The 71363-nt window shown below is 36.5% G+C and overlaps 6 protein-coding genes across 9 annotated transcripts; 3 read left to right on the forward strand and 3 right to left on the reverse strand.

Annotated features, from left to right (window-relative positions):
* Window positions 1–829: 829 nt before the first annotated feature.
* LOC126718900 (uncharacterized) lies at window positions 830–32276 on the forward strand. Of its 3 annotated transcripts, none has more exons than XM_050421292.1 (10): window positions 830–928; window positions 6995–7090; window positions 15614–15746; window positions 15822–15983; window positions 29339–29649; window positions 29762–29983; window positions 30110–30202; window positions 31276–31377; window positions 31470–31992; window positions 32067–32276. In XM_050421292.1, the coding sequence occupies exons 3-10, from the start codon at window positions 15629–15631 to the stop codon at window positions 32075–32077; spliced, it is 1542 nt and encodes a 513-aa protein (XP_050277249.1). In that variant the 5' UTR covers window positions 830–928; window positions 6995–7090; window positions 15614–15628; the 3' UTR covers window positions 32078–32276. The 3 variants fall into 3 exon arrangements, with proteins under 3 accessions (XP_050277249.1, XP_050277251.1, XP_050277250.1); XM_050421294.1 differs by having other exon boundaries at window positions 32087–32276; XM_050421293.1 differs by having other exon boundaries at window positions 29342–29649.
* LOC126718899 (protein INVOLVED IN DE NOVO 2-like) lies at window positions 3543–5561 on the reverse strand. Its single transcript, XM_050421291.1, has one exon. It carries the CDS (start codon window positions 5219–5221, stop codon window positions 3629–3631), a length of 1593 nt encoding a protein of 530 aa, XP_050277248.1. The 5' UTR covers window positions 5222–5561; the 3' UTR covers window positions 3543–3628.
* LOC126719939 (uncharacterized) lies at window positions 11534–12907 on the forward strand. The gene has a single exon (XM_050422436.1). The coding sequence runs from the start codon at window positions 11534–11536 to the stop codon at window positions 12905–12907; it is 1374 nt and encodes a 457-aa protein (XP_050278393.1).
* LOC126719940 (uncharacterized) lies at window positions 12095–15207 on the forward strand. Its single transcript, XM_050422437.1, has 4 exons — window positions 12095–13821; window positions 13915–14172; window positions 14256–14370; window positions 14470–15207. The coding sequence occupies exons 1-4, from the start codon at window positions 12938–12940 to the stop codon at window positions 15205–15207; spliced, it is 1995 nt and encodes a 664-aa protein (XP_050278394.1). The 5' UTR covers window positions 12095–12937.
* A 1249-nt stretch (window positions 32277–33525) lies between the features above and the next one.
* On the reverse strand, window positions 33526–39827 carry LOC126718897 (phosphate transporter PHO1 homolog 3-like). Of its 2 annotated transcripts, XM_050421281.1 has the most exons (13): window positions 38828–39823; window positions 37912–38257; window positions 37778–37826; window positions 37509–37580; window positions 37251–37380; window positions 37026–37146; window positions 36511–36769; window positions 36323–36427; window positions 36178–36222; window positions 35835–35984; window positions 35254–35532; window positions 34889–35025; window positions 33526–34798 (listed from the first exon to the last, which is right to left on the reverse strand). In XM_050421281.1, the coding sequence occupies exons 1-13, from the start codon at window positions 39411–39413 to the stop codon at window positions 34702–34704; spliced, it is 2376 nt and encodes a 791-aa protein (XP_050277238.1). In that variant the 5' UTR covers window positions 39414–39823; the 3' UTR covers window positions 33526–34701. The 2 variants fall into 2 exon arrangements, with proteins under 2 accessions (XP_050277238.1, XP_050277239.1); XM_050421282.1 differs by lacking the exons at window positions 33526–34798; window positions 34889–35025 and having other exon boundaries at window positions 35365–35524; window positions 38828–39827.
* A 21085-nt stretch (window positions 39828–60912) lies between these two features.
* On the reverse strand, window positions 60913–65882 carry LOC126718896 (phosphate transporter PHO1 homolog 3-like). Its single transcript, XM_050421279.1, has 13 exons — window positions 65216–65882; window positions 64544–64889; window positions 64398–64446; window positions 64084–64155; window positions 63800–63929; window positions 63576–63696; window positions 63068–63326; window positions 62870–62974; window positions 62731–62775; window positions 62314–62463; window positions 61737–62015; window positions 61370–61506; window positions 60913–61283 (listed from the first exon to the last, which is right to left on the reverse strand). The coding sequence occupies exons 1-13, from the start codon at window positions 65799–65801 to the stop codon at window positions 61184–61186; spliced, it is 2379 nt and encodes a 792-aa protein (XP_050277236.1). The 5' UTR covers window positions 65802–65882; the 3' UTR covers window positions 60913–61183.
* Window positions 65883–71363: the final 5481 nt, after the last annotated feature.

Consider the following 71363-nt stretch of genomic DNA (forward strand, 5'->3'; position numbering starts at 1 on the left):
AAACGCGGCCCAAGTCCCATCCTAAAGCCCCGTTTAAAAAACGCGGCCCAAATGATACCTTAAAGCCCCGTTTTGGACGCGGGGCCATAGACAGGTTTTGAGGCCGCGTTTTTGATCGATAAAAACGCGGCCGAAGTCCCATTCTAAAGCCCCGTTTAAAAAACGCGGCCCAAATGAACCTTAAAGCCCCGTTTTGAACACAGCTTTAAATTTCGTCTGAAGCCGCGTTTTAGAAATGCGGCTTTAGTTTGGGATGGGGCTGCATTTTTCAAACGCAACCCCAGGTTTTGCCTAAAGCCGCGGGTTAAAACTGCGGCTTTAGGATTGGTATAAATGCTAAACTAAAAATAATTTTCCACCCATCTGATATCGGCCTCCATCTCTGAAGCCCGATCTGAAGCCTCTCCCTTCATCTCCAATCGATCTCAAACCTCTCCCTTTATCTCCATCTCCAATCGATCTCAACCCTCACCCTCCATCTCTCTGATCTCAAGGTAGCCCTCACCCTCCACTTCCAAACCTTTCATGTCGGACCTCTTAACCGTTCAAATCTTTGGCTGATTCGCAGAGAAGGAGAGAGAGAGAGAGAGCGAAACCCAAAGAGCCGAAGAGAAAGAGAGGGAAGCTAAGAGAGGTAATTATGTTTTTATTTTTTGTTTTCAATTTTCGAATTTAGGGTTTTAAGTTCTGTGTTTGATTTGAATAGAAATTTAGGGCAAAGCGGGATTGGGTTCTGATTATTTTCTGTTTCTTATTTGTTTCGATGTTATTATATTTGAAGTCTAGGGTTTTGAAATTGTTTTATTTTGAAATTGTTTCCGTTTCTTTTCAAAAATTAACAGATGCCCTTTTTTAAGACAATGGCTAGAAATTGGACTGACTAAGCTGTCTGTGGGCAAAGTTTCTATGATATCGAATTTTCATTGAGGTACATAATTATTGGTATATCACTTTGTAAAGCAGATTAATATGTTCTGAATTTGCACAGTTCTTAGTTTAATTATCTTAGTTTGTTTGGGAACAAGCAGATAAACTAGAAAACTAGATTTGATCTGATGTGGATTCAAGATTTCTTTTTCCTTTTTCATTCTTTTTTAATCTTTTGGTCATAAAATATTTATTCAAGTTGCAGGGTTTTTAGCTCAATAGACTTCATTAGGGTTAATGAGTTTTGTAATAGAGGCGCTGCTTTTAGAACAACCTTATCAATACAATTTGTTTCACACAGCTCAATCTCTAAAGTTAATTTAAACCACTGCAAAAGAGTTTTCCTTTACCAAAAAACAATTGTTAATCTCATTTCTTATAGAAACGCAGACTTCTGACTGCTATGCTACGTTTTAAATTCTTAATTCACATTTTTGGTTATTCTTAATGAACCAGTTGTTAAGTATTCAATAAAAAAATCTAAAGTTTTTTTATAAATGATTAATGCTTTGGTTAGGGCTGCCTTGACCACCTGTTTAATCTCTATCACCATTCATTAGATGAAGACAGGAAATGTTAGGTAACTACAACCATCAAATTTGAAACCCCACCTTAGCAAATATTTCATTCTGTGTTTGAAAACATAATCATCCCAATTTAATTTTAAGCATACTTCCAAATTGCAATTAATCAATTGGAGTCGAACTTGACCGTAAACTTTTACATCAATATCTATCATAGGTTTAATGGTTTTTAGGTCTCATGTGATCAATGAGATCTCATGTGGTCAAGAGTGATTAGAGTATATTTTGTGATATGGGTACACTTTGTTTGGTTTTCACCATTGATGGAGCTCCACTTTAGTGATTCAATTATATTTAAAATCTTAGGTGTTAGTGTGGCTTTTTATTTAAATGATTTTCATAGTTTAAGTATTATAAACAATATATAGTTTTTAATGGCTGATGATTGTTTACGGACGGAAAGATGAATTTGGCACCAAATATGAACTTTAGGAACAAAAATTACCACAAAATAAACCTTTAGGAACAAAAATAACATTTGACCCAAGTTTAACCTGTACTTTACAACTAAAACCAACTTATGATAGAAACAGTAAGATAAGAAACTAACTTCGCTCACTCTAGAAAGTGTTTATCATTCAATATCTTATACATTAAGAATATAGTATGATGATGATGATATTGAGGATGAATGGATAATAACTAATCAAGCTTAATACACGTATTATTAAGTTACCTAACAAAAGATAAGTATTTAAACCCATAATCACACTTAAGAAATAAGGGTAAAATGACATATTCATACCTTTCTATGTGTTTTTGGTTCTGTTTCATTTTACTTACCTGACTTTTCAAAGGGTCAGAGGTCTAGAAAGATTAAAAAAATGACATTTGAGAAAATGGCATTTCTAAATTGTTAAGAGTTCTTATCCCCTTTTTCTGTAATTGGTAGATTAGGTAGAGAGGATTTGATTAAATTATTAAGGCATCACCCATTAAAGTTGTAACTATTTCAAAAGAATTGCTTTTTCAGAATTAGATCTAGATTAGGCTTAATTCGATTGGTATAAGCTCCCCCCACGTGGCATATTACGGATATGTTGGACCACAAAGAGTCCAATCAATCTACCTATACAACTTTTGTAAAAGATACAAAACCCCTACCAATCTATTCACATTTTCTCCTTATTAGATTTGTATCAATATTATCATATACGTACTTGTAAATCATATTCATTTAAATATTTTGTACTAAACTCAATATTTTATTTTTTTACATAAAATAAGATTGGATTGCACAAGCAATACATGTGCATGTTTCCATTGGCTTTTTCTTTATATAATTAATAAAGCACTCTTAGCTCAAACTTTATTACTGCTTCGTAGCCATTGATCTGTCAAGAGCTTTATAGCCCAAATGACATTTCTTTGTACTTTTAATGGAAACATCAAAAGTTCAAATCACTCTGAGCCCTATTGTAACTATCAAATTATAAATAAATAAATAGCGATCAATCCCACATTGTTAGATTAATTAAAACATCATCTCATTTTTCTCTTTTCCCACCCAACTATAAAATAAAGGATTTATTATAGTGACTGCTGTGACAACACACATTCACCTTAGTATGAAGATTTTATGGTTAGAGTGGATTTGCTACACTTTCTTTTTGAAGTGGGGCTTCAATTTCCAAACTCTATCCTGATATTTCCTAAAGCTTTTTATCAATGTTGCTACTGAACTGATATAACATCTGCAAAAAGTATTCCACTATAATTTGCTACACTTAAGCTGAACTTATTCTATTGCTAGTTCTGTCGTTTACTAATTTTGAACTAAAATGTATTGCTAGTGTATTACGTGTGACATAGTTTTACCTATAACAGAGGTCCTCAGTTTGTCTAATATGTTAGATTGTTTAATGCATGCATATATATATATATATATATATGTATATATTTTAACCGTTCTTCTATTATTCTAAAATATTTATTACATAAGACCTTTTTATTTTTATTTTTTTTAAGTCTAAGATTAAGTTCATCCGGTACATACTAAGAAAAAGAAATTCTTTATATTTGCATTTAGCTACTTTCCATTGCTTCAATATAAACATGACCCCCTCTTCAAGTGTAGCTCTTCTTCCCTCTGGATAGTTCCACAATTCTGATATTATTTACCGCCCACTAGGATTGTATTCATTTATCTCCATTAAAGCTGCTGTCACAGCATTGTAAACTTCATCACCCAATTCTTTCCTCCGATCATTCAATTTCTCATGTTCTTCATCTATAACTTGCTGATGGTTCCCAACAACTGTAATAACTTTCAAAGGATGCCAGTCAGGGTCCTTCAGATATTCCTCCCACAATGAGCATAGCTCTGAAGCTCTGTCTTCTGCTTCTTCCTCATTATACTTTCTTCGCATTGCTTCATGGAATGGTTTACTGTCAAGTTCTCCCACTCTCTTAACGCCAATATGAGCACGGCTAGCTAAGTCTTTCAAGTCATTAACTAATTCATTTTGAGCTTCTTGTAGCTCATCATTGCTCTTGCGCTCCTTCACTATTAATGTTTGGTTCAAAGCTTCTAAATCTTCAAGTTCTCCTTCTTTTTCTCGCAACTGTTTGAGTATTGTATCCACTTTTTCCACAATTTCCACATCTCCATTGTCTCCCATGTGCTTCATGACATTTAATGACCCTCTCAATCTCTCAATTTCCAATTCCAGTTCTTGTTTTGCATCCAGTTGCTTTTCTAATTGAATTATTCTTTTATGGAGTTCCTCCTTTTGCCTCTTCTGATCTTCAGCTAGTTTCAATACATTCACATCAGCCTTTTCTTGCTCCAATGAGGCCAATTGCAAAGAACTATTTCTTATAGCATTCTTTTCAATCTCTTCAGCGAGCTTTTTGCTTTCGCTCTCGTTCTGTGCCTCGCGCTTTTCCAATTCTACCCCACGGTGGTAGAGATCACTCGCACTCAGTTTTATCTTTTTAATCTCTTCATTATAGGCTTCAAGGAGCTTATCTTTCTCTTCTATTATGTTGCTAAGGGATACTGTTGTTTGAGTACATCTTTCCTCCATTTCTTTCAAACACTTGTTCTTGACGTCAATGACGTTTTTCACAGTAGACACAAGTTTACCCTGCTTCTGTGCTTCTTCCTCCATAATGTCAGAAATTGTCCTAACATCTCCAATCTGTTGTAGGTGATCCCCAATAATTCCAGTTGAATTATAGTCATCTGCACGGGCAACCCAAGCATAAAGACCAGATTTGGTGTCATTATTAGCTAACCAGTCCTTTTTCCCATGATGATCTGCCTCATAAGCCCTCTCAAATGACATGGCATTATGTAACCCTGGCCAATCTTTGCAGAATTCCACAACAGCACTTCCTGAATGACCCCGAAAATTCCATAGAGGGTGGACCCTTGTGGGATTAAACCCTCTACTTTTCAATTCATCCCTCAGCTTCGATCCACTTTCTCCTACATATCTCCCTTCCTCTGTTCGTTCAGTTGGAATGTTAACAACAATTCCTGTCCAAGGCCACACTAATTTCTCATCGTGGTCACAGCCAACAGGAGGATCATTCTCGTTCACAGGTTTTGATGGACTTGCTAAATCCTTTTCCAAATATTTCACCAAAGCAAGGTGATTAGCCTTCTCTTTTGCACTTCTTTTATAGATAATCTCATTTTTTCTTCTTCGGGCAGTAGAGGCAAGTGAATGTCTCATTTGAGATTTTGACATTGTGATTCCCATTCTTCAATTTTTCATAAGTTCTATCTTCATACTCATCCATTTCAGATTCACTAATATCTGAATCCTCTCCTGAGCTGAAATCCATCCCGATTCCCCTTAAAGATAAATAGTACCAGTGAGAAAGTTAGTTGACTTGGAACTCCTGGGGGTCACTATAAAAAATCAGTTACTGAAAATTTTGATACTGTGAGTTCCTATTTTAGAAGAATTGGGAATCTGGGTCTTGATCAGAAATGGAATTACGAATCTGGGTCTTGATCAAAATTGGGAAATTGGAGAAATTGGAGATGGTAGTGACTGGTTAGTGACTAGGGTTAGGTGCTGTGTGGCTGTGGTTGTGGCTGTGCGTGTGAAATGTGAATGTGAGTGCGAGTGTGCGTGGGACACTGTGAGAAATGAGAGATGAAGTAGCTGCACCATTGGAGCACGTCCGGTCGTATAAAGTGATGGAATCCAAGCTCTATACTGTAGCAGATTCGCTATATAGCTATTTTCTGAGCATCTCGAACAGTATTTTTCGTATTTTTTGTTTCACAGAAAAGTTTGCACATAATAGTCATATTAGTCTTCAGCTAGACCAATTGATAAATCTGATTCTTCGCGATCGCCACACATCACTTTCATCCTTGTCCCTTCCTCCACCAATAGTCATGATCCATGACTACCTCATTGAATGAAGTCTAACATCAAACACAATTCAAAACTGCATTTGCTTTGACGTTGTAGGCACTAGGTATAGGTCATTGATTCATAGGTGCACAACGGCACATGTGATGCAATGCGAGTCTGGATAAGGAGGGAACCATAAAAGAGTTGACAAAATACTGAATTTTGATAGAGGTGAATCACATCAGCAAAAGGTCTCGTTAGCTTATTTGTTTCTGGCTCAACTGATATCTCTAAGCGTGTTCGAGGAAGATAGTTCAAATCTTCCATCCTCCAACTATTGACAGGATTTGGTTTTGTCAAAAGTGGATATGTCACTATCATGACAAGTCTAGTGTAATCAAACACTAAACTGTTCAAATAATTTGTTTAAAAAATAATAATAATATGTGAGATAAGCATGATCTTTAAGGAAACAAATTGGTTTATTTGTAAAATAAATCTAATTTATTTGTTTTTAAAAACCTTTTTATCTTACCTTTATGTAAGCAAATAAACTGCTCAGATGCATATTTTGGTTTAAAGTGATAGCTTAACGAAAATAACATCCTTTGATTTGAACCACCTCCCCTCCTTCCTATCTACCTGTAAAAAAAAAGGGAAAAAAACATACATGTGAAGGTGGTGGGGCAAGGTTCTTGAAACATCTTAAAGTTATGACGGCCGCAAATTGCTATCTCAAGCAAACGGTGGGGAACAATTGATTGGACCCCAGGAACCTAATATTATATTATATACATTATTCTTAGATGAATGGAGGGCTGTATTTGGGTTGTTATATTCATGAATTGCCTATGTCGTAATGGTGTTTTATTTACCAATCTTATGTTATAATTTTTTTTAAATTGTTCGTATCCTCATGTCATACCCGTACATGCAATTGCGTCCTAAATTATTCAAGGGATAATGAGATTGTTTGTAAAAAGGAAAAAGCAAAAGCAAAAGACTTTTAGAACTAAACTTTTTCGGTTCAACTTATTTACAATAAATTATTTATTTATTTATTTTTAATTATTACTCTTCTCATTATTATTATTATTATTCCATTTTCCAGTTTGAACTTTGAACTTAATTTTGAGTCTTTGACAAATGTTGCACTGACTGTAGGTTATAAAGTCTGGCTTGTTCAGAGACAGAGCAATTGCAACATAAGCAAACATTCTAAACAGTGATAAAAAGCAAGTGTTCTTCTTGACATCTTTGGTTAGTCTACTGTTTCTTGGAATCCTATCTTGAAACAAATTCTGTTTTTTTTCTCTTTAACTATCATGATTGAAGATATACGTATGAACAATACTTGGGTTGCAAGTTGTATTAGTTGGCAACTTGGTTGTTGCTTTTTAGTTATGCTATCTTCGGTAAAGGTGGTAATGGTTTCTTTTGACCGAGTGTTGCATCCTGTCTGATTCTCAGAACTGTTTCTTATTCTAAATAACAACATTGGCTAATGCAGATGCTTGTCATTGTTGTTGCTGTTGATTAGTAAATACTTAATACCACCTATAATACATTCCCATGATACCAAAGAATGAACCTTTAATATGGTAACTGTTTCAAAAGTATATTTATTTACAATGGTGTTTTCTACCGTTTCTCTCTGTCTCTCTCTTGTGTGCTCTCTGAGGATTGTTTGAGTTTGACAATTTGGGAACATCTTCTTCTCAGTCATTCTTGTATCCCAAACTATTTAATTTGGTTTGTGCTTGCACTGAAATGATCTTCTACAAACTTCATTGAGTTATAAATATTCTTACATATATTACTACCTTTTTGGTTTGTGAAGTTTCCCTTGATACCAGTTTATTGGGGCTAGATAATCCGATTCCTTGTTTGTCATTTTGTAATTCATTTACTGATTTGTATTTTCTTAATTGCCTTAGAATTTATTAGTTTTGAGAATTAATGATGAATAGAAAAGAAAATTTGATTATAATTTTTATTAGATGAGTTTTGACTTCGCTTGAAGAGAAATACTAAAAAATCTGTTCCTTGGTTTATTTATCAATTAATGTAATATACACTCATGATCCTAAATCGATAGAAGGCTTAAAATATTTCTTCATCTTGCTTCTCATCATTATGTTATAAAAGAGTTTTGTAGTCATTATATGCCTTAATATCCTCAGTTTTAGTGTGATATGATATATCATTGAAAATCTAATCTATCAGACCAACCATGAAAGAAGAGCATAAGGAATATGTAGAATTTGTAAAAGCTGGAATGTTGAGCCAGGCACAACAATTGTGTTGGATTTTTTCCATAGCATAATTACTATTTTTAAGAGTAATAATTCAAGTAACACGTTGTAATTCTTTAACCGATACTTTGCAATTTCTCTCATATTTGGAATAGAAAGTTTTGTGAAAAACCAAGTAATAAATTTTATTTTCATTTTATTCTATTATTATTGCACTTATTGTCTTTCTTATCAAATTTCCAACGCAAAAATTTTATCAGAATTTAATTCAATTCTCTCCAAATAACAATATTTAATAATTTTGATTTCCATTTTAATAAATTCAAATTCTAAAAATGTATCGTAATTTGGGTTCATTTCGGATTTTCCTCTTTTTCGAAACATTATCCAATGGTAAAGGCAATAGAGTGGTTGATTAGATTAGAGGAATATTAACAGTAATTTCCCTGTAATTTCGATAGCCATAGCCGGGTGTTTAAATCCCCTTCCTTGTTTATTGAATTGTAATAAATCTAATGGTAGAAATACTCTAATGGCCATGTCATCAACCTTCTACAAATAAGTGATCTATTAGCTTTAGTTATCTCCAACCATGTCAATATATGTTTTTTACCCTTATAGAAAACTTATTATTGTTGAATGTTGAAGTTTATTTAGTCTAATTTTTCACACCACAATATCCTCATTTTCCTATAATTCATTCTACACAAAAGAATGAATTATAGGATAATGCTTATTTTGAAATTATACTAAGCACATTGTATCCTACATAAAGTACTTGTTTATATATTTGTACACATCTAACACAACCGGCTTTCGATACAGATTGGGACTCCGCTTTGTATTCCTCAGAGGGATTTTATTCATATAGGGCGAGTTTTGAAAATAACCATAAAGCTGTTGATTTTGCAAAGAGAGGGCTGAAAGTTGCAATTAAGGTATGTGTTTGAAACTCTGATGCTGTACTAAAATGGCATTAGTGATAATGTATTATTAGTTTCATTAAAATTATACATGAAAAAAGTGTTGTTTATTAGTATTATTAAATGAAAGCTCATTGGCCAAAGTTATCCAAATATAGGCAGACATAAAATGGTATAATTGACAATTTTTGTACTCGATAATCACTCCTTTGCTTGGTATTGTTGTCATGTTTCCTTACTGAGATTACTCCATATTCAGGATCCCTTATCTATTTTCCTGGTTTTGCATACTGTTATTTCTCCATGAGCTTTCCTCCCCCCCCCCCCCCTGCCCCCCCCAGGCGGAATACGCTTCCACGTGCTTGATGTAATGATGAGTTTGGAGTTTTTCTTTTTAGATTTTAAAAGGTTTTCGCTGTCAACTCCTTGAGCACCTGTATATAGGTGCTGATATATGGGTGACTCTATTGATTGGTTCCGGGTGACATTTAATAAATGGATTAGGAACAATTATAAACATTTATGAAGAAATGAATTATTACTAGGAATATGCTATCAATTATCAAAGAATGAAATGGGTAAAATGATTAGCATATCCTTTAGGTTGCATTTGTAGTTTCGATATCTGGATTTAAAATCAAGGAATTTCAATAATAATTACTAGTATAAATTGCTTGATATTAATTTAACAACACATGATGATGCTTATTTGAATAGAATTTACATTACTACACATGATGAAATGGCAATTAATGGAATGCATTTTCTTTCTTCATTTAAAATTGTTTGGATACATGCGTCGTTGGATTATGTTATCATTGTTCATGTCCATGGACAGGAAATTGTCTTCGTATATACTCTAAAGGATTCTTTGATTCTATCTCAGGTACTTGGATCATAACCAGTTTACAGGGAGAATTGACTTAGACTTCTATAAACACCCTTTCTTGAAAGAATTGTGAGTATTCTTTACCACTCAGATGTACGAAAGTTGTCAATTCCTGAGCTTGAGCATTGAATTGGGTATTCTATTGTTAATTAATTGTTTTTAACAGGTATATTGAGGGTAGAATTTTTGTGTTCTGTTTGATAGAATTTTACTGATGGACTTCGTAGAATATTTGATTTTTTTCCCTTTGGCTACTCATAATTTGTGTCATGCTCACAATGATAAAATTAATATGATCTTCATTCACACAGCTTGAAGTTTTGTAGAAATAACATTAATTACATAAGAATTGAAGAAAAAGGAATGCCAGAGTTGGAGGCTATTATTTACATTTTGTTTTTTGGCCTCCCTTTTACAATTACATTATGTTTTAACCACAATAGGTGTGAGTGCTTCTAGCAGAGTGATTTAGTAAACTCTCTATTCACATATTCAATGCATGTTCTTGACAAGAGTTTGTCAGTTTTTCACTCTATGAGTCTTGTAATTGTCTCAAATATACTAGAATTGTATATAGCTAGGCCATGTCATTAGTTATAGGCTCTGGATGTTACCCTCGTGTTATGTCAAATTTGGAGAATCAGTGAGTACAAATATGGAGTTTGAGCACTTGATAATTTGATACTACTGCCCTCAAATTCAGTTATGGTGAATGAAACTTCTCTAGGCATATTTTGTGTTTCACTTGATCACAAATTTTTTTCACATTCATATTTGAATGGTATGTTGCATAAATGCTATATATACTCATATTTGAATGGTATCATTAATGTTTTCTCCTATTTATAAACATTTCATGCATTTATGAAAATATCCCAACCTAACTATAATGAAATGAATATTGGAAATAAATTTCCTAACTACCACAATTGGAAAGAAAAAAATTTGTGTATGACAAAAACAAAAAGATATTCACAAGTAAGTTCTGATTTATCCGTTTTTATCAACATAACTTAATTTGATTTGGATATATTTTCCCAATAATTTTATATCCACCTAGTTTTTAATAAATTTGTTTACTTTTCTTTTCAAAAGCTGCCAACTTTTTGTCATTTATTGGGTGTCATTGCATTATTTACTTCTGCGATGACACCCAATAAAACAGAAAGCAAACAAAATTAGTCTTTTCTTTATGCATTGTTGATGTATTATGTTCATATAGGTCATTTCAAAGCACATGATTGGTATGAAACCAACATCACACTCTTGCATCCACTCTCGTTGATGGGCACATTTTCAAACACCATCATTACGAATGAAATTGTCAACCAAAATGTCTTGAACTCACTTTTGACGAATGACCCAAGTAATTGAGCATCATGGTATTATAGACCCAAAATGTTTTGAACTCACTCTTGGTATTTGGTTTCTAAGTTTGTAAACACTTATGGTTAACTACTTTTCTAACTTCTTACATTGAGTTAGTCTAGGACAAGTGTTATATGTTCTAACAAAATAGCCGCATACTTGGGTATGTCTGTTCTTCACAAATGACAAATGAATGTAATTATAATAATTAGTATCTTTGTAGTAACAAATCTTGGTGTAGGTAAAATTCCGTCAATATTGTATCGTAATGGACAAAAGTTGGATGGAGAAGCGGAGGGGTACAAGGGAATATTTTGAAGGTGTAAACCAATTCGTGGAATTTGCTGCTCCATCTGCACGCAATGGGAAGATCTTATGTCCTTGTGTGAAATGTGTGAATTTGCTTATACAACCGCTAAATGTGGTACGTGAGCACTGTTGGGCTTCGGGGATGCTTAAAAATTACAAAGTTTGGAACTTTCATGGTGAATCGGCGGCTGCTACGCCAGCTACTGAATGTGGGAGCTCTCATGTGCAAGAAACCCAAAATCCATATGGTGATTTCCATGGGATGTTGCACGATTTGTGCCCCCCGCATGAAATCCCACCCGAACCAATGGAAGAAGGTCCAACTGCGCAACGTCCGGATGAAGGTCCGAATGATGACGCCAAGAAGTTTTACAAGATGGTAGATGATGTAGACAAACCTTTATATGAAGGTTGTACAAAATTTAGCATTTTCTCAGCCATTGTCGTGTTGTTCCAGTTGAAGACTCTGTGTGGTTGGACAAATAAGTCATTTACTCTGTTGCTTCAAATCTTGATGGATATGCTTCCTTCAGACGCTAAGTTGCCAAAGGACCATTATGAGGCTAAGAAGATAGTTCGAGATTTGGGTTTGGGTTATGAGAAGATCCATGCTTGTCCCAATGATTGTATGCTGTTTTGGAAGCAAAATGTTAACCTCGAGGCGTGTCCTTGTTGTAAAGCTTCAAGGTGGAAAACAAATGAGGCATCTGTTGCTAGTAAGCATGCTTCATCCACTAAGGGGAAGAAGAAAGCTGCGAAGATCCTACAGTGGTTCCCCTTAAAGCCAAGATTGCAGCGACTATTTCTTTCACCCGATCTGGCTAGTTCTATGAAATGGCATGTTAATGGTCGTACTGATGATGGGGTAATGCGGCATCCTGCTGACTCAGATGCATGGAAAATGTTTGACAGTAAGCATTTACACTTCTCATCTGACCCTCGTAATGTCAGACTTGGATTAGCTGCAGATGGGTTCAACCCCTTCGGAATTATGAGTACTAGTCACAGTACGTGGCCTGTCATGTTGGTCCCGTACAATCTCCCACCTTGGCTGTGCATGAAACGGTCATCTTTGATTCTATCATTAGTTATTCCTGGTCCTACCTCGCCAGGGATTGCTATAGATGTGTACTTGGAACTGTTAGTAGAAGAACTAAGGGAGTTGTGGGATGTTGGAGTACAAGCATACGATGCATCTTCAAAAGAAGTATTCCAATTGCATGCAGCATTGATGTGGACCATAAATGATTTTCCTGCATACGCAGATTTGTCGGGTTGGAGTACCAAAGGTGAGTTGGCGTGTCCTTCTTGTGCCGTGAAGACTGAGTCTTGATATTTGAGAAATGGTCGCAAATTTTGTTACATGGGACATCGGCGATGGTTGGATGTTGACCACGATTTCCGCAAAGATGGTATGTCATTTGATGGATCTAATGATGCTCAATTGGCTCCTGAACCACCAATCACATCTGACATTATTGTGGAAACTGAACATTTACTTGGACGTTGTCTGGGTAGGAAATGTCAACTTGCTTACCAAAAAAGGAAGAGAAGGGAGGCAGACCAGAGTGGTTGGAAGAAAAGGAGTATATTTTTTACCTTGCCTTATTGGGAGGATCACAAGTTGCGACACAATCTTGATGTGATGCATATAGAGAAGAATGTGATGGACAATATACTAAGCACACTGTTGAACTTGAAGGATAAAACGAAGGATAATTACAAGGCACGCCTTGACTTGGCGGACATGGGGATAAGAAGTGAACTCCACCTACAACGAAAAAGTGATGATCAGTATACCATACCGGCCGCATGTTTTCATATGACTTCATTGGAGATAGATGGTTTCTTGCAAGTTTTGAAGGACGTAACAGTGCCCGATGGGTACGCTTCCAATATCTCACGCCGTGTGAATATGAAAGAACGCAAGATTTCTGGTTTGAAGAGTCATGATAATCACATATTGATGCAACAACTTTTTCCCGTAGCATTACGTGGTTCTTTGCCATCTCATGTTACTAAGCCGTTGATAAAGTTAGCTTGCTTCTTTAGAGAAATTTGTTCCAAAACCCTTACGGTTTCAGATATTGTGACTAGTGAGGCAGAGATTGCAGTGACATTGTGTGAATTGGAAAAGATATTTCCTCCATCCTTCTTTACAGTGATGGTACATTTGGTCATGTACTTAGCTGCTGAAGCTAAGATTGGTGGTCCAGTGCACTACCGTTGGATGTATCCCATTGAGAGGTAAGATGTGGGTAATACTATTGATCAACTTCTAGTTTCATGTGCGTGTTCGAATTACCATTTCCAGTCATTAATCTTATCATTCCTTTATAGGTACCTCTCACGTCTTAAGTCTTACGTACGAAATAGAGCTGCTCCGGAAGGGTCTATTGCTGAAGGATACATAGTAGAGGAGTGCTTAACATTTTGTTCACGGTATATGGAAGGAGTGGAAACTATATTCAATCGACCCACCCGGATGATTGAGGAGTCAACGGGGGTGGTTTCGATCATGACACTAAACAATAAAGAGTGGACCCAAGCCCATCGCTACGTTCTATTCAATTCCGAAAACATTAACCGCTTTCGTGAGTAAGTATTACATATACAAATATAATTGCACGTTAATCGAATGTACGTAAGGTCTATTAACCCTAATACAATTTCCTGCACAGGATGCACAAAAGCTTGATAGAGGATGAACTTCGAAAAGGCCACAATCGTAACGTTTCTGATGCCATTATATATAAGCACCACATGGAGAAGTTTTGTACTTGGTTTAGGGGTCACGTACGTATGACATTTTCAACTTATTAAACTTGTAACACTGTCTCAACTATGATTAATTATACTGATATGAATTATTTTATTTTGGCCAACTGATGTTAGGTGATGTCCCTCACTGGTGCTGATAAGGAAAGAGAGGGAGTTAGTGATACCCTTGTTGCATTGTTCAAATGGCCGTATATTTATGTAAAGCGGTTCAAGCATTATGTAATAAATGGCTTAAAATTTAGGAGTGTAAATGATGAGGGAAACAGGAAAACACAGAATAGTGGAGTTAGTGTCGCTACTGATGGGGGCAATACTTACTATGGTATTTTAAGTGATATAATCGAGTTGAATTATTCTGACAATATGAAATATGTGTTATTCAAGTGTAAATGGGTTCATGACCAACATAGGAGAGGATATAAGACTGATGAATTTGGGTTTCCTATGGTAAACTTTACACACTTCATACATGGTGGGGATAAAATGACGGATGAACCATATGTGTTGGCATCTCAAGTTACGCAAGTTTTTTATGTGGAAGATAAAAGGCACAAGGATTGGTATGCTATTGTCAAAACTAAAGTTAGGGACGTGTTTGATGCTAGTGTTGGTCCCCAACGTGAGGAGGATGACACATATAGTTTTTCTGAAAATATTCCCTACAATATAAGTACTAATGAGGTTGTGAGTGACAACCTTCGTTGGGCTCGGGATGATGTAGAGGGAATGACAGTTGATGCCTCCATCATTGCTGAAAGAGATCTTCATGGAGTAAACAATGAAGATGAGTTTATTGATGATGAGTCTGACAATGAAGATGAGAACAACGATGAGTATACCGATGATGAGTAGTGTAATAGTTTAGTGGTGTATTATGTGTTTGGATGTTACAGTTGTTAATGAAAACGTATTCATTCATTAATTAGTTGGAATTCCTCTGTGTAGTATTTGTTGAATTTGTTAATTCCTCTTAATATTGTTAATTCCTTTAATTTTTACTTATTATGTATCCAATTCCTTTCCCTTTTCGCTATTGGATTTGAAATTCATTTCTTATGAACTTGGATATATGATCGTGTGGTGTTAGGGTTTCATTTCGTTGTGGTTGTAGTGTTTGGCAAAGAGAAGCTCTTAAACTTGGATATATGTTTGTATATAATGTTAGATATTAAAATAAGTTATTTTACCCAGTCTGTTTCACTTACATTTTATGCAATTGATTGTTGTCTATAATTAACAGTTTTTTTGTTTTGTGAAGTTGTTGGACGCAAAAATGGGTAAGAAACGCCGATTGCCAGTTGTAGACGTCGGCGAAGGACCCTCAAGTTCACGACAGAGAGGGGAGGAGCTGCAAGCCGCCCATACTAGTGATGCTAGGTCACAACCCTCAGGTAGTTTACATATCTTGAAATGTAACGTTTGATATTTATTACTGTTGTAACTAATTTTTCGAATGTTTGCTACAGGAATGGAAAGGGACCATCCATTGACAGTTGTGGAAGTTGGCCAAGGTTCATCACACTCACGAGACATCATGCAGGAGGAGTTAAGGGCTGCCTATGATGCTGAGCACGTAAGATGGGAGGAAGGAGATGATGATGATGATGAGACACAGGCGCCTTCTGGAGGTAGTTATTCGTACAGTGTAGATTATTCTTAGGGTAACACTTTTATGTTTACTGTTAATGACTAAACAACAAACACTTTTATATTTTCCCTTTGAAGCTAGCTAGTTGACAAAGTTGACGACCACCCACCTCCAGCCTTTCCTCACTCACTCTCCATTTTTTTCCTGGTATATTTGCTAGTATAGTATTGTGCTTAAGGTACAATTACAGCCTAGGACTACCTCAATGAAGTTGCATCATAGCTGCCATGAATACTACAAAGAGAAATGCATGTGACTAAGATAACTGCATTAAAAGCTTTTTATACCTTTCAGCCTCATTTCCCTCGTAAACAAAATTAGACTAAGACAATTGCATTACCTTATTGGCTGCTGGAAGCTCATATCTGCCATTTCTTGTGAAACTTAATTAAAGAGAGAGAGAGCACATGAATTCAACAATGCCCTAGGGGGGGCACTACATGATTTAATCTTTATAATAACTTCTATTTATCAAAATAAATTGTAATTGGAAAAACTTGAAGTTAAAATTTAAATGTGGGAGTTACTGCAAGTGTTCTTTCGCAATTGAGAATACTAATTTAAGCTGCTCTGTACAACTTGGCTTTTACCAAGATTGGTATGAGGATATTCAACAGTGTTATTTATAAGTCTGCAACCCTAGTTTTAGGTTCTACTGTTCCTTTAAGCAATTGAATGTTCTTAACCAAAGATTGATACTTTAGCTTGGCTAGCATTGATCCATTTTGGTTATAGGATGCATCTATAAGAAATAATAATTCACAAACAAGCATAATCACATCTAATAAATGGACAAATCCTAGTGTTGCCCCAAGCTAGATAGTGCTTCTCTATTCTTGTTAATTACTATATGAATTAAGTTTTATCTTATAATCTACAAATTTATTATGCCCTAAGGAGTACATTTATGTAAGAAAACCATCTTTCAAACATCAAGGATTATATATACGCAATGCTCACTTGTCAACCTACAAAGACATAGTAACTTGATAAAAAAAAATATGCAATATTAGGCTTAATTAGGAGAATCATTGCATAGCTAAAACTTTCCTAACACGTTGCATGAATTGAGTGTAATCGTGTTGCGTAATCAGAAGTTTATAATCAAGCGCCTTAGACTTTCGATCCATTTCAAGTGTGCACATCATGTATGAATATGGGATTAGAAAATGATAAGAGGCATACTAATAATGTACGTAGTAAATAAATAGAGAAGATTAACTGTTAGATTATATAAGAGCCAACATATATATTATTCTGCTTTGTTGTTTGAAGTTTATATAAGGATAACAAGTTGTAAGACACGTGACAATAGGGTGAACCCACTAATAACCCTGTTTGTGAAGATTTTGTTACTTTCTAACTGGAATCAAATAAAATAGTGTGTGCTAAGCAAGCTTAGAATTTTATAAATATAGTTCAGATTGCAATGGGCTATTAGATAAAACTAATGAAATGATTCTGTAGGAAAACAGTATCATCTGCTATGTAGGATGGCTAGAATAGGGTTATTTTCAAAGGTTACCTGTGAAGCATCTTAAATCTAGACAATTTTTATAGATTAGCATAAATACCTGAAATAATTTCCTTCCAGGTGCCTTCAGATGACAGGCGGTACCACTGAATTGAACAATTTGGAAGTTGTGGAGCCTTGTCCGAGCAAGGCTTTAGTTTTAGATATGAACCTAAATTTTCAGAACCTTCTAAGACATATAAACGGAATTTGTTCTCCTCATCCCTCTTGCGTATTGCCAACTGGAAATGGAAAGGATATGAGATCTTTCATAAAACTATCTTGAACAAATTTTCTTGCATTCCTAATTATTAAATAATATATTATGATTAAACAATTGAAAAAAGAGATCAGATGTCAAATGTAGTCATAATTGCACTCAGATTGACAAAATTAATCAGATGTCAAAACATAGTCTGGAACTACACAGCTAGAAAAATATACAGCTAGCATAATTTTCCTTCCCAATAATTAAGAAAAGAAAGTTTTATATACATAATGACAGAGGTCTCACTCATATACTCCAACAAAATAATACCTAAAATATATAATTGGCCAACTTGTAACTGAACTTAGGGTGAGAAAAGCTGGTAGGGAGGACCTGAACCCATAGTTTCATGTCAGTGTTTGATGTATGTAATGTTAGCACTAAGCTAGGTGACCCTATTTTGTAAATTTTATTATCATTTTCTCCTTTGGTGTACAGTTTCCCAAAGCAAAAAAATTTGCAAAATTGATTTTTGGAGTTAATTTTGCATGCCATCTTTGGGTTGGTCTGCTGTTACAGTTTTTCTAGGAAACTAACTTTTTAAGTTTCAACTACTATAAGCCTAATCTAGAATTGAAATGTTGTTGACGAGAATACCTAATTGTGTCACTCTATCATTTGATTTGGACTGACTACGGGTTTTAAGGGAGGGATGCAGTAATCAGCACACACACACACACACACACACACATATATATATATATATAGTCCTATCAAACCCAACTCTGCAGCACACTTGCTCGCTAGTTGGGTCTCCTCATGGAACCATACTCATCTCTTCTATTTCCCACTGTTTTGGGTTCCTGTGAAACGGATGGGATAGTTCCACTCGATTTTGCCTCCCTTCTCTAGTATATAATTCGTTTCTAAAACAAATTAATTAAAAAAAAAAAAAACCCAAGTGGGGGGTCAACCTAGATTCTTTACGTTACGTCCCCTTAGAGACCTTGCAAAGCTAAAACCTGAATTAAGTTAACCATTCATTAGATTTCATGGCATGGGTCAAGCTAGATTCTTATGGCTTAAAAATGAATATGACGATGGTTTGGATAGTGAAAGCCACACAAATAAGCTCTATGATTGCAATAGACTTTGAATTTCAACAACAATGCAGTGCACATAATCATCCCTGCAACCAACAAAAATTCTGCTGAAAGTTCAAAAACGTGTACAAAACACCTTTGAACGTTTAGACCCCCAAAGGAACAACTTAACCAATACAAGCAATATGTCAAACAATTAGTGTGCAGAAACTTAACACATGCTATAATACGAAATTGGTTAAATACTATCTAAGCCATAACAAAATAAAACCACAGCAGATAATATAAAGGCAAAGATAGAGAGGAAGGAAGATGCAAACACAAAGACAACACGCGATGTGTTATCGAAGAGGAAACCGAAGTCCTCGGCGAAAAACCTCTCCGCCGCCCTCCAAGCGGTAATCAATCCACTAGAAAATACAGTTGGGATACAAGGACAGCAATAGACCCTCAAAGCCTAATCTACCCAGTGCACCTAAGCCCTCCAAGCTTCTTGCTCCAACGAGGTTGCCCCGAACCTTTTTCTTTTCTAGCTTCTCGGATTCCGCTACTAGACCGTAGCATCAACCAATGAAGATTGATTCCTTCCTAACTGCTTCCCAGAAATCCAAACAACTGTCTCACAGTGATGATGATGGTGAGAACCAGGTTTGGTATAATGCCTCTCAAGGATTTGACAATGGAGAGGAAGAGAGTAGGGGAATTTGAAGAGACTCTAAGGTATAGATTGTGGGTGAAACAATCTTGTTTTTCTTTAGGGTTTCTCTCTCAAAATTCTCTCTGGAAGCCCTCTTTTAATCGTGGGTAAAAGGGGTATTTATACTGGAGTGGGAGAGGAATGTGAAACGTCAGGTTTTACAAAACAGGGGTGGCTCGCGGCTTGACCTCGCGGCTTGACTAAGTCGCGAGATCCAGTCGCGAGTTAACCGTATGGCCAGTTGTCCTGTTTTGTCCTGTAGTGCTCCAGCTAGCATGACTGTTCATCTTCCAGCATGCTTGGCACGTGTGCTGCTTCTGGCGGCTTGCAGCCGCGAGTCACCCGCGAGTCCCAGCCGCGAGTCTCTGTTTTCTTGCACACTCTTGAGCAAACTTCACTCTATCTCACTCACTACCCTTACAACAAACCCACCTAAATACAGGGTTACTAAATGCTGAATTACAAGCAAATTTGGCACGGAATAAAGCCAATTAGATGGTTGAATAAATTCAACCTTACAATCTCCCCCTTTGGCTATTCCGTGACAAAACCCTAAAACAGACTCTAGACTTAACATGTGAGTTGGGAACAGTTGAACAAAACTCACTCACACCTAACTCTAGAAGCTGTGAAGCACTTGAATCATATGAACATAATACTCCTGAAACACAACAATACACCATGATCATTGTAAGCAGAAAATTATAAATGCATATGAAACAGGCAATATGTGATCAAGCAAAGATGGAGTTAATAAACAAACCATGGCTTGATCAACCAAGTGAACACCACAAGGTAGTGATCACAGTGCTCATTCACACTTGGAATGAACACAAGGACATACAAGTTAACAAGCACAAGGCAAGACACTTGTATGCTCAACACTCAACCAATGCATAACACACAAGGCATATGCATCTAGGAACAATCCTACAAGGGCACAAGAGTGACAGTACATAAACCAAAATGCAGAACATTTAGATTAAAGTACTGATTTCAATAAAGCATAAAGGCTGCATTAAGCAAGGTACATACCATAAAGCCTACAAACTATGCATAAAACATTAACCCTAAAAGCTTACAAAAGCACATGGGTACAAACTCAAAAACATCCTGAATAACATCAATAAAATATATTAAAGTTTAAACCAAGAGTATAAGTTAAGAGTTAGAAACAGCTATACACCAAAACACAGTGTATCAAAACCATAAAAACACTAAAAGTACCCAACAAACATAAACCTAAAACCATAAGTTTAGAGAATAAGACTAAAAACAAAAGTATGACAAAAGTATGTGTGTACTCCCCCTATCACTATGCACACTTCCCTTTGAACTTTTCTCCCCCTTACTGAATGCTCTCCCCCTTTTTGTCACGAATAGCTAAAGACTCTCATCCAACTTTCGTTGAATCTCATCTAGCTGATTCTCCATAGTCTCGAGACGCATTTGGACATGATTGTTTGTGGAGTAGAGAAGTGCCACAAGCTCATCAACGCGTTTCTGAATATGCTCAAGTACACTGCCGACTCTATCAGTATGAGGAGTAGTCTGTGCTTGCGGAATACTAGCCGGTGAAGCTTCAGGAACAGCACGTGATGTAGATGTGGTATGTGCAGGTGTCTCTGAGTCAGGGGCAGATGGAGTAACCGGAGAGATGTGAGCACTTCTTGGTGATTTAGAGGAGTGACTTCTGCTAGCTTGAAGAGTGAACAAGGAAATGGGACGTTGACGAGTCAACATTTTTCCATCTGCAGGAGGAATAATGCCTGCACGAAGAATGAGCTTCATGATGAGACTGTAAAATGGAATAATCCCTCGAGCTGCAGATCGACACGCGGTCTTCCTCAAGGTGTAGTAGATGTGAGCACATATATCAATGGGGGCTCCTGTAATAAGGTCACAAAGAAATAGAGCTCTCCCAAGATTGATGAATGTCGTGTTGGACAGTGGGTAGAGATTGGTGAACATGATCAACTTCAGTGTGGTCAGCTCAGGTGCAAACTTTGCGGTGCTGATGGATGTTCCTGCACTGGATACTTCATGATCGTATCCTAGGATTTGAAAAATTTCTCCAACTTCTGGATTTCGTTCATCATAAGGAGTTATATTCACATTCTGAGGTCTGGTGATGCTGAGAAGATCTGCGATGGAGTCTGGGGTAACACTAAACTCTGTTCCTCTGACCCAGAAAATGAGTTGAGGTCCAAGATCAGTTGCATTGGAGAAGCATTCTTTGACCAGCTCATCCATTGGATCATCAAAGTTCCCGAACAAGTTTGCCCAATCTCGTTTCTCAAAGATTCGAGGGATGAAAGTGGTCCCTAAGGTGTTGAACTCTACCACCCGTTCCACTATAGTGGTTGACTTGTCAAACACATTTGAGTAGGCGTGGGAGTTAAGCGGAAGTCTGAACCTATCCTCATTGGGCTCTTGAGATGCCTGAGATGATAGACGAGTCCTTTTAGCAACTGGTGTTGCTGGTTCGTCAGCAACAATGTCTTTACCCCTGGAAGATCGACGAGACATCTGCAAGAGAACAGGCCCACAACAAAGAACCAAACAACAATACCACACAAGATAATTGTCAACAAGATTCAGTGTAAACAAAATTTCAATATATAAACACACACTGAAGATAGTGCAGACCCAACCAAACTTCCAACAGTACAAAGAAGCACAAAATAACAGGTGCATAAAAAAATTGATAGTGCACCAAGACATAGATAGACAACACAACTGACAAAACTGTCAATGAGATAGGTTATCATGACCATGATATGCAAACATATACAGCATTCGAACAATTAGAGCAGATAACATAAATCACTCCATCAGAGATATAAACAAGGGAAAATTTTTCGACATGAAGAAACCAATCAACCACACTAGAGCACATTGGTTTAGAGACATACATTATGTTATCATAAAAACTCAGTAACCAATACCGAACACCAACATCAATACTTAAGCAAGTGAAATGAGTAAGTCAAATAGACACCAAACCCATTTAAGAAAAGATTCTCAGACTCAATAATAGGCAAAAATCAGAACAATGAACAACACATTGTGACCGCTCAGCATGAAAACAGGAGAGAACAATATCAAACAAGACACTCCATACCCATTACACAAAGAGAGAAGTATTTCGAACATACTAACAGTCCAAACGGTAACAAAAATATGCAGGAAAAAGAAAATGAGATTGAGAAAGCAAAACTCATACCTTTTCTTGATGATTTGGATAAGAAATGAAGCACCAATGAGGTTTGAAAATGGATTCACGAAGTGTTTGGAAGGAAGATAGTATAGAGAGAAGATGAACAGTTCCAAAAGTTCGAGGGAAAAACTGAAAAGAGGTTTAAAAACTGCTCCTGTTTCTGCAAAACACGCATTTTTCGCGACTTGATTAAGTCGCCACACAGTCGCCAGCTCAAGCCGCCAAAGCACTCAAGAACAAAAATTTGATAAATTTTTCTAAGTGTTTTTCGCGACTGGAAGGTCTACCCGCGAGTGAGTCGCGAGCTGAGCCGCGAAAATCTCTGAGTGAACCTCGCGACTGGACCTTCTACTCGCGAATAAGTCGCCAAAAATGACCAGCGAAGATGCGACTGAGGCTCGCGACTTGACATACCCGCGACTGAGCCGCCAAAACAGGGCAAAACTGGATTTTTGAAATTTTCAGATTTTTAAAACAAAATACTTTCCAAAAACACCTAAAACACTCAAAAATCTTTTTGTGCTTGAATTAACAAAGATTGAGCATGTGAAAACATATTTCATCAAGTACAATCACACAAATGAATATGGCATTTATTGAACATAAACTTGTGTGTTGTGTGTGGATATCAACAATGAGATAGTCCTTTGTCTAATGTGAAGCTTCAATGATCAATTCAACCAAGGCATACACAATTAGCACTAGATCATGTGACCCATCTCAATTATAGAAATATGTATATATGACCTCCCACACAACTTGATAACATAACTTGGAGCTTATCATTTGACTCCACTTTCAATCATAACATTTGATCTTTTTGAGGCAATCACCTCTCATTGTGAGAGTGATATTTGACATTTCATCTTAAAGAACAGGCCTTTGGCCTTTTTGAATAAACATTCACTTTAATATAAGGTCGCTTACCCTTTTTCCTAGTCAAATACTAGAATGTGTGACAGGCTTTTGCAGCTCAATATCTCTTTTCAGTTGGAGATTTATATTTGGTGAGCTCTTTTTAGCAAAACAAAAATAGAAAATGGGAAGATATATAGACACAAGTCTATGCATGTCTCAAGATCAACATAACCATTCACAAATCATTCATGACAAGTTTGAAGATCTATTTACAACAATCACATAGATTTCAAGATTTTTCCCACAGTGATATAAGTGCATGAAAACAAGCAATGCTCGAAAATGCACAAAGCCATTAGCACAAAGGTACAAGGCAAAACAAGTTTTGAGACAAAACTCAACAAAGTCAATCAAGCTTTTTGATTTTCTAATTTTTATGTGATTTTTGGATTTTTGACACAAGAAACAAAAAGATTGATAAATAAGAAATATTCACAAGTAGACAAGCAAACAACCAACAAAACAAAACAGCAAACAAACCAAACAAACATTGTCGCAAAACATAGGAAGTATTAATGCATGGACATGTTGTAATGCTTATGCATGAGTACCCTTTTTCACCCACACGTCACTTGCGTTTGGGGTGATTTCCTTATAGGATTGGGTATGGGAGTTAGGGCTTTCAAACCTTCGTGAGAAGCTTTCCAAGCAGTTGGTGAATGCACCAATCATCTTCATCACGTTCATCATTCCGGGATCTCCATTTTGATCTCTAGATTGATCACCTGCCCAAATTCTCCTATCATTTCTGGGTCCTCCTGACCTTTGAGGAGTTGCACTGTTCTTTGCTCTCAGCTTTTGGCAATTTGGTCGAGTATGCCCTTGAAGTCCGCAATAATGGCACACATAAGTTCCTCTAGGACCTCTTTGTGGTCGTGGACGTGACTTGGCACGAGATTCAGACCTCCCCACAGACTGATTACGGGGATTCAGCATCCGTTGGTTCACCACATTCTTCTTCTCCTCTACCTTGAGCTTCTCACCAGTAAGGTCAGCTACAACTGGATCTTTGGCCTTTACAAACTTCACTTCTTTAGTGACATTTCCAGATGAACTACTTCCTCCGGTATATCCCAATCCGGATTTGTCTGAAAAGCTCTTTTGAGATGATAAAACATCATCTAGCTTCTTGGTGGTGACCCTCTCTATTTTAACATTCGCTTGCACAACCTCATTCTCAAGAAATCTCACTTTTGTGTAAGCTTCGGACAACTCACCATTCAGTGTTTCTATCTCACATTTGGCCTCCCTATATCGAATTAGGAGACTTTTGTAGTCCTCCTCAGTCTTCTTCATTTTTCTCACAGCAGCCTTGGCCACCCTTGTGTACTCACCCGACTTCTCCAAGAGTGAGTTATAATTTTCTTGAAGATTTGCTGTGCTTTCATCTTCTTCAGCATCTGATTCTTCAACAATTCCTAGTGATTCATCATCACTATGTTCTCCAAGGTCTCGTACAAGCAGATTCAACTCGTCCGAAGACTCAACATGAGCAATAGTCATAAAAGCTGAATAGTTCCCCTCTCCATCACAGCTCTCTTCAGATTCTGAGTCAGACGAATCCGAGTCACTCAAGGTCGTGGCATACACTTTACCTTTTGATTTCAAATAATTCGGACATTCCTTCTTAAAGTGTCCATGCCCGTTACATTCGAAACAAGTGACACCTTGTGTGGGTTGGGATTCTTTTCCATCTTTCTTTTTGAAATCCCTCTTCTCCCTTCCAGAACTTTGGAATTTTCTTTTATCATCAAATTTGCCATTATTTTTGAATTTCAAAAACTTTCTGAAATTTTTGACAAGGTAGGCTACATCTTTGTCAACCACATCTTCTCCCGATGAGTCTTGATCTTCCACCTTCTCATTAATGGTCTTTAGAGCAAGAGATTTACTCTTCCGTTGATTGGGCAGCGACATCTCATAAGTCTGCAGAGAACCAACCAGCTCCTGTACCTTGATGTCATCAAGGTCCTTGCTCTCTTCAATTGCTGCCACTTTAGCACGAAAACTTTCCGGCAATGATCGAAGGATCTTCCTTACAATCTTTGAGTCCTCCGTTTTCTCCCCCAAGTTGAACTTACTGACAACCACCTCATTTAGCTTCCCATAGAAAGAGTCAAAAGACTCATCCTCACTCATTTTGAGCTCCTCAAACCGAGTGGTTAGCATTTGTAACTTGGTGTCTTTCACTTTCTTCGTGCCTTCATAAGTGGTTTCCAGAATCTCCCATGCTTCTTTGGCAATGGTAATGTGAGAAATCCTGTGAAATTCATCTGGAGACACACCACAGAAAATAGCATTGAGTGCTTTACTGTTAGCATTAGATGCAGCAAGTGCTGCCTTATCCCATGTGGATTTGGCTGCCTCAGGTTTGGTCCAACCAATCTCAACAGCATCGCAAACGGATTCATCAATAGAACACAGAAAAGCTCTCATACGAACCTTCCAAAAAGCATAATTACTACCATCAAAATATGGAGGTGCATTTAGTGATTAAGACCTATCCATCTCAAAAGGGAGTCAAGGATCACACAATGGTAATGAAACCAATAGCAGTGTACCCGCTCTGATACCAATTGAAAGTTCAAAAGCGTGTACAAAACACCTTTGAACGTTTAGACCCCCAAAAGAACAACTTAACCAATACAAGCAATATGTCAAACAATTAGTGTGCGGAAACTTAACACATGCTATAATACGAAATTGGTTAAATACTATCTAAGCCATAACAAAATAAAACCACAGCAGATAATATAAAGGCAAAGATAGAGAGGAATGAAGATACAAACACAAAGACAACACGCGATGTGTTATCGAAGAGGAAACCGAAGTCCTCGGCGAAAAACCTCTCCGCCGCCCTCCAAGCGGTAATCAATCCACTAGAAAATACAGTTGGGATACAAGGACAGCAATAGACCCTCCAAGCCTAATCTACCCAGTGCACCTAAGCCCTCCAAGCTTCTTGCTCCAACGAGGTTGCCCCGAACCTTTTTCTTTTCTAGCTTCCCGGATTCCGCTACTAGACCGTAGCATCAACCAATGAAGATTGGTTCCTTCCTAACTGCTTTCCAGAAATCCAAACAACTGTCTCACAGTGATGATGATGGTGAGAACCAGGTTTGGTATAATGCCTCTCAAGGATTTGACAATGGAGAGGAAGAGAGTAGGGGAATTTGAAGAGACTCTAAGGTATAGATTGTGGGTGAAACAATCTTGTTTTTCTTTAGGGTTTCTCTCTCAAAATTCTCTCTGGAAGCCCTCTTTCAATCGTGGGTAAAAGGGGTATTTATACTGGAGTGGGAGAGGAATGTGAAACGTCAGGTTTTACAAAACAGGGGTGGCTCGCGGCTTGACCTCGCGGCTTGACTAAGTCGCGAGATCCAGTCGCGAGTTAACCGTATGGCCAGTTGTCCTGTTTTGTCCTGTAGTGCTCCAGCTAGCATGACTGTTCATCTTCCAACATGCTTGGCACGTGTGCTGCTTCTAGCGGCTTGCAGCCGCGAGTCACCCGCGAGTCCCAGCCGCGAGTCTCTGTTTTCTTGCACACTCTTGAGCAAACTTCACTCTATCTCACTCACTACCCTTACAACAAACCCACCTAAATACAGGGTTACTAAATGCTGAATTACAAGCAAATTTGGCACGGAATAAAGCCAATTAGATGGTTGAATAAATTCAACCTTACATCTGCCACCAATCATTACAGGTGAAGAGAATATGTCTCCCTGGAGGTCCAACCTAGCGAATTCCTGCACATCTATTCCTCGTTGACTCGTCTCTCTGTTGATCTCCAAGTTAACTCGAAGCAAACATACACTTCCAGAACTGGAACAGACACAAATTAACCTGGAAACATCAAGGAAAAATATATAAATGACCATTTGTATGTTCAGATTTTCTTTGATATGTGCATTTTCTCTACCTGTCAGATGAACGGGAAGAGTCAGATATCAACCGGAAGTGCTCATAAACATAAGCAGATGCAATAATTGGATCTCCAATATTGTATTCCCACAGTAGTTCTACCTTTTCCTGGAATGAATTCCAGCAGCAATAACCAATAATTGAGGTCAATTGAATGAGTAGTTTGACATATGGTTGTATATCTTAAAAAATGAAATTAAGATTTATGCCACAAGTTTCTATTATTTAAATATCTTATTTAGTCGAGCAATAGATTCTTTCTCTAACCATCTGGTGTCCACCTACAAAGAGCTGGTGTCTTAAACACTCCATTTGTTTTGGCAGAAAACACTATATTTTGGTATTTGGTATGACCGAAAAACAAGATAATGGGAAAAAGCTGGAAAAGACAAACCTCTTCCACATTTTTAAAACAGAAAACGTTTTTATTGGGTAAAGCGGGATGTGAAGACATGGGTCCAACTTGTGAAAGATGTCCAAACAAACTGATTTATTGGGTAAAATGGGATGTGAAGATTTTGCTTAAAATAGAAACAATTGAAGAGTATAAAATCCTTAACATCTATTGGATAATAATGATCATCAAGCCTTTGCACTAATACTCATGAATGTGAGAACAAACATCAAGGTCACTAGTCATGGTTGGAAAGGTTTTGGGAGGCATCAATTAATGAACTTTCAACTTAGAACGAGCAAAACCTCAAATTTTAATTTCTGAATCTAAAATTATCTATTAGGGAAACCAATTAGATGTGCAAGAATGCTTGCTTGCTTTCTAGGCAGACATCTACTACAAGTGGGATTCAAGACAATAGATTATAAAATGAAATCAAGGTAAAGAAAAAGAACTATCAGACTATCCAGTAATCAAGCAGCCTGTAAAGAGAGATCAAGCTCTTGGTTCAAGCATATGAGGTGAGATACTCTGTAATCAGAAATTACAGAAGACCAAAACTATTTATCTTCAAATTTTTGTGCCATTGAGCTCTAGCTCAAATGACATTTCTCCAAAATAATGAGATGTTCAAGACAGACCACTGGGAGGTTGTGTAGATAACCAATAAAAAAAAAATTATCATGAACACATTTTTGGTCGGGATAATTGCTGGAACTTACCGGTTCAAGTGAATAAATACTTCCATTTCTGGAACATATAAGCACCTGTAGAATAATAAACAAAATAAGACTATATAATTATGCAAAAGATTTTCTCATCACTATGGTCCAAGTCAATTTTATGCCTGTGTGTGTGGGGGGGGGGGGGGGGGATGAGGTGTATTATGTGGTGAAACTAATACAAAATTATTATTATTACAAGAGTTTCTTTAGAGAATAATATTAAAATATTAAGACACGCTCAAACATTATGCCTTTTTTTTTTTTTTTTTTACACCAACAGATATTTAACACTTTTTTTTACTTATTATCGATAAGTAACACAAGTAGCTAATAAGTTCAAACCCAAGACATAATCCTCCATCTCTGTGTTTGAATTTTTTTGTATGATTGATAAATACATGCAACTTTTCTTCCTTGGATGAAAACAGTTTTTTATTTTTGTAAGGGATAAAAACAGCTTTTAGATAGAGACATCGACTTATTTGTTATTATCAGTTTCTTTAAGTATCAAAATGTCCACATTTACAAAGATCACATATATCATGTTAGTTGAGCACTTGAGCTATATATAGTGACTTCTCTCTAATTGTGAACTTTGAAATTTCATTCCTAATAATGGTTTACTATATGCAGAAGATTTGGTCCAACAAACCGCACCATTCACTGATGGGTGTGCAGAAGATTCAGTTCGAGAAACCCCAATATCCAATAATTTAAATAAAAAACGTGGAATAACGCTAATGCAGCGGATATGGGCTCTTCCAGCGAACAAGAAACTTGTATGTGGGTTAAATGGGAGCCAGCAACCGGTTGGAGAAAGCGGGCAAACATTCAAAAGGTGGTTGGGCACCTTATGCATCTACCACAACTATTGCCCACTTATGCCAAGTACTTGGACGCATGTCGACCGTAAATACAAAGAAGAAGCCTGGATAGCGATAGAGGTTGTATCAAATTAAGCTACTTTTAATTGTTGTGTATAGCCGTGTATGTGCTAAATGGCATTTTCAGTAGGGTGAATTATTGCACTATGCTAACTCAATTTTTGCATTTCAGAAAAAGTGGATCATTGACCCAGAAATTATCAAACCAGCTAATCAAATGAACTGGGCAATGCACTTACTAGGGGAGTTGAGAAGGAACCGAAGGAGTAAGTTAAAAAAGAAATGCTACCCAAAAGATGCGTTGAAAGAAGATGTCATTAAAAATCAACCATCTTGGGCTGAGGAGCAGGACTACCGCGCACTAGTTGACTATTGGTTTGATCCGAAAACGAAGGTTGCACTATTTTCTTGCTCTATTATTTTTTAGTGGTAATATATGTGATGGGGTATTTGGATATACTGAGTACAGTGTTTTAATTGATTTCTTTGTTTTAAATTGTTGGCGGGAATGTGTTTGTAGACATTAAGTGATACGAACAAGAGAAGTCGTGCGTTTCAGAAGGATATAGCGAGGACAGGGCCTATAAGTTTTGCCCAAACTGCTGACAATATGGTAAGAAATGCATTATACAACAACTAGCCAAGTTTTAATGCTCTACTATTTTAATTGAACTTCTGACATATTTTAATTGAACTTCTGACATAATGCTCTACTATTTATTTATTTTGTTGTTGAAAGAACATGGTCGATTCAAATTCATGGAAATTAAAATAGATTTTGTCGGCGTGAGTTTAGCATTGAGGAAGGGCTTGCATGGAGATGACAGTAATGGTGGCAATGCCCAACGTTGTCGTAGGGTCCAAACTAAGCAATCCACAACTTCTTGGTTTAGAAATAATCAATATGGAAAATTCACAACAAAATTTCCGTACATATTGTTTGGTTAAATTAAAATTATTATGTGTTGGGGTAAGGAAGAAACTAGTTTATTGATGGAGAGCATAGTGTTGGGGTGATGTTTCCTGTTTTTGATTAGTGATTTCATTAATATTTATGTTTGCCACTTTGTTAGCAAGAGTTTGGTTTGGTATATAGCAATTGGTTGTTCTTGAAATTTGCTTTCCTTTGTGACCTTGTTTGTGGAAAACTAAATAGGTTGAAAGTGGACATCTCCAATACAATTGGGATGCATATATGCAGGGGGTTGTAGCCGCGTTTGAAACGTGGCTATAGACAAATTCTAAAAATAGTTAGGGGGTTATAGCCGCGTTTGAAACGTGGCTATAGACAAATTCTAAAAATAGTTAGGGGGTTATAGTTGCGTTTTAAACGTGGCTATAGGTAACAGATATAACCACATTTAAGAAACGTGGCTATAGTTGTGGCCTATAGCCGCGTTTTAAATGCGGCGAAAATGTCTTCAAAGCTGTCAACAAGGGTGCTATGGCCGCACTTTTTCAAACGGCAAGAGTGTTGGTACCAAAAATTGCTTGATACAAAGCATTCACATGAAGAGTACAACTCGTCTTTTTGAACGTAATAAACTACATGTTTACGGAATTTGTTTACATTTATATTGCATGTTATGTTCCAGATTTCATTTGCTATGTTTGGTTGTCGATTGTCGCTTCATATCACCAACATAAATTGTCACTATTGTAATGAGACTGATGAATATGATGTAGGCAAAAGAAAGCGGCCAAGCAGTGGAGCGTGCATATGTTTTCATAAAAGCATACTGCACGAAAGATGGGACTCCTATTAGTGATGTAGTGCTACATAAGATTGTAAGCCCTATATCATAACCTATTTATTTTCTATTTTGTGCGTGAAATGTTTATAGCAAATAATATGTTATTTGGTTCTTGTATGAAAACAGGATAAAATGAAAGAAATTTTAGACAACGGGGGCAAACTAAAAGGAGACCGTCGCGATGGAATTCTTTGGGCACATGATGATGCGTTCGCTCAAGTGATGGGCAAAGAAAGTTCTGGACGTGTCCGTGGGGTCGGTTTTGGACCAACCCCAATAGGAAGAAGTGGGTCCAACCTTCCATGTTTGCCTGGGCCGTCGTCCCCTGAAACGGCCCAACGGATGACTGCATTGGAAAATTCGATGAGGGACCAACTTGCTTACGCAGAGCAGAGGCATCAAGACCAGATGGCGTCATTGCATGCACAACACAAGGAGGAAATTGCCGAAGCATTGGCCGAAGCAAAGCGGGAGTCAGATGCACGGCATGAGCAGCAACTGGCTGAAGCAATGCGTGAATCAGAAACACGGCATCAGCAGCAGCTGGCCGAAACAAAGCAAGAAATGGCCGAAACAAAGAGGAAAATGGATGAAATACTAGCCTTCTTACAAAAGACGCTAAGCAGTTTAGGTTTAAGCAATTTGTCAGGTAATACAAACTTTGCCTTTAATTTAATGAAACTTGTGTGTTTATTGTAATACATTGTTATGTGCTGCTAATAGAATGTATATAATATATTCAGGATAGCGCTACATCATAGGGAGGACTCTTCGTGGACATTCGGAATATTGTAATATTGTAACTTCGTGGATATTCAAAACATTGTAAACATGATTGTAATATTGTCTCCAATGGATTTTACACTTTTTCCCTCCATTTAGTTGCTGTATTGAACGACATATTCCATAAAGATTGATCAATTTCCTGTATTCTTTAGGGATATCGATTGTTGACAGGTTTGAGAAAATTCGTGCTTGATATTTTGTCGAAAACTCTTGCTTTAGAAAATTTATGTTGCTTTACAATATTGTAATACAGGAAAACTCATTTGCCCAGAAAAAGGAGAAAAAAAAAAAAAAAAACTATAGCCACGTTTTAAAAACGTGGCTATAGACAAATTCTGAATAGGAATTCGGGGGTCTTAGGCCGCATTTAAAACGTGGCCCAAGGCTGGAACTTAGGCCACGTTTAAAACGCGGCCTAGGAGTCCAGTCTTGGGCCGCGTTTGAAACGTGGCCTAAGGGTGAACTCTTGGGCCGCGTTTCAAACGCAGCCCAAGGTTGGACCTTAGGCCACGGTTAAAATGCGGCTTAAAGGTGTGTTAGAGGCCCTCAACATGGAGGGTATGGCCACACTTCTTAAACGCGGCCTAAGGGTCCAGTCTTAGGCCGCGTTTAAAACGTGGCCTAAGGTCCAACCTTGGACTGCGTTTAAAATGTGGCCCAAGACTGCACCCTATGGCCACGTTTAAAACGCGGCCTAAGACAGGACCTTTAGGCCGCATTTTAAACGTGGCTATAGGGCCCGAGCTGGGGCCGCGTTTAAAAAGTGCGGCCATAGGACCATCAGTCCTATAGTCACAGGTTTTAGGCCACATTCTGAACCGCGGCCTAAAAAAACGCGGCTATAATCTATAGCCACGTTTTTTTGGCATATAACCGCGTTTTTAAAACGCGGCCAGAGGACCTTTTTTTTGTAGTGCCTCCCTCCAGTCAAGCAAACACGTAGGTTGTTCATACGAAAATAACTTTAAAAGTTAGATATTGAAGTGCTAGCCAGATCCTGCCTTAACGACTAAGCCTTTGTCTTTTCATTTTGTATTTATTATCATTTTGTTGACAAAGTATAGCGAAGCTAAACTTCACTCAGCTTAAGCAACAAGGCTGGCAGTTGAATTCAATTTTTGCTTAACGTGCAAGGAAATGCTGCACTAATTATATTATTCCTAAATTAATTATTATTTTATATTTTATATTTGAGTATAGTTACTGAAAGTTATTAAAACAATATTTTGTTTGAAAGATTTTCACATGTTTGTGACTATTAACACATTTTGTTGGATGTGTTATGAACATTTACTGAATTTTTTGTTTTGCTTACAAAAATATTAAAAAAGGATACATGATAATTCTTAAACGATTGGGATGCCTCGTCACAAAATTGGAAGAATCAAAATCACACTAGCACAGAATTCTATCAATGACTTGTAGATTTTGGAGGGCTTGGGCCTTAGGGGGCCAAGGTTCCCTGTAAAACCATTGATTCCATCAAGAGAATCACTAATAACAAATACCTAGGCATTGGTACTGCTTTGAATTTGCATTTCTGTAGGTTTCTATAAACCATCCTTAAGTATGGAATTCCCTAACTGACATTCTTTGACTGTTGAATGGATCCAAATCCCAGCATAAGATTCTGAACGGAATCACCAAGGAAAATTTGTTTCAAACTTACTCATTTAGTCTGCCTAGCTGTCGAATATTGAATGTCAGCAAGCAACAGATGAACCTAGAATCAAAGCTCCTTCTTCCTCATGTTACTTGCACGATCAAAGCCCAGATGGTTCTCGGTCTAGAGTCTTAAGTGCATTGCATTGTAGCATCTAGGATCTTAGTTTGGTAAGCAAGTTGGATGGGAGTGAGTTTTGGGAGTGAGGAGTGTTTTGATATGTTTGGGCTTTTGCTTTTGACATATTATGTGTTAGAATAATGGCTGAAGGAGAGGTGGGTTACGAATTAGTATCAAAGGGAATCACAGGTGGGTAAAGTGTCAAAATTGAAAGCACGGGTAGGCAAGTCAAATTAGAGACAAACCACAGGTGGATAAACTGTAATTATCCTAAAAATAAATAAGGGCGCGCGCGCGCGCACACACACATATATATCATGTGAAAAAATAAATAAGGGCACACCCTAACCCACCCTATTGGAACCCATTAAAGATTACCCGTAGTATAGTTTTGCCTTTTTACCTGACTACGTTCAATGTTGTCTGCTTGTGTCATAGTTCATGAAGGGAGGAATGCATTGATAGTAGTGTAGAAGAACCTTGGAAACAAAAGAAAATTTTTTGTTACAACTTGGTTTATGAGGTCAGGTAAATTCCAATAATTATGGGTTCTATATAGGATTAAAATCTATTATTATTTAGGAAAAAAAACATAAAAATCGAATTTATCAACATAAATACATCATGTGAGACTGTCACGGTCATGGACTGCCTTCCCAAAAATATTAATGCGCCTCCATCTCAATTCTCAGCATCTCCCAAGAAAAAAAAAAAAAAAAAAAAAAAAAAACCCTTCCTTTTTTTCCTTGGTCTTATATATATTATTTATGTAGATGTTGAAATAGCCTATTAATCTTTATCTTCATTATCATCATAGTTGAAGGGTAGTGGCACAGACTTGAAAGCTCGGTACTTGCCAACATTGTTCAAATGTTCATTCTCCAATCTGATCAATTATGCATAAAAGTTTAGGATTATCACAAAAAATAAAGAAGTTATTGTACCAAAATGACTTATTAAAATCTTAATTTGTTACCTAAAGAAATTCCATATGCCACGACGAATGATCTCTAGGCTAGCTAGAATGGATATTAAGGAATTTTCATGTAAGAAAGACACTTGGAAACCCAATACAGTCTGCATCCATGCAAACCTCAGCAACACATTCAACACCTGCATGGTCATGAAGTAAAAATTAGTAGTGTTACTGTGTTAGATGTTGAGAAAAGCTAAGAAGCCTGCACATGGAATCATGGACACAGACAGACACGAGACAGGTAAGGTTGAGATAGTTAATGATTAACATATATCTTTGAGCATATTTTATGTTTATTTTAAGTTTTAAAAATAAATAACATCTATCAAAAGTTATGTAGATGCTACAGTTATTTTTTCTCTTACCATTGCTCCAAAATATACACTTTTGTGAGGGACTAAGAGCTTGTCTCTCAACCAGTGGTTCTTAGATCGACGTTGAAGAAGCCCCCAATCTATAACAAGGTCCCAGTATGTAGCAACAATTGCTGCAATGGCTGAGAAAATCCCGGCTAATGTTTTCCAACCCATTCCCTTGTCAAGACTATAAGCAATCCTCAAGATAACAGCCACAATAGTCAGAAAATACTTAATGCCATTATATCCTTGCATGGGATCTCTCTCTTCAAACAGGCGCCTGAGACACTAAAAACGAAAAGGGAATTAAGTATGCCCATCAAGCAATTATCATTCAACTTGTAGCAGCATAAGAAGAAGAGCAGTATTTGAGACATAAAAGACTTTCATAAAACTTTTCAAAACTCTTGTAGATAGTTAGATGTGAGGTTAAAATTGGTGTAACATCACTTTTACATTATTTTATCATTGACACCACTTTTGGCATACACCAATTACAACATGATATCATAAATATAATGATTGTGCCTTTTTTTCTTTTTTCTTTTTTTTATCCCTAAACTTATTTAGTCAAAGAAATGTCTTGGTACCTGAAGGAATCGAGACCAGTATGGAATTACTGCAACAATGAAAAGGAAAGTTTTGTATACTTTGCTTTCTTCACACCTGTTCTCTCTGTGCTGGAAGTCGCCCCAACCATAGTAGCAAATGTAGAACTCAAAACTTCTCAAGGCTTGCACCTGCAACAAAAGATAGAATAAAATGATCAATGAATGTGATTGGTGATATATTAATGAGTAAATGATTTTTTTTGTGTGTGTTTCAAAAGTTGACACATCAATTTATAACTTAGTAGCTTTATATAATAAAATGTGCAGTAGTTATAGTATCATTCTTGCGCAATTGATAAACAACATGAACCAATTTACGAACCTGGCTAGTGAACTGATCTGCCAAGAAGAAATCTGGGAGTGTCACCTGCAATAGAAAGAAATTCACAAATGTTCATACTTCATACAAAAGCACCCCAGTTTTACTTACTAATCTTATGCATTACGAGTTCTTGACCAATATTTACCTTGTACAAAGGAGCACAGATACAGTGAAAGAGACATGCAAGGAAGAAGAAACGATTTGAGCGATAAATGATGTTAAATGGGCAGAATAATACGATGAACACAAGCTGCAGAGAAAGACAGGATTAGGTGCTACCTATATATTCAGAGGTTAAATGTGGAAATCATCAATTAAGTTTAATAATCTTACAAAAACCAAGGTCAGCGGCAGAATTTCGGTGTATGTTCCATAATTTTTTGTTTTTGGATCCATCTCCATGTCAAGGTTTAATAGCACACTGGCTAGTGCTAACACTGCAAGACCAAAACTGAGGAGGAGAACTTCTCGATACCCCAACTCGGTTCCTTGCTTGAATCCAAATATGAAGGAATAATTGACCCGGTATCGCCTCCAGAAGAATATATTGGCAGAAAACATAATCATGTGCAGAACTATTAAGCCAAACAAGCTGCAGGGGTTTCAACATGCGAAACAAAAGAATTATATATCCCTTTTGTTGGAAATGGAAGTCATGTTCATCTCATGAATCTCTTTTTATTCAGCTAAAACAACTAAATACTGGAATGTTTTTTTTTTCTGTTATGTTATAATAATGATTATATTCATTGTTTTCTCTTAGTTTATTTGTTTAAGCTTTTAGGAAAAATGAAATTTTATCATGTTATCATAATAGATAATCCTGCAAATTTAGTTTAAGAATATACCTGTAAAGAGGAAACATGGTGTCCATGTACTGTGTTGCCTTTGGCTTACCCATGAGTTTGCGGGCACGGACAATTAAAATAAGGGCTAATATCAGAGCTACTGTGCAGCCAGCCAAAAAACCTGAAGTTTTTACAAAGACCAAATTCAAGGGAAAGAAATTGATATCAAAATTGGTCCCAATTCACTGTTATGAAGTTTAATTCATACTAACAAAAAATTTTTACCTGTGGAAAATGTTGTCCTATGTCTTTCTCTCATTGCCTGGGGTCTTAAGATTTTCATGCCTTTGGTGCGGTTAGAATTGGAGAAATGTTTGATGAATGTAACTTCAACCCTTTCCATAAGTTTGGTAATCTGAAATGGCAAATGACATATCAGATTAGAGGAAAGTACTTGACATTAGCAACCCTTTTGTAAGCAAAGCCTAAAGGTTAAGTTCCCCTTTCTTTCTTGCATTTTGCCAATGAATAAAGAAATTTTACCTCATCAGAACTGCCAAGGTTGGAATTATCCACCATTTTCATGTAATATTTTGATGCATTCCTTGAAGTGATCTACAATGTTAATCTCAAAACATAAGAACCAAAATCAATGTCCAAACCCTAGGAATAAGAGTAGTGTCTGTTTGCTAACAGTTTTTTCTTTTAGCATCTTAACATATTTGTTTATGTACAACTGTTTTCTTAATACAACTACACTTGAATAAATTATATACAATTTTTTTTTTTTTTTTTTTTGAGAGGGGAAATACCTTATCATATTTCTTCATGATCTTTGAAAATGCTAGTGTGTTTAAGAAGCTGTTCATTCAAAGCAATATGATTAAGTGCATTCATTTGAAAGAAAGACAAGCATACCCAACCAAATTTAATAATAAACTAGTACCTGTAGTTCTTCAGAAGCCTAAGCTTCTGGTAAAATTCAACAAAAGCTCGCTTAAGTTGATCTTCAACTTTTCTCAAATTTTCCCTCGTGAAATTCAGCTCTGTCTGCATAGGGTAATTGAGGAAGCCCTTAATGGTTGAACGAGGAGTCTCTAGAGTGTTGTTCATTTTCACATGACTAAGTATTTCAAGAGGAGCTGGTCTAGTTCCCTTCATGTTCTTTAGCCTCTGTTCTTGAACCATTTGGTTGACAATTTCATTCTCTTTGTCATCACTTGATTCGTCTAATGATGGTCCATGGCTGCTCGGACCCTCTTCAATCACATCCATGGACATGGGAACTCTTCCTGATCATGGAGCATTTGATTTAGTTATTGCAGAGTCTACTAATTGATATCATTTTGCAAACACTTGATATTTTTGGCCTTCTTATGAATATGAAACTAGTGAAGCATGGTCATAACAAGCCTCTATTTTAGTAAAATAAGTTCACACTACAAACACGTTGCGTATCTAACCAAAAACACGGTCCCGAAGTGATATTATAGTTTCTACAACTTTTATTACATAAACTGTATAAATTGATTTTCTAATATATTTTTTTTATAATTCGATAATTACAATAATGAGAAAGTGAGATTCGAACCCGTTCTCCTCATAAAGAAAAGTGCCAAGAAGCTACAGGCTCTTGGTGACACATCATTTTTTTTAATACAAAATAAATAAATAAAAGTAGTATAGAAATTTATTTTGTGTGTTATTGATCTGGGCACCAATGAAGTCCATTGTTAGTTTATTTGTAAGCTTTTTACAGTATAATGGGTAATAATTTAGGCATTTTTCAACACTAGCGGTTAATAACAGTATGAAAAGGCTTCCAAAAAAAAATTAATTAATAAAAAGCTTCAAAAACTTACTACTTGCTCTGGCTCCTTTTGGTGTAGAAGCTGCCACCGCAGCTGCTGAAGCAGCAACATCAGAAGCAAGACGAGTCATCTCCACAGACCTATCAAACCACCCTTGAGGATTCTCCACTTTGATCCTAAAAGCAATCAAAGCATCCATTTGTTTGTTCAACATAGCTGCTTCCTTCATCACCTCCTCCACTTTAGCCTCGTAAAACTTGTTCACTTTATTGAATTCATCGTCAAGTCTCCTAAAGTAAACCAATTCATATTCACCACCTTCATCTGAGGACATGAGAAACGTAGTTTGATAACTTTGTGAGCCACCATGGTTCACAGAATTGACAAGAATGGCTTGGCTTTCAATGTCATCAGAAGCTGATGATGGGCTTGTGGGGTTGTTGTATCTTTGTGTTAAGCCACTAAAAGCTCTATAAAGTGTGAGCTTTCGTTTAAGGCCAGCTGGGGTTGCTGGTGGCTTGGTTCTTTGCCTGAAGCGTTGGATTTCTTTCAAAAGCGATTTAAGTTGATTGTAATCCATGTATGCTTCTTGCCATTCAGGCACCATTTGTGCTGTGAATTCCTTCCCAAATTTCATGGTTTTTTTTGCCTTTTATTGCAGCACAAAATGAAGAAATATATAGTGAGCTAGTTGACATATATTGAGTGCTCCCTCAGATGTAACTCCTGATGGGTGCGTGGCACCTAGGGTCCAGCCCACTTGCTTGTAACATTAGTCAAAGCTCAATTAGTGAGCTTACTTCCTCAAGCTTCCAAAGTCAGCTTTTGTTTTAATGCAAAGCTGAGCAAGCGTGTTAGACAGGCTGAGGAGAAAGGAAGGAAAAGAAAAGAAAGGCCATTCGGCCATGGTGTGTGATTGAGAGAGAATACACTGAGTAAGGGTTGAAGCAGCGTGTGTGAGTTTCATAGAGTGAGCAAAACCACAGAGATGTTCACTCATTTGAGGTTATGTTCGTGTGAAGAGAGAGAGAGAAACACAGCGAACAGTGTGAGAGAGTGAAAAAGAAAAAGGATATAATTTTTTTTCTCAAGTTACGCATAAGAAAGATTAATTAATGTTCTCATAGAGTTTTTTAGTGTTATAATCATGAAAAGTAAAAGTATTTAGAGAGAGATTTTGCTACTGAATTTGTGGTAAGATTGTATTTACTCTTTGAGATTTATTTGTTTTATATCTAATTTATTGTAAACTCAAGTTTAGCATAAATTTTATAATTGTAATCTTTATTTCATAGTGGATATTTTTTCTGTGTGTGTGTGTGTGTGACCAAAGTATTAGCTCATGTTAGTTCGTGGAAGATTCATGAAAATACATTCAAATGAACAGGTAGCTTACACGTGTTGGCTAGTTCTATTTCTTCGTGTGGGAGAGAGGTAAATCCGTACATGTATATATGGGTAGGGGTGTCAATGTTCGATCCAACTCGCGAACACGACACGAACCCAACACGGTTTCTTTCGGGTTAGGGTTAGGCTTTAATGGGTTTGGGTCATAAACGGGTCGACCCGAAAGCGACACGATAAGAAACGTGTCATAAGCGGGTCAACCCGCGTAACCCACAATAGACACGTTTGACACGCCAATTTATTTGTGTCAAACCCAAAATGACCCACTTAACACAACCCGTTTAACTCGTATAACAAATAAATAATTATTTTATTTTAGATTTTTCAAATACCTTTTATATCCAACATATATTTTAAATTTAAAAAGAAAAGTAAGTAATTACAAATGAGAAAGGTAATCTTATTTGTTTCATTAGTTATTATTACTCTTACATTATTATTATTTAGTTCTTGTCAAACTGTTGAGGCATGATCATATTTTGTAACTACTAATACTTTTTTTTTTTTTTTTTTTTTGGCATAGAACTTGTACAAATGAAATTGGATGAGCTTGTGGAAGATGTTATGAACTTGGACATCAACAAAGAATCTATGGATAATAATCGTGGTCATAGTCAGAATTAGTCTACTATTTGCTCAAATTCTTTCAATATTGATACTTAGCATTTGGCGAGTTCCAAGGATATTATATTTTTGTTGAACAATGTTATTTTGAATTTGGGTTGAAGTGTTGCACTTCATTTGGAGTCTAAAGAACTTATTTCTAGATGAGTGTTATATTTTTATTGAACTATATTATTTTGAATGTGGATCAAAGACATAAAGTGTATGCACTGGTTTTTGGGATGTAAAAAATAATAATTTATAGATGGATGTTATATTTAATATTATGCAGGTTGAAATGGGTTGTGTTACATTCGTGTCAACCCAACACGATTCGTTTATTAAACGTGTCAAATGGGTTGGGTCAGGTTAACCCGCCTTATTAACAGGTCGGGTTAGGGTTGAAGGATTCTGACATGATTATTAAATGGGTCGGGTTAGGGTTGAGCCATTTAGTCTAATACCCCTACCTCGACACGACACGAATCCGACACGCTAACCCGAATTGACACCCCTATATATGGGCTTTTAACGTAAAAAAAAAAAAAAAAAAAAAAAAAAAAGTTAGTTATCTCATATAAATTTACAATTTTTACCACAATTTTTATATATGACACAAATTGTGATTCGTTATCTCCCATTTATACAGATTTTTTACCTTTTTTTTTTACCCCTCACAATTAGTCACATGAAAAAATTGTAGCAAAAATTATAAATTTGTTTGTAATAGTAGAGATTTTGGAGTTAAAATGTCATTTTCTAGGTATAGAAAATAGGATAGCAAACTATTTATTATGTGAACATCGGAGAAAATGAAGAAGGATTAAATGCTGCCACTTGATAGAGATGTTTTTATCAAGGGAGTCAATCTCGTACCGGAGGTTGTACCGGTTTGACTAGTGAAATGATATATTTCAATACCGGTCAATATCGGTGTACTGTTTAGGGTTTATCATTATTTTTTATATTTATAAATATATATGTATGTATGTGTGTGTATATATATTATAATAAATATAAAATTTTACCATAAAATATTACTTTAATTCAGAACAAATTATTCATTGTTTTAGACTTTAGTATCAATTAAAAGAAGGAAAAAAAACACAATATAAAAAATAGAAAGCTTAATTGTTCATTGCATACTAAGAAAACAAATAATACTAATAAGTTAATGCAAATAAATTACTATTCTGCTCTTACAAAAATTCAAAAATTACAAAAAAAAAAAAAGAGTTTTTTTCTATACCGATCGGTATGCCTAATGCCAACCAATATTGGTTGGTATTGCCCAAAATTGACCAATATAATTGATATTTAAACTGATACAAAATATTAATATTTTGATATACATATCAATACGGTACATACCCACCAATATGACAAATATTGGTACGGCATCGGCTACATATTACCTACCTAGCAAATTTTCTATTTATTTTCAAAGCCGCCTAACTTTTTTCCATTATTTTTCTCCCCTGTCAGAGTCGCCATGTTCTTTGACCATTCATTGCAAATTTTCCACTGTCCAAGAAATAATAATTTATTTTTGTCTTACATCTTGAGCATCAGCACCTGTCTTTTTGCAAAAGTATACCATTTTAACGCATAAAAAAATATATTTTATAATATTTTAACAAATCATTTTACTATTAAAAATATACTTTGTAATATTTTATCATATCATTTTTACCATGCATTTTAAATTGGTCACATATTTTGTTATTTAATTTTATACCTTTACAACATATTAAAATAATATAATATATTAACACAAAACTCAGCCTCTGTACAAAAGTAACAAAACAGAACCCAAGGTAGTGGCTACCAACCAAGAACCAAAGCAGAGGACACCAATCAACAACCATCGCCACAACCACCACATCTCCATAACCCAAAACACAAATCAAAACAAACCCAACCAAATCCAGCCAAATACCCACAACAAACCCATTACCAAACCCACAGCAGCAAAAACACCAATCATCACCACCGTACAAAGCACCAATAGCCACAGTAAAAACACCAACCACCGCCATTGTATACTGTGTATGCAACAACAACAACAACAACAACAATAAATTCAAACCCAAAAACCTATAAACCCAATTTGAAAAATTACCCAAGCCACCTCCATGAGTGACCCGGCCATAGGGGATTTGGAGCTGTGGTGAGCGGCGGCATTTAATAGAGGACCAGCCATGGGAGAAAGAAAAGAGGAGAGAATGGCAATGGGAGAGAGAGGAGATAATTGAACTAAGAAGAAGAGGGAGAGGAGAGAGAAGGGTTAAGGAAAGTGAGGCAGACAGTGAGAGAGAAATAGAATAAAAAAAATATTTTTTTAGCATTTGTTTACGTACTGTTCCAAATTTGGATAGTATTGTTCTTCTGTGCTAAATTGTTTAGCATTTAGAACATCTAATGTTAGAGGTTTTTTTTTTTTATGTTTGATTTGTCAAATGTCAAATATTTGGCACTAAGCATACCTAATATTAGTGCTCTTATGAACTTTCAAACAGAAAATTAACCCCTGCCATTGTCCACTCAATAATCAAACTAATTACTATTAGCTTAGAAATTTTTACATAATCACTTTAGGCAGATGAATATTTTCAAAATTTTAGTGTTCTTAAAGTTCAATTTTGCAAACAAGCAATTATAAAACAAATAAATAAAAAAGCTAGTAATTAAACCAAGCAAATTCATATGTACCTATAGTCATCCTTGGATCTAAAGACCTCATTACCTCAAAACCCAATGCTTGTATTTTTTGTAATTTTCTAGGGGGAAAAAATAATTTTTGGACATGTGAAATTATTCAGTATAACTAGTGCACTGATTTTTTATTTTTATTTTTTTTTGGGGGGGGGGGGGGGGGGGTTTAGTATAGTAAACCAGAAGTACGGAATTGGTTTCTTATTTTAATACACTTTCGTTTCTTCTTAAAGCTCATTTAAAAAAATAAAATAAAAATAAAAAAATAAAAAGAGGGAAGAGATTAGACAAACAAAACCTCCTAAAATATAATCAATAATATATTAATCTTCGTAAATAACCTTTATCCAAAACTCTCAAATAATCATAGAGTTGAACTTTTGTTTCTCTCGTTAATATAATGCTCCATTCTTTAATCAACTTGAGATTGGTAGAAAGGGTCATATCTTTGACAAGTTTGATTCTCTTTTTCCTTTTTGCATTACAGAAAAGTTAGAATTTTGAAATGTCCTTGATAGGAAAAAAAAACCTACTTTGGAGATTAAAGTGGTCCTGATTTCCTATCCAAAATTGAGGTTCTTAGCTCTTTCAATCTTTCATGCACTAAGCTCAAGCTGTATAGGAGTCTTTCATAGACCTAATTCCTCTTGTTCTTTCTGGTTGGGCTCTTTTTGTTGAAGAAAAATGCAATTGGGTCAAAACTTAAGGGTCAGTTTGACAGAAGTATCATGGTTTTGGTTTTTAAATAACGTGAAAACTATGATTTAAAGATTATATAAAAATACGTCTTTTGAATACTCATAATACAAAATGTGTTTGATAACATATTTTTATAATATTTTTTTTAAACTGAAAAAATATAATTGAGTATTTGGTATAACAATCTATTTTTAAGACAAGAACAGTAAATTAACTATTATTTTAATTCAATGAGAGAGAAAAGTCCCACGCAAATACAACAGATCTCCCTTTCTCTGCTTCCTCTTCGCCCCAGACAACAGATCTCCCATGCATCATTCAGATTCATTCAAAGTTAGATCGGCTCAACGTTCAGAAAATTAAATTATTTAACTATCAATATTTAGAGCTTCTCGTCAACTTATGCATTAAAAATTAATATATTTTGCATTACCAAAACCCACTTTAATTATTTATTTTACATCATTAGCTAACACATTGTCGTTCTCTATTTTACATTTTTAATACATTAAATTAATATATTTTCGATCTGCAAGTTGCTACAATGACATGGGTATGCCATGTGAAACCCACTTTAATTATTTATTTTACATCATTATGTAATACATCGTTGTTCTTTATTTTACATTTTCAATACATTAAAATAATATATTTTCTCTCTACAAGTTGCTACAATAACAATGGGTATGCCACATAGAGAGTGAGTGTGTGAGATTAAAAATAAAAAATAAAAAAGAAAAAGAAAAAAGATTTACATTGGCTACAGTACTATGTCACTATAGCAATTAGCAACCTGTATTATTTTCTACAGTGAGCCAATGGACTGTGTTTTTGTGTTTTGTTTGCTAGAATCATGCAAAATGCAATTTACATCATCCAATGGCAATGCCCTTACAAATGTAGTACCTTTTTTTCTTTTCTTTTTTTTTTTTTTATACAAAAAGGAAGATTTGAATTATTCTTCTCTTTAGGGAAATTGAGTAATGTTACTATAAATTAAAAGGCTTTCTTTCATCAAAAGATGATGATGATGATAATAATAATAATAATAATAATTAAAAGGATCTCAACAATTATGTATTTTTATATTAACGATATTAAGACACAAAAAGATTTTTTTTTTTTGAGAAGTGAATACTTGCTGTTATATTGATCAAGAAGAGGGGAAATCATCCAATACAAAAGACATAATATTTGTTGGAACACACTCCAACCAGATTTGAGAAGAAAAAGATTGTCTTGCTCGTTGGGCTAAAGCGTGTGCAACAGCATTGCCTTGCCGACCTATGTGAGCAAAAGAAATACTTAGAAATGAGTTTGATTGAGATAAAATATCTTTGATGATATGCCCTCCTCGGGAATTTTCCATACCAGATCCCCTTAATGACTTAACCACAGATTCAGAGTCGCCCTCACATACTAACTGAGCATAACCCGATTCTGCAGTAAAATTAACAGCATGTCGGGCAGCGAGGAGTTCAAGGATTTCCACCGATGGAGGTTTCACTATCTGCTCAGATAGGGCAGCTAAAACGTGGCCTTCACAGTTACGAATTGCCACGCCAATTCCCGCTTTGTCTGACTCTCCATACATTGCACTGTCGTAATTTGTCTTCACAGAGCCCGCTGCAGGAGGTAACCATCTACGAAGAGGCACTCGACGTCTGTGTGATTGGTGATTGTCCAGACCTCTAAATTCACAAAGGTAATTTTTTGCAAAGCCAGCAATATTACGAAGGGGCAAAGGATTATCTTGGAGACGAGATTTATTTCTTTGATACCAGATTGACCAGGCCATAGTTGCAAATAAAGAAACGAAAGCCGGTTTGCTACGGATTTTTTGCAGAACTTATCATGAATAAACAATTTAATATTGTGTGTGCATGTTTGTTTCTAAAAAAAAAAGGGTAATTGTTCTACATTGCTTAAGAGAGTATATTGTGTGTAATATAACTTCTTTCATCATCCCTTAAAGTTATTATAACTTTTGAGTGGAGTTTATAGGTTGCCTTTATGTTAGAACTTCTTTCCCTCTCCCTATTCATTTGTTTATAGCATGTTAGTTGCATTGGTGCATCCATTAAGGAAGAATTTAATGGGCTCTATTATTTTTATTACTTAATTAAATACCTTTCGATACTCATGCAGCAGACCATAAAATCTATAGCACGTATCTTTTACATTTAACTTAATAGAATAATAGTGACTTCCAATTAATTTAACTGGTAAAATTTCTTATAGTTGAATTAGAGATCTGAAATTTAATCCTTACATACATAAAAAACCGATTAGTATTTTGGACTGATAATAAATAGTTATTATTAAAAGTAAATGTAGCAGAATATAAGAGGGTGTATGGCTCAAGTATCTTACATAGATGTGTGGAGTATGAAAAGTAGGAACTATTGTAGAAGCTGCAAGGTTGGTTGGGTTATGGAGTCATGGATGGCCGTAGCTCCTTGGCTACATTTCCTCCAAGCGATAAAACTCAACGTTGAATAGTATATTAAGATTGACTCAACCTGCACTTTTCTATGTCTTGGCGTGCTCTTCCATACATGGGCAGCTCATTGCTTGGTCAAATGGAGTCTTAATAATAGGTGGCACGGATTTGTTAATGAATAATCCGTACCTAATCAGCTTGTGAATGTGATCAGGAAGATGCTTTTAAACTGTACTTTTTAAAACTTTTGTTTTGTTTTGTTTTTTTTTTTTTTTTTCTAATGAAGCTTGATTGGCCTTCAAAAAAAAAAAATTTCCTGTGTTGTTCAGTATTTCTTTTCTCTTCATTCTCTCTCTCGTTGAATTCAATTATTGCTCCCTATGTATGATGGGCTATGTATTTTTGGAATGGACAAGTCAACCTCCTCACCACGTTCAGGACCAACTTATACTTATCCTGACTCACTCACAGATCACAATGCAATTTGTTACTCGTCATGGGACCATATATCATTGTCTAGTTTCTTTTTAATATATCCAGTTTACCATATATATATATATATATATATATATATATGTGTGTGTGTGTGTGTCATTGCACCATTTCTTTTACAACAAACTCTGAAACACAATTACTGTATGAATATTTTGTATTGTCTTGGATAAGGATTGTGTGAAATTCCCACGTGGGAATTTCACCTATGATTTTGGACCAGAGGCCATGCCCTTTTGAAAAAAATATTAAATAACAATTAGATATATATAACCTCATCCCAATTTTATTATATATAATTACATTTTTAAATGTATAATTTTTTTCTAAAAATCTAAAATATATATCTAAGAGTAACTTGGATTGACTAAGTACATAAATCAATTGGACATTTATAATTCTTTAAAGAAACAAAATTGAACATTCATAAAATTATAATTAATGAACACGTAGACAATGTCACTCTAACAATTATCTCAAAAATTAAAGTGTGGGGTCCAATAATTTGTGGCCCTGGCCCATTTTTACGTTGGGGCCCGAGGCCCGAGCCGAGAAAGGTTATAACCGAGGATAGGTAATAAAAGTCCAAATAGCCTTGAGACACAGCCGAGGATGATTCTGTCCTCGGCATATCCGAGGTCTCCCTGGAAGGAAGGGCAAAAACGGTATAGGAACAGTTTGGGAAAAAATCTAAAATATCTAGGTCAATAGAGAAGAGTACGCTGGATAGTATAACGACCAAGGACAAAGGGAAAGCTGCCCTTACTGCCATTCAATACTCTGCACTTGACAGAGCCATACTCTTCAACTTTTACAACCACCCCCAACCACTTTGGGTATGGGCTGATGGGACAAGTATTAGTCTTGGAAAATCGAACCCCACATGTGGACGTTGGATAAGGGATACAGGCTAGTATAAAAGGAAAAGTAAGCAATCCGGGGAAAGAGGTTGGAAAAAATGGCCAAAAACTAGAGCCTACCAGTCCGCCTCCTGGAGAAAGACTCCTAGGGCGAACACGATTTAATTATGTATAAACACCACGAAAAAACCACCGTCTGGTGACCAAGGCCTAACCTTTCAAACCCACACTCTACAAATGATATTGTTTGGGCCTTTTTACGTGCGAACCCAATATTATTATGGGTCGTTACAAATCGTGTCCTTACATAAAGATAACAGTAAAGACTTTTTTAAAACTCTTTCCTCATAAAATGTTTGTTGATTGAAGACAATTTCATTATCAAAAATAGTAATAAGTTCAAGATACTTTTAAGTCTTTTTGTTAAAGTTTGTTGAAATTTAATAAGTATATATTTTGTAATTTGTAGTACACATGTGAGTTATAAAGTACTTATTTATAATACTGCTTTATACTACTATGCATAATATATATACCAAAAAGGGGGTAAAATAAAAACAAAAACAAAAACCTTAGTCATCAATTTTTTTATTCAACCTTCCCCAAGAACAAATTCTTAGCTATGATGGATTGAATGTATACAGAATAAGGATTGAGTCTCAATCCATTTATTAAGATGGACAGAGATATTATCATCGTTAAACTAGTGGTGATCACATCGGACTTATAGACTTTTATAGTGACCCGTGACAAAAATAAAATGTTCAAATTGTTTCACTATCCTTGTACAAGAAATGGCAATGATTGAAACCGACACTATGCAGCAATTACAAATGTAAAGGTATTGTAAGAAAGATGGATTATTCCTTTGAAGCAGTGGGTAAGGGAGAATGGCCCGAGTACCTAACTTTATGGCCTTCATTCTTTTGACAGCAAAAGATACGTGTTTACAATTTACAGTTACACTTACACCTACTGATCTCAAGGATTTAAAGGCAACAATACAGAGGCCACAAAATGAAGACAAAATGCATGACCTAAGTACAAAATTATAACAAAACAAGCAACCAAATGATTCACTACCTATGAAATTATAACAGTTTACAGTAAGGAAACACGGTGAGAGGAGGAAGCAGATGCTCTGTATAGCACGAGAGAGGTGGAGGAGGATGAGGATGAGGCTTCCATCTGAATGAAGATGTGAGACTAAATAAGCCCTAAGTTGGATTAATGTCAATTGATCTGAGTTAGATTGGGATGTGAAAGAAAGCTGCAATAAGTAATTAAGAAAATTACAAATATTTACCTAACCAAGCCCTTCACACTGTGTGAGTTTGGCTTTAGGTTAGCACCAAAGCTTTGTAGGTAAGGGTGGGATCTCTACGAGGATTAGGGGCAGTTGGGCATGGAATTATGATTCTGAGCAAGTGGTTAATATGATTGACTGAGGTTGGTGATGCGGTGTAAGCTAAGTGTGTAGAAGACACGTTTATTATGGGTCGGTGAGGATTTAATGGCGATGGGTTTAATGGCACTGGGTGAGGATTTAATGGCGCTGGGTCGGTAAGGGGAGTTATGGAGGTGGGTAAGAGTAATGTCATTGGGTTGCTCTAATTGTGTGGGTGAGAGAGATCTTGGTACCAGGTGCAGATGGATTTGGCGTGAAGAGATGACAAGAAGAGAGAGACAATACTTGAAAAAAAGCTAACCAAGTAGGCCCATAATAGTGTTCAAAATAATTACCGAAGTGTCACTGAACACTAGTGTTTATTGCTTAAAATCAGGCCAGAGGTGATTTCCAAAATCATCAAAAAAACATGGATTTTTGAACAATATTTTCTAAACAACTCTAAAAAGGAATGGTCCACTAAACACATTTTTTTTTTTTTTTTTAGACACTAAAGTTCACTATTTAAACACTGAACACAACGTTTTAAAATGGGTGACCAAACATTCTCCTAACTTTTTTGCCTTGTTTTTCTCCCCTGTCGGAGTTGCCAGGCATGTTCTTTGACCATTCTTTGCAAAGTTTCCAACGTCCAAGAAATATTAATTTATTTTTGTCATTTCCTGTCTTTTACATTATTATGAACTTTCAAACATAATTTTTTTTTTTTTTTTATATGAACTTTCAAACTGAAAATTAACCCCATTGTCCACTGAATAATCAAACTAATTATTATTAGCTTAGAAATTTTTACATAATATCACTTTAGGCAGGTGAATACTTTCAATGCTCCTAAAGTTCAACTTTGCAAACAATGCCCTAGAAAGTAGTAAATCAAGCAATTATAAAAAATTAAAAATTAAAAAGTAGTAAATCAAGCAAATTCGTATGTACCTAAAGTCATCCTTGGATCTAAAGACCTCATTACCTCAAAACCCAATGCTTGTATTCTCTCTCTCTCTCTCTCTCTCTTGACCTAAAAAAGAGGAAGAAAATGTAATTTTCTAAGGGGGAAAAAAATATTTTTGGACATGTGAAATTATTTAGTGTAACTAGTGCACTGAATTTTTTTAATTATTTTTTTCCATTCATTATAGTAAACCAGGAGTACGGATTGATTTCTATTTTAATAAAATTTTAGTTTCTTAGAGCTGATTTTATTTTATTTAAAAAAAAAATTAGAGGGAAGAGATTAGACAAAAAAAAAAAAAAAAAAACCTCCAAAAAGTATAACAATCTATTGATCTTCGTAAATAACCTTTATCCAAAACTCTCAAATAATCATGAGTTGAACTTTTGTTTCTCTCGTTAACATAATAATGCTCCATTTTAAAATCAACTTGAAATTGGTAGAAAGGGTCATATATTTGACAAGTTTGATTATTCTCTTTTTTCCATTTTGCGTTACAGAAAATTTAGAATTTTGAAATGTCCTTGATAGAAAAAATAATTTTGAGATAGCAGTGGTCTTGCTTTCCTATCCAAGCTGTATAGGAGTCTTTAATTAATAGACCTTATTCCTATTGTTCTTTCTGGTTGGGCTCTTTTTGATGAAGGAAAATGAAAATGGGTCAAAGCTTAAACTTCCAGATTGTGTCATTCATAGATCCATGCTTCTTCCAGATTCATTCGTTAGATACACTTAACTTTCAAAATCTATCAACTGGCCCACTGAAAAAGGTTGTGGTACTAAATTAAATTATTTAACCATCACTTAGCATTTCCAGCAACTTATTCGTAAAAAAAAATAATAATAATAAATAAAAATGAATTAAAAAAATTCATTTTGCATCACCAAGAGAATGTGTGAGATTAAAAATACAAAAAAAAAAAAAAAAAAAATGATATACACAGTGCTACAATAACTTATATTTTTAGATGTTACAATGGCAACGTATATTAATTTCTACAGTGAGCCAATGGAGTGTGATTTTAGTGTTTTTCATGCTACAGCATAATGTAAAATACAATGGCGATGCTCATAAAATGTTTATTGATTAAAGATAAGTTCATTATAAAAAAATAATAATAATAAATAAATAAAATTAAAAGAAAGATAAGTTCAAGTTACTTTACGTCTTTTTGTTAATCTTTTCTCAAGTTTGTTGAAATTTAATAAGTGTATATGTAGGAACACGACTCTCAAACGGCCCAACAACGACGTTGGGCTCGCGCGTGAAAGATCCCCCACAATAATATTTGTAGAGAGTGGGCTTGAAAGGCTAACGTTGGGTCACGGGGCGTTAGTACAGGCCGGACTTTAGGTGAACCAAGACAAGAAAAGGCTTTAGTTTGGATATTCGGGCCTTACACCTTTGTGACTTGAGGGATTTGGCTACTCGGATCATGTCCGAGGAGCACTAATGTTTTCTCCGGTTACCCGACGGTGGGTTTTTCGGGGTAATGCGCATATATTATCCGGGAATTCTCCTTCCTGAGGTTTTTCTCCGGAAGTGAGATGGGAGAGCCCTTTACTTTGTTACCTTACGTTTTCTTTTATACTAGCCTACGCTCGTTGTCCCTCGTCCACGTGTAGGGTCGATCTTTCCGGGACAGATATTTGTCCCATCAATCTAATCCCGAAATTGTTGGAGATGGTCAATAAAGCCTAGGAATCCGGTTCTGTTAGGTGCAGTGTCATATCAGTGAAGGGTATTAAGGACAATTTCCCTGAGATATTTTCTGATCTTTTAAGTTTGCTTGTATGCCACTCTCATCCATGAGACTCTGGGCCTGCTGAGGACTAAGCTGTCCTCGGCTGTATCTTCGGGCCACTTTGGGCTTCCTATTTTTGAGCTTGGGCCCTGGCCTCCTTCAGTTTGGACCTGTGGACTCCCCATAAGTGAGCAGGCCGGGCCCATAAACTACTGGGCCCCACAATAGCCCCTCAAAACCCTGCTGTCCAACGTCTTGGTTGGAAAGGTGGATTTTGGTAATACCGAGCCTTTATTGCGGCTCATTTAATTCAGCCCTTGACCAACGTGGGCGACTCTTCACCTTCCCGAGGAATGCGCCGGTCTACAAGACGTTTCCCTCAATTTACGCGTGATGCGTTTATGTCGTTTGGTTATCCGAAGCGCGCCTTTAATGTCTTCCTTTTACGAGACCTCCCAGATCTAACGGTTACTGATGGCGTGAGGAACGAAATGGATGTACATTGATCTGCAGATTTCCTTGGGGATTAGAACGTGTTAGGCACCCTCGTCTTCCTCCCCTATATAAAGAGAGATGACAAAAAGTGATTCTCTCATATTCGAACCCTTCAGGCTCTTCCCCGAGTTCACTTCTTTCCTCTGGTTATACCCTATCCAATAATACATCCACCATAGCAGTCAGCCATGAATAAACCATTCCTTTCCCAGAAACGCCATGTCCTAACAAAGCTTGAGATGGCTCGGTCGGGGCAAGGATGACGGAGACTCAAGATTTGCCTCCCCCCTCTTTTAGCCAAAATCCGAAGCAGGGACTCGTCACATCCCACTTCCGGTGTGACTGAATCGAAAACCTCCCTTGTCATCTCCATCCGCTCTCTCATAAGCATACCTAATATGGCTCCCATTTTCCCTCTTTTGCTCCTTTCTTTTTCTTTTCATTTCTTCCCTCTTCTTCTCCTCCTTCCTACTCATGTCTTCCATCTTCTTTTTCCTTTGCACTCCTCAGCGACAAAAACTTGCTGAAGTGCTTCCATGTGTTCCAATTCTTCTTCCTTCTCCTTCATCTTTTCTATATAAGGTTCTTCTCCTGATATGAGCAGTACTAAGGCAGAGATTTTAGAGAGACTTTGAAGGCGAGTTTAAAGGACACCTGGCGGTTTACTTATCTGTATTACGGATGTTATTACTGCTTCGGCAGTTCATTTTTTGTATAGGCTTGCTTAAGCCCTTCTTTGTACGTTGTAATAATTTTTTATATTAATAAAAGTTACTGTTATTCTATTTCGCATGTTCTGTTTATATGTTTTAATAAATTTGCAAATTCTGCTCGGCACAGTAGTATAGCATTTGAACCAATGACAACTAAGGCCAAAATACTTGCTAATAAAAAGACGCCATAATAACTTTAACAAAATTATTATTCGACATAACAATCCGACCAGTGAGGAACGAGATTTACCTTAAAATTAGTCGAGATGGGGACTAAGTGTTCGATAAGGTGTAAGAAGTAGTTATCCGAGGACATGTCACCTTCCCAATGAACAATTTCCTTAGGCTAACGATCATCAGTTCGTTTCGCCATCTTCTTAACACACTGGCCTTAACTTTTTCCCGTATTTAAGCCAAGAAACTTCTCCATCCGAGCAGTTGATTTCCCGAAAGGCCTGAGTCCGAGGACTTCGCAAAGCCTGGGTTTTATTTAAAACTTACGCTTTTCCTTTTATGAACTTGGCTTCCCCATAGACTTAAGTCCGAGGACCATGCAAGCCCTAGGTTCTGTCCAAGACTTTTATGTCTTCGGTTTCCCCATAGGCTTGAGTCCGAGGATCATACAAGTCCCAGGTTCTGTCCAAGACTTTTATGTCTTTGGTTTCCCCATAGGCTTGAGTCCGAGGATCATACAAGTCCCAGGTTCTGTCCAAGACTTTTCGAGTTCAGATTCTCCCTTTCATCAGGCATTTCATAAGGCGCCGAGCAGGGGTTGTCCTCGGCAACGGCTATTGCTCGGCGTGGGCCACAGTACCTGGGCCCTCACGCAAAGCGGGCCTGGGCCGCGAATCCACTTAGCCCATGAATTAAGAGATATTTCTGCAACCTCTGGCCACACGGTACTCTCTGATGTCACAATGACCGAGGTGCGCCTTTACGAGGCTCTTTAATCTTGTGGTTGCAGTTGATGTTGGAAGTTGAGCCAGAACTGTTTTGTCTGTAGCGTACCTTGGGATGCTGCGTAATTTGACTGCCACCCCCTTATCTTTTCAAATAAACAGGAGGGGGAGAAAGTTGCTTTATATACGCACAACTCCTTCAGTTTTCTCCCATATCATAACTCCCACTTCCGGAGCTCTCCTCCCTTAACATAACATGTCTAAGGCAGGGGTTGGGAAGAAAGAACTCTCTCCGCCGCAGAAGCACCGTGTCCTCATGAGACTCAAAGTAGTAAGGTATGGGCACAGGAAGCATAAGTTCAGGAGAACACTCCATTTCGACCGAGGGGGAAGGGGGTCTCTCCCTCTTTTAGTCAAAATCCTAAGCAGGTTCTGTCCATGCCAGAATTTTGGTGTGGCAGAAGAAAGATTTTCCGCCATCAGCGCCTCTGCTTTGCGGCAGGCGTATATTTAGAGAAAGTCCCTCAACCTCCAACTCCCGACACCTTTCCTTCAACGGTGTCAGGCTCAAGTTGGGTCTCTTTTGCTGTTTGAGTTGTGGGCATGTGAAAGCTTTGAGGAAGAACAAGGTCTTGGAGCTATAGCCAACCTCTCCTCTGACCTACTTCCTCAGCTTCATTTTATTCTCTTGTATCTTCCTTTCTTTTCGGTTATGTAATGAGTTTTGACACAAACTGATTCCAGCTTTTCATTGTATGCTGTACTATTTCTTTGTTTTAGTGATAATGGAAATTTCTTTACTTGTTTTGGATACTGTTCCTTTAACTACACTACTTTGTGAGTGAGTGTGCCCCATGCGTGTGTTTCTTTCAGAATATTTAGAGCAAAATAGCTTGAAACATAATCTAACTAACTCCAATTTATCAATACTACCAGGCATTATATCGATAATTCATAGTAAATCAAACTTAGGAAACTAACCGGGATAACAGTTGAATATTCTGTGATAAGCGCGTGAACACCGTCCAAGGCTGATAATCTCTGAATAATCCATCCGGGCAATTGACTGGGAAGTGGGGAACTCCGATGGTGCTTTTGTGTACTTGGTTTCCCCATAGGCTTGAGTCCGAGGACCATAAAAGGCCTAGGTTCCGTCCAAAACTTATGGTTTTTATTTTTTGTACTTGGTTTCCCCACAGGCTTGGGTCCGAGGACCATGCAAGGCCTTGGTTCTGTCCAAAACTTGTAAGATTTCTTGTTTGTACTTGGTTTCCCCAGAGGCTTGGGTCCGAGGACCATGCAATGCCTTGGTTCTATCCAAAACTTGTAAGATCTCTTTCTTGTACTTGGTTTCCCCATAGGCTTGGGTCCGAGGACCATGCAATACCTTGGTTCTGTCCAAAACTTGTAAGATTTCTTGTTTGTACTTGGTTTCCCCATAGGCTTGGGTCCGAGGACCATGCAATGCCTTGGTTCTGTCCAAAACTTGTAAGATCTCTTGTTTGTACTTGGTTTCCCCATAGGCTTGGGTCCGAGGACCATGCAATGCCTTGGTTCTGTCCAAAACTTGTAAGATCTCTTGTTTGTACTTGGTTTCCCCATAGGCTTGGGTCCGAGGACCATGCAATGCCTTGGTTCTGTCCAAAACTTGTAAGATCTCTTTCTTGTACTTGGTTTCCCCATAGGCTTGGGTCCGAGGACCATGCAATGCCTTGGTTCTGTCCAAAACTTGTAAGATCTCTTTCTTGTACTTGGTTTCCCCATAGGCTTGGGTCCGAGGACCATGCAATGCCTTGGTTCTGTCCAAAACTTGTAAGATTTCTTGTTTGTACTTGGTTTCCCCAGAGGCTTGGGTCCGAGGACCATGCAATGCCTTGGTTCTGTCCAAAACTTGTAAGATCTCTTTCTTGTACTTGGTTTCCCCATAGGCTTGGGTCCGAGGACCATGCAATGCCTTGGTTCTGTCCAAAACTTGTAAGATCTCTTTCTTGTACTTGGTTTCCCCATAGGCTTGGGTCCGAGGACCATGCAATGCCTTGGTTCTGTCCAAAACTTGTAAGATTTCTTGTTTGTACTTGGTTTCCCCAGAGGCTTGGGTCCGAGGACCATGCAATGCCTTGGTTCTGTCCAAAACTTGTAAGATCTCTTTCTTGTACTTGGTTTCCCCATAGGCTTGGGTCCGAGAACCATGCAATGCCTTGGTTCTGTCCAAAACTTGTAAGATTTCTTGTTTGTACTTGGTTTCCCCAGAGGCTTGGGTCCGAGGACCATGCAATGCCATGGTTCTGTCCAAAACTTGTAAGATCTCTTGTTTGTACTTGGTTTCCCCATAGGCTTGGGTCCGAGGACCATGCAAGGCCTTGGTTCTGTCCAAAACTTGTAAGATCTCTTGTTTGTACTTGGTTTCCCCATAGGCTTGGGTCCGAGGACCATGCAATGCCTTGGTTCTGTCCAAAACTTGTAAGATTTCTTGTTTGTACTTGGTTTCCCCAGAGGCTTGGGTCCGAGGACCATGCAATGCCTTGGTTCTGTCCAAAACTTGTAAGATCTCTTTCTTGTACTTGGTTTCCCCATAGGCTTGGGTCCGAGGACCATGCAATGCCTTGGTTCTGTCCAAAACTTGTAAGATTTCTTGTTTGTACTTGGTTTCCCCAGAGGCTTGGGTCCGAGGATCATGCAATGCCTTGGTTCTGTCCAAAACTTGTAAGATCTCTTGTTTGTACTTGGTTTCCCCATAGGCTTGGGTCCGAGGACCATGCAAGGCCTTGGTTCTGTCCAAAACTTGTAAGATCTCTTGTTTGTACTTGGTTTCCCCATAGGCTTGGGTCCGAGGACCATGCAATGCCTTGGTTCTGTCCAAAACTTGTCCAAAACTTGTAAGATTTCTTGTTTGTACTTGGTTTCCCCAGAGGCTTGGGTCCGAGGACCATGCAATGCCTTGGTTTTGTCCAAAACTTGTAAGATCTCTTTCTTGTACTTGGTTTCCCCATAGGCTTGGGTCCGAGGACCATGCAATGCCTTGGTTCTGTCCAAAACTTGTAAGATCTCTTTCTTGTAGTCTTTTCTCTATACTTATTTATTTTTCGAAGGTCAGCCCCTAGGCCAGGGAGGGGAGAGTTGGCCTGAGGCCGGAAGCCCCTAAAGCTGCCCGCGCCGTTAGCGGTGCAAGGCGTAGCCCCTAGCAGAAGTTTATGGCGGAGCAACAACTGCACGTCGCCGGAGATGGGAAAGACTCGTGAATCTCTGCTTGCTAGAGAGCTGACTTATGCGCCACCCGCGCCAATGCGAAAGCCTTCCCACAGACGGCGCCAATTGTAGGGACACGACTCTTAAACGGCCCAACAACGACGTTGGGCTCGCGCGTGAAAGATCCCCCACAATAATATTTGTAGAGAGTGGGCTTGAAAGGCTAACGTTGGGTCACGGGGCGTTAGTACAGGCCGGACTTTAGGTGAACCAAGACAAGAAAAGGCTTTAGTCTGGATATTCGGGCCTTACACCTTTGTGACTTGAGGGATTTGGCTCCTCGGATCATGTCCGAGGAGCACTAATGTTTTCTCCAGTTACCCGACGGTGGGTTTTTCGGGGTGATGCGCATATATTATCCGGGAATTCTCCTTCCTGAGGTTTTTCTCCGGAAGTGAGATGGGAGAGCCCTTTACTTTGTTACCTTACGTTTTCTTTTATACTAGCCTACGCTCGTTGTCCCTCGTCCACGTGTAGGGTCGATCTTTCCGGGACAGATATTTGTCCCATCAATCTAATCCCGAAATTGTTGGAGATGGTCAATAAAGCCTAGGAATCCGGTTCTGTTAGGTGCAGTGTCATATCAGTGAAGGGTATTAAGGACAATTTCCCTGAGATATTTTCTGATCTTTTAAGTTTGCTTGTATGCCACTCTCATCCATGAGACTCTGGGCCTGCCGAGGACTAAGCTGTCCTCGGCTGTATCTTCGGGCCACTTTGGGCTTCCTATTTTTGAGCTTGGGCCTTGACCTCCTTCAGTTTGGACCTGTGGACTCCCCATAAGCGAGCGGGCTGGGCCCATAAACTACTGGGCCCCACAGTATATATATATATATATATATATTTTGCAGTACACATGTGAGTTATAAAGTACTTAATTTGTATTTACAATACTGCTTTCTATATACTACTATGCATAATATATACCAAAAAGGGAAAAATAAAATAAAAACAAAAAACTTAGTCATCAAATTTTTTATTCAACCTTCCTCAAAAACAAAATCCTAACTAAAATATATACAGAATATGGATTTGACTCTCAATCCATTTATTAAGATGGACAAAGACCTTATAGTGCCCCATGATAAATATAAAAGTTCAAAAAGTTTCACTATCATTGTCATTGTACAAGAAATGACAATGATTGAAACTGACACCGTATGAATGGTCTGTGTACGTTGCTTTGGAGCATGGGTTGAATAAATGCAGAATAACGATTGGAGAATGGACGTAAGTTTGTTCTTTTAGGAGTGGTAAAGACTTCCTAGTTGTAGCATGGCAATTCTACAAGAATGGACAAAAATAAAAACCAAGGTAATGAATGTCCAATATATGTTGTCTAGGAACACATTACACTTGTTGAACAAATTGAATTGGAACACTGGTTGCATAAATTTGTGGTTTGTATTAAGCACCGGAGGATCTTCTACGGCTTTAATACCAATTTATTAGGACTTAGGAAGGAGAAGTAACAGGGGATCCATCAAGAGTCCATTTACATATAGAGAAAGTCTTTTACGTCTTGATCAGCACTCTAAGAGGTAGAATTTATATGTTTCTAAGAAACCCAAAACATAGAGAAATAAGTGTCTTAAAAGAAATTTCCATTTCAAAGTCCATCTAGGAACTCCCTCAAAAAAAAAAAAAAAAAAAAAAAAAGTCTATCTAGGAAGCACAAACAATGTTATGGGTACAGGTATGATGTGGCAATACAAGCAATTTTTGAAAAATTATAACACGACATAATAGATACAACACCAATGCAACACGAATACGACATAAATACGATACTAATACAACTACACGTGCAACACTCTAAACAAAGTGTTCATGTTTTCTAGAATCCATCAATCTAATTCACAATACATAAAAGTTAGCATTTGAACTTTTTGAAAGAAGAAATAAAATAAAAGAGAACTCAACAACAATTAATAAGTAAAATTTTTCAACAAAAAAGTGAAAAGATTTTATGAAAAAATAGAACAAGAAGTATGCTAATGTCATACTGTGTCGAGGGAGGCATGCATTGATAGTAGTGTAGAACAACCTTTAATTAACAAAAGTAAAATTTTAATTTGTTACAGCTTGTTTTATGAGGTCAGCAGGTAATTCCAATAATTAAGGTTCTTGTAATAAAAATTAGGGTAAATTCCAAAAACCTACCCTGAGGTTTGAGGAAATACCAAACACGTCCAAGAGTTATTGAAAATGACCAACTTGCTCCTTAAAACAGACGGCGTGTAACGCCATTTGAGCACCATATATCAAACCAAATTTTCTCTCTCTTCTTCACGAATAACACCAGAAAGTCACTCTCTCCTTCACACCCAGAAAATCTCTCTTCTTTACACCAAAAAATCTCTATCTCTCAAGTTCAAAGCCAAATTTTCAGACTCGGGAGCAACAACTCCTCCACCGGAATGGTTTCAAAGCCAATTTAACCACAAATCTCACGCCATACTCTGCCGTTAAAAGCTTTGTGGTTGGGTTGCGAATCATGATGAATTGTAGATGACAATTGCTGGGCCACGATGAGTGGAGATGGTGGTTGCAAGGTCAGTCTGGTGGAGCAGCCGTTGTGGGTATGGGTTTTTTTTTTTTTTTTTTTTTAATTTTTTGATTTGGGTTTTGTTTGGGTCTGAGGTGTGAATCATGTGATGTTTGGTTGGAACGGTTTGGGTTTGAGGAAGATGGGTGGGTAGTGATGGGTGGTGCCGTGCTGGACGGTGGTGCTGTGGTGGACAGTGGTTGGGTCACACGATGCTCAACAGTGGGTTTTTTTTTTTTTTTTTTTTAAATAATTTGGGGTTTTTTTGGGTTTGAGGTGTGAATGTTTGATGGTAGGAACGGTTTGGGTTTGAAATTGATGGGTGGGTAGTGATGGATGGTGCTATGGTGGCCGGCGGTTGCTGGGTCACATGATGCTCACCAATGGGTTTGGGTTTTGTTTTGAATTTTATTTTATTTTTTGGATCTGTTTGAGGTGTGATGTAAATGGGTCTGTTTGATTGCCTTGTGTGATACTGGATCTAATTGGGTTGATCTTGGTTTGATGAAGGGAGGATTTTTGTTTTTGGAATGTAATGTAAATTTTTATTTTTCCTAAGGAGAATGTATGGTTTTGATTTGAAAAATGGGTATTGGTTTAGTGATTTTTTTTTTTTTTGTAATCTTCCTCAAAATACATGTTTTGTGTATATCTTTTGAACTGGTTTGAGTTTCGGAGAGAGGCGTTTATGTTATGGCGCGAAGGAGAAAGTGAACAGACAGAGAACATGGAAAAAAGAATCATCTGGAGAGAGTGAACAAACGGCAGTACACACGCCGTCTGTTTTAAGGAGCAAATTGGCCATTTTCAACAACTCTTGGATGTGTTTGGTATTTCCTCAAACCTCGGGGTAGGTTTCTGGAATTTACCCTAAAAATTAAAATAAGATTAAAATCTACTATTTTTCAGGGAAAAAAATAAAACATAAAAATTGGATTTATCAACATAAATACATTGTGTGAGACTGTCACGATCATGGACTGCCTTCACAAAAAAAAATTATTGTGACTACATAATGTAGTCTACATCTCAATTCTCAGCATCTCCCAAGAAAATAAAATTTAAAGAAGAAAAAAACTACTATAGTTTTTACAAAAAATTGAACTTTCTTATTTCTCTTCAATCTAATATATATATTTCTCTTCTCTTCTCTCCTCTTAAAAAAATGTAGAAAGTTGAAACATCTTATTCATCTTTATCTTCATCTTCATCATAGTTGAAGGGTAATGGCACAGACTTGAAAGCTCGGTACTTGCCAACATTGTTCAAATGTTCATTCTCCAATCTGATCAATGATGCATAGAAATTTAAGTTTATCACAAAAAATAAAGAAGTTTTTGTACCAAAATGACTTATTAAAATTATTGTTACCTGAAGAAATTCCACATGCCACGACGAATGATCTCTAGGCTAGCTACAATGGCTATTAAGGAATTTTTATGTAAGAAAGACACTTGGAAACCCAACACAGTCTGCATCCATGCAAACCTTAGCAACACATTTAACACCTACATGGTCATGAAGTTAAAATTAGTAGTGTTACTGTGTTAGATGTTGATAAAAGCTAAGAACCCTGCACATGGAGTCATGGACACTGACACAGACACGAGACAGATGGGGTTGAGATAGTTAATGATTAACATATATCTTTGAGCATATTTTATGTTTATTTTAAGTTTTTAAAACAAATAACATCTATCAAAAGCCATGTAGATGCTCCAGTAATTTTTTCTCTTACCATTGCTCCAAAATATACACTTTTGTGAGGGACTAATAGCTTGTCTCTCAACCAGCGGTTCTTAGATCGACGTTGAAGAAGCCCCCAATCTATAACAAGGTCCCAGTATGTAGAAACAATTGCTGCAATGGCTGAGATAATCCAGGCTAATGTTTTCCAACCCATTCCCTTGTTAAGACTATAAGCAGTCCTCAAGATAACAGCCACAATAGTCAGAAAATATTTAATTCCATTATATCCTTGCATAGGATCTCTCTCTTCATACAGGCGCCTGAGGCACTGAAAAAACAAATGAAAAAAAGATTATATCCATCAAGCAGTTATCATTCAATTTGTGCCAACAGATGAAGAAAAGCATGTTGGAAAACAAAAGGCAATTAAGTACGCACACAAAAAGCTTTCATAAAATTTTTCACAACTTTCTTGGACATTAAGTTATAATTAGTGTTTCATCACTTTTACATTACTTCACCAATGAAACCACTTTTACATAAACCAATTCCAATATGATACCATTATAGTTGTGAATTTTTTTTGTCCCTAAACTTATAAGAAGAAGAAATTTTAAGGTTCGTACCTGAAGGAGTCGAGACCAGTATGGAATTACAGCAACAATGAAATAGAAAGTTTTGTATACATCGCTTCTTCCGCAGGTATGATGTCTGTGCTTGAAGTCTCCCCAACCATAGTAGCAAATGTAGAACTCAAAACTTCTCAAGGCTTGCACCTGCAACAAAAGTAAGAATAAAATTATCAATATCATGGACTTCTGGATAGACAAGAGATGAGTAAAGCTGTTAAATTTTTTACTAAAAATGGTTTCCAAATTGATGAAGAATGAATGTGATTGGTGCTAAATTAATAACATTGTATATCAATTTCTTTATTATTATTATTATTATTATTTTTCAAAAGTTAACACATCAGTTTATAATGATTATTATTTTCTTTTATTCTTAGGTAATTGATAAACAACATGCAACAATTTACCAACCTGGCTAGTAAGCTGATCAGCCAAGAAGAAATCTGGGAGCGTCACCTGCAGTAGAAAGAAATTCACCATGTTCATACTTCATACAAACCACCCCAGTTCAACTTAAATTAAGCATTACTTTTTCTTGACCAATATATACCTTGTACAAAGGAGCAAGAATACAGTGAAAGAGACATGTAAGGAAGAAGAAACGACTTGAACGATACATGATGTTAAATGGGCAAAATAATATGATGAGTACAAGCTGCAGAAAAAGAGAAGAATCACAAGATTAGCTTCTGCCTATATATTCAAAGGTTAAATGAGGAAATCATCAATTAAGTTTGATAATTCTTACAAAAACCAAGTTTAGAGGCAGAAGTTCGGTGTATGTTCCATAATCTTTTGTATTTGGATCCATCTCCATGTCAAGGTTTAAAAGCACACTGGCTAGTGCTAACACTGCAAGACCAAAACTGAGGAGGAGAATTTCTCGATACCCCAACTCGGTTCCTTGCTTGAATCCAAATATGAAGGAATAATTGACTCGGTATCGCCTCCAGAAGAATATATTGGCAGCATACATAATCATGTGCAGAACTATATAGCCAAACAAGCTGCAAGGAGTTCAACATGTGAAATAAAAGAGTTATAGATCCCTATTGTTGGAAATGGAAGTCATGTTCATTTGAATCTATTTTTATTCAGCTAAAACGACTTAATACTAGAATTTCTTGTTTGTTTTGTTAAGTTAAAATAATGATTAAATTCATCACTTTCTATTTGTTTAAGCTTTTGGACAAACGATCTTTTATCATGGTACTAAAGTAGAAAATCCTAGAAATTCAATTTAGGAAGAAATATACCTGTAAAGGGGAAACATGTTTTCCATGTACTTTGTTTTCTCTTGCTTATCCATGATATTGCGTGCGCGAATGATTAAAATAAGGGCTAAAATCAGAGCTATTGTGCAGCCAGCAAAAAAACCTAAAGTTTTTACAAAGACCAAATTCAAGGGAAAGAAATTGATATCAGAATTGGTCCCAATTCACTATTAAGAAGTTTAATTCATCCTAATAAAAGATCTTACCAGTGGTAAATGTTGTCCTATGTCTTTCCCTCATTGCCTTGGGTCTTAAGATTTTCATGCCTTTGGTGCGATTAGAATTAGAGAAATGTTTGATGAATGTAGCTTCAACCCTTTCCATAAGTTTGGTAATCTGAAATGGCAAATGGAATATCAGATTAGAAGGAAAGTAATTGACATTAGCAACCCTTTTGTAAGCAAAGCCTAAAGGTTAAGTAGTTTTGATAATGAATGATCTAATCTCCCCTTTCTTTCTTGCATTTTGCTAACGAATTGAGAAATTTTACCTCATCAGAGTTGCCAAGGGAGGAGTTATCCACCATTTTCATGTAAGATTTTGATGCATTCCGTGAAGTGATCTGCAATGTTAAGTTCAAAACGTAAGAACCAAAATCAATGTCCAAACCTTGGGAATAAGAGCATTGTCTATTTGCTAGCAGTTTTTTTTTAGTATCTAAACATATTTTTTTATGTACAGTTTTTTCTAAATACAGCTATACTTGAACCAACTTTTCAACAATAAGCAAATCAATAAACTTCTCATTCTCATCCAAATGCAAGCTATATACAATTTTTTTTTTTTGGGGGGGAGGGGAAATACCTTATCATATTTCTTCATGATCTTTGAAAATGCCAGAATATTCAAGAAGCTGTATCATTCAAAGAAAAATGATTTACTGCATTCATTTGAAAGAAAGACAAGCAAATCAATCCAACCAAATTTAATAATAAACTACCATATAGTACCTGTAGTTCTTTAGAAGCCTAAGCTTCTGGTAAAATTCAACAAAAGCTCGCTTAAGTTGATCTTCAACTTTCCTCAAATTTTCCCTGGTAAAATTCAGCTCTGTCTGCACAGGGTAATTGAGGAAGCCCTTAATGGTTGAACGAGGAGTCTCTAGAGTGTTGTTCATTTTCACATGACTAAGTATTTCAAGAGGAGCTGGTCTAGTTCCCTTCGTGTTCTTTAGCCTCTGTTCTTGAACCATTTGGTTGACAATTTCATTCTCTTTGTCATCACTTGATTCATCTGATGATGGTCCATGGCTGCTCGGACCCTCTTCAATCATATCCATGGACATGGGAACTCTTCCTGATCATGGTGCATTAGATTTAGTTATTGCAGAGTTCTACTAATTGATATCATTTTGCAAACACTTTGATATTCTTGGCCTTGTTATGAATATGAAACTAGTGAAGCATGGTCATAACAAGCCACTATTTTAGTAAACTAAGTTCATACCAGCGACATCACTTGGGGAGCCGCTGGTTCCACCGCCGATCTCACACTCGACATTCGCCAACAGTAAAATTGATAATAATTGTAGTATTTTTTAACGAGTGTAACACTAGCAGTTAAAAACAGTACGAAAAGGCTTCCAAAAATAAATTAATAAATAAAAAGCTTCAAAAACTTACTACTTGCTCTGGCTCCTTTGGGTGTAGAAGCAGCCAATGCAGCTGCTGAAGCAGCAACATCAGAAGCAAGACGAGTCATCTCCACAGACGTATCAAACCACCCTTGAGGATTCTCCACTTTGATCCTAAAAGCAATCAAAGCATCCATTTGTTTGTTCAACATAGCTGCTTCCTTCATCACCTCCTCCACTTTAGCCTTGTAAAACTTGTTCACTTTATTGAATTCATCGTCAAGTCTCCTAAAGTAAACCAATTCATACTCGCCACCTTCATCGGAGGACATGAGAAACGTAGTTTGATAACTTTGTGAGCCACCATGGTTCACAGAATTGACAAGAATGGCTTGGCTTTCAATGTCATCAGAAGCTGATGATGGGCTTGTGGGGTTGTTGTATCTTTGTGTTAAGCCACTAAAAGCTCTATAAAGTGTGAGCTTTCGTTTGAGGCCAGCTGGGGTTGCTGGTGGCTTGGTTCTTTGCTTGAAGCGTTGGATTTCTTTCAAAAGGGATTTAAGTTGATTGTAATCCATGTATGCTTCTTGCCATTCTGGCACCATTTGTGCTGTGAATTCCTTCCCAAATTTCATGGTTTTTGTGCCTTTTATTGCAGCACAAAATGAAGAAATATATAGTGGTTGCTATAGTAAATGAGTGTAATGTAACACCTTGATGAGATATATTAAGTGCTTCTTCTGATGCAACTCTCTCCCTATATATATACATGTTGAGGACCATAGTATTAGCTCATGTTCTGTTCGCGGAAGATTCATAAGGAAAATTCAAATGAACAGGTTGCTCACACGTGTTGGTTTGGTCTATTTCTTCATGTAGGAGAGAGGTACATCCGTACATGTATATGTGGGCTTTAACGTAAAATTAAAAATTAAAAAATTAAAAAAAGTAAACTCTATTAACTTGTACAAATTCACAACTTTTGCCACAATTTTTATATATAACGTAAATTGTTCACAACTTTTACTACAATTTTTATATATAACACAATTTTTACCATAATTTTTTATACAATGTGAGGGATTTCACAATTCGCTCTAATACCAATAGGTTTGGTCTGCAATTGAATGTTATAAAAGATTTGTGCCCCTCATTCTTGACCAATTGGTCTTTGGATGGATCGGTAAGGCACATGATCCGACAAGTGGTATCAAACCCCGATCATAGGTTCAAGTTGTTGAAGCGACATTGTGAGGGAGAGATTGTGAGGGATTTCACAATTCGCTCCAATACCAATGGACTTAGTTTGCTATCGAATGCTATAAAAAATTTGTGCTCCATTATTCTTCATCAATTGATCGTTGGATGGATCGGTAAGGCACACGGTCTGACATACAACATAAATTGTTCACAACTTTTACTACAATTTTTATATATAACACATATTATAATTAATTATTTGTCATTTTTACATAAATTAATTACTTTTTTTTTTTTTTTTTACCGCTCAATTAATCACATGAAAAAGTTGGAAAAAGAAATTATAAATTTGTTTGCCGTATAAAAGGTTTTTTTTAGTAAAAATGTCATTTCCTAACTATAGAAAAAAATAGGATAGCAGTCACTATTGAAAATGTGAACATCGGAGAAAATGAAGAATGATTAATGTTGACACTTGACAGGGATATTTTTCCATTTCTAGTAAATTTTCTGTTCAGTTTCACAGCCACCTAATCTCCTGTCAGAGTTGCCAGGCATGTTCTTTGACCATTCTTTGCAAAGTTTCCAACGTCCAAGAAATATTAATTTATTTTTGTCTTTTACATCATTTTGAACTTTCAAACAGGAAATTTACCCCATTGTCCACTGAATTCTCAAACTAATTATTATTAGCTTAGAAATTTTTACGGTATCTGTTTGTATGATTAATTTTATTAATTTATTTTACTATTTAACTTATTTTTGTAATTATTTATATTTTTTATTGTACTTTTTTGTACTATTTAAGAATCTCGTTATACCATTTCAGCTAATTTTTATACAGTATTTTCAGCAAAAAATTTTTAGTTTCAATAAAATAAACGAATCTCAAACAAACCCATAATCACTTTAGACAGATGAATATTTTCAAAATTTTAATGCTCATAAAGTTCAATTTTGCAAACAATGCCCTAGAAAGGAGTAAATAAGGCAATTATGAAATAAATAAATAAAAAAGTAGTAAATCAAGCAAATTCGTATGTACCTACCGTCATACTTGGATCTAAAGACCTCAACACCCAATGCTTGTATTTTTTTTTTTTCTCTCTCTCTCTCTTGGCCTGACAAAGAGGAAGAAGAATGTAATTATCTAAAGGGGAAAAAAGATTTTTGGACATGTGAAATTATTTAGTGTAACTAGTGCACTGAATTTTTTAATTATTTTTTTCCATTTATTATAGTAAACTAGGAGTACGGATTGATTTCTATTTTAATAAAATTTTAGTTTCTTAGAGCTGATTTTTAATAATAATAGAAAATTAGAGGGAATAGATTATATAGACAAAAAAAAAATCCAAAAAGTATAATAATCTAATAATCTTCGTAAATAACCTTTATGCAAAACTCTCAAATAATCATAGAGTTGAACTTTTGTTTCCCTCGTAATATAATGCTCCATTTTTAAATCAACTTGAGATTGGTAGAAAGGGTCATTGACTCATTTCTTTGACAAGTTTGATTCTCTTGCTTCCTTTTTGCGTTACAGAAAATTTAGAGTTTTGAAATGTCCTTGGTAGAAAAGAAAAAATAATTTTGAGATGGTAGTGGTCTTGCTTTCCCATCCAAGCTGCCTAGGAGTCTTTAATAGACCTTATCCCTATTGTACTTTCTGGTTGGGCTCTTTTTGATGAAGGAAAATGCAAATGGGTCAAAGCTTAAACTTCGAGACTGTCATTCATAGACGCATGCTTCTTCCAGATTCATTCAAAGGTAGATAGGCTCAACGTTCAAAATCTATCAACGCCCACCAAAAAAGGTTGTCGTACTAAATTAAATTATTTAACTATCACCTGGCATTCCCATCAACTTATTTTCTACCCACATGTTGCTACAATAACATGGGTCTGCCACATAGAGAGAGAGAATGTGTGAGATTAAAAAAAAAAAAAAATGATATACATAGCGCTACGGTAACTTTATATTTTTAGATGTTACAATGGCAGCGTGAATTATTTTCTACAGTGAGCCAATGGAGTGTGATTTTAGTGTTTTGTTTGCTACAGCATAATGTAAAATACAATGGCGATGCTCTTACAATGTACTGAATGCAGTACTTTTTTTTTTTTTTTTTCTTTTTACAAGGAGATTTGAATTATTCCTCTCTTTAGAGAGAAATCAAGTAATGTTACTATAAATTAAAAGGCTTTCTTTCAAAAAAAAAATTAAAAATTAAAAGGCTTTCAAAAATTCTATATATATTTTTTATTAATGATATTTACACATGATAAATTGTCTACTTTTATAAAAGAGTAGGGTTAGATATACTATAAATTTTATTATATATTATAATTTACAAATTAATGTGTCACCAATCACAAATAAATTAACAATTCAATATTATTTATCCTGATAATTTTTAGACCCCTTAAAACACAATTGGATTAACCTAGGTAATTAGCCAAGTTATTACTTAGTCCAATTTAACAAAACTAGGTTATCACAATCAAAACAATCATATCATGCAAAGCAGCAGAAAATAAATAACACAAAGATATGATCACCCAGGAAACCAAAACCGGTAAAAACTAGGAGAGGATTTAATCCAGCTATCCTCAAGGTAAACCTGAATCCACTATCTTGAAAGAATCGAATTTCATACAATAAGACTTACAAGCTCCCACGCTCGACTTCTTATTGCTACCCACCAGTAGAACTTACTGACACGACCACGTGCAAACTCCGAATCTACGAACTCCTTCTTTCTTGGATTCACCACCAGATACAAGCACACCTGCTTATGTTTCTTTAAACTTCAATGGCAACAACTAAGTTGATCATCAAGGTGTAGATAATATCTCCTCCTTGAAAACCCTAAGTTTGTGTAAAGGAAAGCTCCTCTAGATCTCACAAGAGATTTACACAAACAGCAATATGAGCAATACTAAAGCGTGGCTAGGGTTTGCCTTTTATACTAAGGACAAATTAGAAAACCCTAAAAGTTTTAAACAACTAGGGCTGAGTTGGAAATCTGCAGAAAAAACACATTCTGCCCGAGATTCGATCGATCGAGCCTAAGCTTTGATCGATCGAGCCAGGCCGAAATGCACAGTAACTTCTGCATTAGCTCGATTCCAACTTTACATAAAAGATACAACTTTGAGCAAGACTAAACATTACTAAACATATTGTTTTGATCATAGTTTGCCAACAATACACCTTAGAGTTCTAAATACATAAAAACCTAAATCTTTAGAACCTAACAAACTCCCCCTTTGGCAATCCATAACAAAACACAACTAGAAGCTCAAAGTTTACAAAGAAAAGCCCTTTACAAAACAAATACTCATAAAACAAACTCAATCCTAACTACTATCCATCAGTTGTAAGTGTAGACAACAGTTCAATTGAATCAACTTGTATATTTCATAAAATACTAAACAAAATGCATAACCGCATGTGTGGAAAAATACAAGTAAACAAAATAAATTCTTGATTTCAAACAACACACAATAAAGACATATGTCAATGAAAAACTCATAAATATAAATCAATAAACAGTTGAAAACAAGAAACATATAAAGCAATAAAAGTAACTCCCCCTAACATGAATATCCCGACAAAATATGGCAAGAGCTAAAAAGATAAAATACAATGTGAAGCACCTAGATACAATCTAAACTCCACAAACTCCAACCAACAAAAATACTCTCCCCCTGAAGACACAACTCTACAAGAGCTCTCAAATATGTACTCCCCCTTTTTGTGACGGAATGCCAAAGGGTAATCAGAATCCATCATCAAAAGGGAGGTGGCGGTGAAGATCGTCTAAATTGTGCCAACTCTGCGTGCAAAGCACGGATCTCATCGAGCACGTCCACCAAAATCTGTCCATGAGCCGCCTGAACGGTCAAGACATGATCCAACGTACATCGAATGTCCGAATCATCCGAAGTAGTCGATGGAGGAACATCAGCATCAACAACAGTAGCACCAGACGTCTTAGTAGCATCAGCACCTGTAGAAAAGGGAGGAGGGAGAACAGCACCAGATGACGCACCTCTAGAACGCGAATGAGCAACTCTTAAGTGAGCAGCCCTCTGCCTAAAAAAGGTGGCACCTATGGGAGCAACAACATGAACAGGCTCACCGAAAGGAAAACCATCTAGACCTAGAAACAACAAAATCATATGAATGAAAATAGGATGGATAAGCGCATGCCCTACGGCAGAACTCCTATGAACCTCGTTCAAAGAACGAAGGGACAGATGAAGGAAACTGATAGACGCCCAGAAACAAAAGCATACAAAAACACACATCGCTCTAGAGGGATGGTGTGGAGATGAGAAATAGGCCACAAAGAATGACACGCTATCCTAAAGAAAAGATAGGCAATCTCGATAAGATCAACAGATGTGATTCGAGGATCAGAATCCCACTAGATAGAAGACCCAATGATGTATGACATGACAACATCTAAGGATGGAGACTCATCATAAGGATAGTCAGGCTCCCGAACAACCGGAACCCCAAGAGCATTAGCCACTACCCGAGGGATAATGGTGAACTTAATACCTCGTATCCAACTCCTAACAAGGGTGTTGGAATCATAGACGTGGCAAGAGAGATTCGAGAAGAACTCTCTAATCAGGACAGCCGGGGGTGGATGATCTATCTCTAAGAGGGACAACCAACCTCTAGACTCAAAGTTAGCCCTAATGGTCGGATCAATCTCATCTAAAATCACAGCACACTCAGCCCAAATCTTACGCTTACTGTTCAGATTCTCAAAGGCCTCTCTGCTTTTGTCATTCCTAAACACCTCACTCCTAAAGGGAGACTCAAAGGAAGTGGGGGGGGGGGTCCTATGGGCTCTAGTTTTCCTAGGCATAGTGCTAGGATAAGGACCAAAACACAAAGCAAAAAAAACAAAACAAAAAACCAAGGGCAGACTGCAAGTTAGAACAAAAACACTATAGAACAAAAATCTATATGATGCA

This window comes from Quercus robur, chromosome 3 (genome assembly GCF_932294415.1).
Source record: "Quercus robur chromosome 3, dhQueRobu3.1, whole genome shotgun sequence".
NCBI classification, from domain to species: Eukaryota; Viridiplantae; Streptophyta; class Magnoliopsida; order Fagales; family Fagaceae; genus Quercus; species Quercus robur.

Bases quoted from the DNA above. Each gene is read 5' to 3' on its own strand.
- LOC126718896 (XM_050421279.1), bottom strand. From the start codon at position 65,801: ATGAAATTTGGGAAGGAATTCACAGCACAAATGGTGCCAGAATGGCAA. The intron at 64,890-65,215 runs GTAAGTTTTTGA...CACCATGATCAG, and splicing joins CAAAGGAGCCAGAGCAAGTA to GAAGAGTTCCCATGTCCATG. The intron at 61,284-61,369 runs GTAACAATAATT...ATCATTGATCAG, and splicing joins GGCATGTGGAATTTCTTCAG to ATTGGAGAATGAACATTTGA.
- LOC126719939 (XM_050422436.1), top strand. From the start codon at position 11,534: ATGGACAAAAGTTGGATGGAGAAGCGGAGGGGTACAAGGGAATATTTT.
- LOC126718900 (XM_050421292.1), top strand. From the start codon at position 15,629: ATGGGTAAGAAACGCCGATTGCCAGTTGTAGACGTCGGCGAAGGACCC. The intron at 15,984-29,338 runs GTAGTTATTCGT...TACTATATGCAG, and splicing joins GACACAGGCGCCTTCTGGAG to AAGATTTGGTCCAACAAACC. The intron at 29,650-29,761 runs GTTGTATCAAAT...TTTGCATTTCAG, and splicing joins AAGCCTGGATAGCGATAGAG to AAAAAGTGGATCATTGACCC.
- LOC126718899 (XM_050421291.1), bottom strand. From the start codon at position 5,221: ATGGGAATCACAATGTCAAAATCTCAAATGAGACATTCACTTGCCTCT.
- LOC126719940 (XM_050422437.1), top strand. From the start codon at position 12,938: ATGGGACATCGGCGATGGTTGGATGTTGACCACGATTTCCGCAAAGAT. The intron at 14,173-14,255 runs GTAAGTATTACA...TTTCCTGCACAG, and splicing joins AACATTAACCGCTTTCGTGA to GATGCACAAAAGCTTGATAG. The intron at 14,371-14,469 runs GTACGTATGACA...AACTGATGTTAG, and splicing joins GTACTTGGTTTAGGGGTCAC to GTGATGTCCCTCACTGGTGC.
- LOC126718897 (XM_050421281.1), bottom strand. From the start codon at position 39,413: ATGAAATTTGGGAAGGAATTCACAGCACAAATGGTGCCTGAATGGCAA. The intron at 38,258-38,827 runs GTAAGTTTTTGA...CTCCATGATCAG, and splicing joins AAAAGGAGCCAGAGCAAGTA to GAAGAGTTCCCATGTCCATG. The intron at 35,026-35,253 runs GTAAGAGAAAAA...ATGACCATGCAG, and splicing joins GTGTATATTTTGGAGCAATG to GTGTTGAATGTGTTGCTGAG.